The sequence below is a fragment of the Phalacrocorax aristotelis genome, chromosome Z, assembly GCF_949628215.1.
Source record: "Phalacrocorax aristotelis chromosome Z, bGulAri2.1, whole genome shotgun sequence".
In the NCBI taxonomy this organism is placed as follows: Eukaryota; Metazoa; Chordata; class Aves; order Suliformes; family Phalacrocoracidae; genus Phalacrocorax; species Phalacrocorax aristotelis.
In genome coordinates, this window is record NC_134311.1 from 21,388,455 (window position 1) to 21,451,492 (window position 63,038).

Here is a 63,038-nt window from a genome sequence, read left to right on the forward strand (position 1 = left end):
TCTGCCACCAAACACCTTCAGCTTTGACCAAAACCTCACAGTTTTGTCTCATTTCATAGCTGGATGCTTTGCAGTATTGTGCTAACCTGTAGGCTGTGTGAGATACTTAGAGTTATCCTTTAGTATTAGCTTGCTGTCTTAAAAATGGCAGGGGTGAAGTGCATATGGAGACTCTGCTGGAAACCTTGACATAGCTGGCTAACAGGCCCATTAGACAGCAGTGCAATTCACCCCTTGATCCTCTACAGATCTACAATCTGAGAAAGCAGGGGGATAGTCTTTCACTGTAATAATTGGCTGCAATTTGAAGTGAGGTCCACAGGAGGCTAGCTGACCATTAGCAATAAGTTGTAGGAACACATTGCGTACTGAATTCTTTGACAAACATCCTTCCGTTTCTAAAACTTTATACTAAGTGTATGAAGCCAGTCACCAGCCAACATTTTTCTCTTGTACGTTTTGAATTCTCTTCCCCTGGCTCAGTACCTTTACACCATGAGCTCTTCAGGGATGGTACAAACATTTACATGCTTTGTCTGAAAAATAGAAAACACAAAACAGATAGTAAGAGATAGTAAGTATTCACATTATGCTATGGTGTATGCATATTCATACAGGCTAAGGAAGTGGTCCAGGTCTGTACATGATTGCAGGTCGGGGTGCTTAAAAATTGTATCTGTTTTAAAAGTAACAGTTTTTCAGAATAATAACCTCTGCAGAAATGTGTCCATTTAGGAAAAAATCCATTTAGAAATTAACAGATAAGGTGATGGTTTCATAAGGTGAAACTTTCAGATTTTGTTTTGGAAAGCAGCATTTAACTTTTTTCTGTTCAAAAGCATATAGTATCATTTTTAAATTTTGTGTAATAAGACCCCCAAAAGCTGGTAATGCACATTGGTTTGCAAACCATCCAGAATATTCACTCACTCAATTTTTTTAGCTGTATAAGGTATTGCTGAAAGGACTTCTAGAGAGCTTTTACAGGCAAAGTAGATCACCAGGTTTTCTTTCAGGAACGCCTGCTGAAGTGAGTGACACTCCAAAGTTAATTGCTGAGGTCTGCAAATGTTGTGAGATACATAATTTTCTTTTATTCTAACTCTCTTTGTATATAGTGGCCTTTATTTTTTCTACGTTCACTTTGAACAATGAGCTTCTAAAATCGGTAAATTATCTACATATAATAATGTTGCAGTATTTTCCACGATTTATTATAACATAAGAGATAAGACTTGGGAAATTCTGCAAGCCAGCCTTCTGTGTGATTTGTTGGTTTGTTTCTCCCTAAAGCCTCTTCCTGAAAGCAGGCAGCCAGACTAGTACCACCATATTTATTTTCTATTCTGATTTATGTATGGACAGTAGGATTGGATCTCATTTCTTAATGTTATCTCTGGGGCACACAGAACTGAATGCTGTCTCTTCAAATCTGTCCTGTGGTGCAGTTTCTTAATCAGAGCTGACTGGTAGCTTTTCCATTCCTATACACGATAGGTGGAAAATATCTGAACTTAATGCCTATAAAGGTAGAATGGTTGTTGGTAGACTTTTCTCCTTTGAAATTAGATGAGATGTTGCTGCAGTGAAAACAATTCATTCACTGTTTATTTTCTGGATGATACATTAAAATATTGTTATTGAGAAAATCAACATATTTTATTTGAGAGCGTACAGAAGCAGTAAAAAGAGAAAGTTGAACATAATTTTGTACGTTAAAGCCATTGTTTTAAGTGAGATAACTGTTTTGTATTCTTATTTACTGGCTTAGTTTGAAAAGGGACTCTGACTGGCTAGGGAAGATTATGAACTCAATAAATAAAGAAAATTCAGACTGTAGATATTCCACTTTCTTTGCCAGGAAACAAATTAGCTTGAAGTGTGTAACAGAATAAATAAAATAGACTTGGCTTTCACAGCATGATCTGCAAGAGTTGCAGAAGTTACGCAGAACTCTCAGATTCTGCCAACGATCTCCTGACGTTTTACACATAAAAGATATGAACACTGCCAGCAGTTCCTGGAGGATAGGGAAGTATCTAGCAATCAATAGTACAGTAGATTATCAACAAATACAACAACGTGGCTTGATTGGAAGTAGGTCAATATGTATATCCAGTTTAATATTTTCAAGTTGTCCGACACAATGAGTTTATAAAAATCAATCTTTTTTTTCCAAGATTTAGCAAAATTGCCATCTGGTTTACTAGTTACATCAATAAAATCTTACAGGCGCTGTTACTGAAACAGAATGAAGATAAGTAGCAAGATAATTCCTATAATAACTCCTAGACAGATTCTGGTTGGTGAAAAATCAATCTCTAGCAAATGAATTATGCCATCCTATTTAATTTGGAAAGTTTACATTCTGAATTTTCAGCCCCTCTGTTAATTATGTTGTTTGTATCATTTTAAAATCAGTTGTTCTATGAAGAGAAGAACTGGCGGGCCTGGTCTCCTGTGCATGAAAGAACTGGTGCTGATAAAACACAAGAGTTATCCCACAAGGGCTGGACTGTGCTGCTGTTCTCACGGCGAAGTCTGTCCTGCTCACTGCCTTCGAAACACGTAGAAGCTGAAAAAGCTCTGAGGCAGACAAACGACTGGATTAATTAGGAAAACAAACTGCAGATATGACATATTTAACCATGGAATTTGAATATTTTAACTTTCTACTAGGTAGTCAGCAGCAATTTTTTGATCAGTTAAGTTTTTGATGAAGCTGTATCTGAGAACTGCCAGATTTTTACCTTCTTTATAAATCAGTTTTCATTACAACAATATTTGCCTTTCTTAGACTTATTTTAATTAAAGGGATAAAATTTCTGTTTCCAAAGCAAGTGCAGAGTTTGTAACTTCAGCACATTTCTGCTATGGAGCGGAGGAAGGACCCTGGGGTATTTTCTGTGCAGCAATGTTATCAGTGATAGGCAGTTGGCCTAGTTTCTCTAGGGTGGTACAAGCAGAGGCTACATAATACGGGACAGGTATCTACAGGGAGATGTCCAAATTCCTCTTTCGCCATTCACAGGAAGTCTCACTAGAGCACTATCTGCACAGAGCAACCTGTAAAGATTCAGTCTTGAGCTTGAGAAAAACTGCACACTAAAAGGTTTGAGAGACCAGATTCTATTTTGAAAATCTTAACCACAATACCTACAGGTAAGATCGCCATTGGTGTAATTATTGTATAAAGTAGGCTTATGCCCATTTGTTACGCCAGGACCTATTTTGGAACATATGATTGTGGGCATACTTAAAAAGTTCTTTACAGTACCCAGATTCAGTAAGGAAAAAATTATGAATTAATAGTGAAAAGTATTACATTTGAATCCATTGATTCAAAGCCCTACACAGTGGTTTCACTCTACTGCCTAGGGATTCTTTAACTTTGGTATCTGAAGATGGAAAAAACCTCAGTTCACTCTCTCAAGGGGAAAAAAAGATCAATCCTCTCTTGACACAAATAGATACATCTTCTCAAAAAGCAAGCAGTTTTCAAAGTAATAGTTTTTGTAGTAATTTCTGAACAACTATTACATACATGGGTTTGAAATACATGCTTGCAGCAACTGTAAAACTCCTACAGTTTTATCTGATTCTGGGATCCACTCTTCACCCATAGCACTAAATGAAAGAGTGCCTTAACGCATTACATCTGCCTTCTCTCAAGTCAGGCTTTTCCGTAGTTCAAGAAGGGGAAAGGAGTGTCTTGAGCAGTTCTGTGTTCAAGGGTGTCAATTAAAAGGCTGAAAGAATCATTTCAAACTTTGAAAAAAATACAAGAGCCCAAACTTTACTGTCAGTTGCACAAGCACAACTGCCGGGATCATACTGTCTTTGCCAGAAACGCAGTCAGAAGTAAAAATGCATCAACAATGTCTGTTCTTGAACTTGCATCTCTGCACCTGAAAGCGGAATTTGGTTCAAGAATTATAAATGCATCTGCCAGATCACCAATAGGCTAAGACAAACTCCCCTTCCATGATGGTTTAAGCTAAAATGCCAGGCTGTGGGCTGGAGACTGTGAGACACAGGCACGTTTTCCATTACAACTGCTCAAGAAAGGTAATTTTCATCTTCTCTGAGCCTGGGAATAGTGATCCTTATCTTCTCAAAGCAGCAGAAATCCTTGCACTGTGCAAATTCAGAAGACACTTTTATTGAGCTTTTGAGGAGCTTTCCAAAACTTTGGCTCTTTCTCCTTGATGAGGCCAGGATTTGTTTTTGAACTTAATGGTTACCATAATACCAAGAATCATAACACAGCAGACCTCTTAACTTACCTGGTTTCTACAGATTAAACTTCTATCTCTATTGCTTTGAGATCACTCTCTGAAGAAACAAACAACTGTCAGCCTCAAACTCCAAAATTGTTTCTTTTGCCAAAACACTGTACCAAAATTGCATCAGGGCACAGCGAGGCCTGGGGCCGCTCTGCAAAGGAAGGTGAGCTTGCAGCCGAGTGTGACAGCAAGGCACGCCGACAATGTTGCAGGGGTCAGGATCACAGACAGAGATGACGATCACAGTCAGACACAGTCCAGTGATGTCCTGCCAAGGCCATAGTGCTGGGGCATGTGTAAGGCTGAACTGGGAAGCCTAGCTGGTGGGTCCAGGTCAGAGCCAGACTGGTAGAGGTCTGGAACTGGGTGTAGACCAGCTGTTGCACAGCTGTGGCACCAGTGATAAAGCCACAGCTAGGAATGACCCCCAGGGTTCCATTCTGGGGAAAGGAGGGCCAAGTCCTTGCTTCCAGCTTTCTTCACTGCACTGGTGAAGGAGTCCACCTTGAACTCAGCCAGCTGAACTCCTTCACTCTCCCAGCTAATACCAGAGGGGTTCACACTCACAGCCCTGACAAATTAGACTTTGTGCCAAAACTTGGAGATGTAACACGTGTGCATAAACACACACTGTAGTTCTGCTAGCTCCTTCTGTATTCTGGGATGAATCCCATCTGGCCCCATGGACTTGTAAACATTCAGGTGGTACAACTGGCCTCTTACAATTTCAGTGTCCACAAATGGAAAGTCAGTGTTCCCACAGTCGTGATCCTCAGACTCAGGGCAGCCCAAAGTCTGTCAGTGTTATTGAAGACTGAGGCAAAAAAAGCATTGAATGCTTTTTCCGCTTTTTCTTCATCCTTATTAGTCAGGTGACCATCTTCAACATACTTAGGCTTCTGTAGGTTCTGCAAAAATTACCAGCTATGTACAGAGGAAAGCAAACAAAATCAGTGCTTCTGTTGAGCATGAACTCTACAGTTAGCCATTTATAGTTTCCTGGCTAGCAGTCAGCATGCACATACCAGCTGAGCAATTCACAGAAGCACAGATCAGCACATAGAAAGCTAGTAACCAGCCACAGTATGCCCTGTTGCTTGTTTTGCTTAAAATGGAGGGATGTGAAAAATTATTACAGGAACATGGAAGGCTAGAATGGCCAAAGAGCGAGAACTGAACTCAAATTGCAAGAGAGGAGGGGAGGAGTTGTAAGAAAATGGATGACCAGGGATTCTTGTTGCTGAGTGCCAGCAGGAATATGGGACACATTCACAGAAATCACATCTCATTAGGTCCAGTGTTCACTTGTTTTCTTTTTTGGGGATGAAGTTTATTCTCGACCTTGGTTGTCATGTTTTGACAAATAGATAATGGTGTTCAGAAATTATTAATTCCTAACATGTTTAGAGTGTACCCAACATGATAATATTGGACAATTAAAAAACTTTAATTGTAGATGGAAGCAGGCAAGGATACCATCATCTAATACTTTTTTTTTTTTTTGCAAGAACTGCTCTGTTTATTATTGGAACAAAGTGTGGGGATGCTTACACTAGCAAGAGTGTTGAACAATGTAAGTATGCTAGTTGAAATATTCTACACAAAGTTGATAATGAGAGATTTCCCTGAGGAATGATAAATGTTATTAATAAAAATCAATATTCAAAATTTATAAAAATAGTAGTAGAGTTGAAAACAGGTGAAGCTTCATTGCTGTAGACAATGTGCAGCATGTCTTCTCTGGCCTTGTTTTTGTATGGCATAGTCTGTGCTCTGTCTTCATCCCAAATGCTGTGAGCTTCTCCTCGTGCTTTCTGTATGCACAAAACATAACACAGTTCTCATGTGAGGCCATTATTTTTCCTTCTCCCTTGCTCTGCCCCTGTCTTTGTTTCCTCAGTAAAGTATGTTTTTTTGCTTATCTCCCTCTTTAGTACAATGTGCATCGCCTGATGTTATGTGTAAATCTTTCTGTCCTACTGTGTGCCACCCTTTCCCACCTCCCTGCAGTAAAATGTGAAACTGCTCTGTCTGCCTCTGAACAGTAAATCTTCTAAATTCAGGTAAGTGACCAGCCCACAGCTGAACTCACACTGCATGATTAAGCAACTGATTAAAGGCTACCAGTAATTTATTCAGTAACAGACAAGAAATAAAGGCCAGGAACACCACTCTAAGTGAGCAGCTCGGCGGCGGATGGCAGTGATGAGTCACACTGGGTGTCGCGGTGGCCCATCACAGAATCAGTCACGGAATGGTGGGGGTTGGAAGGGACCTCTGCAGATCATCTTGTCCAACCCCCTGCTTGAGCAGGCACACCTAGAGCAGGGGGCACAGGAACGTGTCCAGGCGGGTTTTGAATGGAATGTCTCCAGGGAAGGAGACTCCACACCCTCCCTGGGCAGCCTGTGCCCCTGCTCTGGCACCCCCACAGGAAAGAAGTTTCTCCTCATGTTTAGCTGGGACTTCCTGTGTTCTAACCTGTGCCCATTGCCCCTTGTCCTGTCATCGGGCACCACTGAGAAGAGTCCAGCCCCATTCTCCTGACACCCACCCTTCAGACACTTTCAAGCATTGATAAGATCTCCCCTCAGTCTTGCCTCCTCCAGGCTGAACAAACCCAGGTCTCTCAGCCTTTCCTCATAAGGGAAATGCTCCAGCCCCCTGATCACCTTGGTAGCTCTCCGCTGGATTCTCTCCAGTAGTTCCCTATCTTTCTGGACCTGGGGAGCCCAGAACTAGACGCACCACTCCCGATCACCTCGGAGGTGTCCACCCCCATCGCACGACTCGGGAAGAGCGGGTCAGGGCCCTCTCGTCCAGGGGCTCCCCTCAGCTGGTACAACCGCGACGCGCCCACGCCCTCAGCAGGCAGCAGCGGGGATCACGCCCTGTCGGCTGAGGGCGGGGTAAGGGGCAGCAGTGCCCGCGGGGCTACCCTGGGCCGGGCTGGGCGGGGCTGAGCGGGGCGCGGCTACGCTAGGTTAGGCTAACGTAAGCTAGGCTGGGGACCCCCGGGTCCCACTCCCCACCGAGGCGAGGCGAGGCGAGGCGAGGCGAGGCGAGGCCCGGCCCGGCCCGGCCCCGCCCGGCCCCGCCCGTCGGTGGGCGGTAGAGGCGAGCACACTGCCTCTGTTCCCGCCCCCCCCGGTCGGGATTGGTCGCCGCTTCTGCGCCCGGGCCAAGTACTGGCCCTCGGCGCCGGCTGTGGAGTGGCGGGATTGGCTGTAGTGGCGGCCGCGAGCCCGCAGGCGGCGGCTGCGAGAGGCGGGAGAGCCGGGCTCGGGAGGGGTGAGTGCGGGCCCCCGCGGGGGCCGGCTCGGCCCGCCTGGGCGGCTGCGTGTCGTGCCCGGGCCAGCCTCGGCTTGAGCCCGGGGCTGTGCATGCGGCCTCCGGCTGGGGAGGGAGGACGATAGCGGAGCCAGGCAGAGCCGCGCGTTGGCTGTCTTCGGCCCCCGAGGCGGTTGCTGGGGCCGCGGAGCGGCGGCCACCCCTCAGGGATGGGCCTGCGGGGCCCGGCGAGGTGCGGGGCCGGCTCTGGCCCGGCTGCGCTGTGAGGGCGCGGACCGTACCCGGTGGGCGGAGGGGACGCCGAGAGGGCACCGGGGCCGGCTCCCTCCGGCGCAGTGGGCCATGATGCCCGGCGTGTCCCCCTGCGAGAGGGGCCGCGGCCGGCGGGGGGCGTGGGGGAGCTGGCGGGGCTCGCAGCTCCGGGGCAGGCCTCCAGCTCAAAGTTTTTGGGTTGTTCGGAGGCTTTTTGGTTTTGTCTTTTTGGTTTTTGATAGTTTTTTGGTAAAAAAAAAAACAAACAAATCTCCAACACTGTGACAGTGACTCATTACCCTGGTATCTCATTATATTCGAGCCTGCTGCAGGGGGCTGAGGCCAAAGAGCTGTCGGTGGGCGAGGGCTCTCTCCCCGTCCGGGGCAGCAGGGGTCTGGGAGCAGTCCTGCTATCTGGGCGGGCTCGGTTCTGCCTGTGCTACCTCAAACAAAATAAAACTGCGTGTGAGCGGGCCTACATCTAAACTGAGCCACTTGACCTTGCTTGAACTCTGTTATGAAGCACTCACGCTACCTGTTTGCTGAAGGAGAGGTGGTCTGGGCCGGCTGTGAGCAGAACCACCCCCACATTCAGGGACAGGAGGAGTATGTCTTGGGCCTGGAATCCAGAAGATACTCGTTAATGTGCATCAGCTAAAAAGCATGTGTTTTCTTACATACAAGCGAAAATGCATTAATATGTAGTTACGCTGCACAGGATGGGTTTTGCACCTGGATGAGAGCCTCCTTGAGGGTGTTTCGTATCTGTACCTTGGTGTTAAATCTTTAATAGGTGCACTTGAACTGCTTGTCTTCAGCTGAGCTGACTGCAGTGGAACTGAGTTTTCTCAGAATGCTATCCGCTGCAGATATGCTTGACTGGATGCTGCTGCTGAAGTAACACTTTTTACAAAGAATATACATTAGTTACATAGCATGTGAATCTGTATGGTGTACAAAGATGAACAGGTATAAAAAGCTGATAATTTAACTGTGGTGCTGAGGACTTTACAGGATATTTCTGAATGCTGACTGTATTTAGGTCCCTTTTCTGTACTCGGATGTGTCAAGATACTTAATTCTTTTGGTGTGGTTCTTGATTTGTACTTCTCTGTGTATGATGATTTTTGTTGTTTACGCTAAAAAAAAAAATAAATCATGTCCTGTAGTAATAGAGGGCTGTCAGACTGTTACTGTTCGCTGTTAATGCATGAATCATGAGGAATACGTACTTTATAGATGTGAATTTCGTTTAGGAGAAGCGTGCATATTTAAATCTATGTAAGCAAATATGTGTAATAAAAGTTTATTTGCAGCTGAGTCAGACGTGCACAGAATTGACTTCCTGCTCTTTCTCACCCATTAAAGAAGGGTAAATGTCTGGGAGAAGTTGTTCAGAAAAAATCATTTTGAAGTTGCATTAAAATGCAGCGTCAGGAAACTTCTGTGAAATAAGTCTACTTTATTTCCTTTGCCACTAGTAAATTGTAATGCAGTGTAGGAAGTGTGCAAAAGTTCTTGACTGATCAAAGCCTCATCAAAATAAGACATATTTATGAATTATGGCCTTGATGAGTTAGCTGCTCCCACAAATAATTTTACTTCTGCAAAAGCAGTTTATCATAGCAAATGGAAAGCACCGATATGATGTATTAGGTTAATTCAGCAAATACTTTCTGTAATACAGCAAAAAACTTTGTAATGAAATGTGTATTTGTAGCAAGAAGTTAAGCTGGCATTGCTACCACTTCTACATAGTAATCTCCCTTGTGGTCTATAGCACTTATTGAGGAGTGTTTGTTTCGATTCTTTGTCTCTTAGGAAGGCTTGAATAAATCAAAAAGTGTTACTGTCCTCTACAGCAGTAAAGGCCAGAATCCCATTGTACAGAGGACAATACATTTGTAAGGCAGACAGTCCCTGGCTTATAGCTTGCAGTGTAAGTAGTGTTTGGCATCTGAGGTAACTGGAGTTGCAAGCATAAAACTTATAGTTCAATGAAGGTTTATCCTGGTATTTCTGAATAAGGTTTTGAACAAAAAGTGGGGAGTGGATTTGTTCTAATTCATTATTCACTGATACGTTAATGTTCCTCCGCATTTTTACAGGTAGGGGTGTAAATCTGATGGATTCCACTGCAGAGAGATACTGAAGCTTCAGCAGTCTTTTTTATATCTGTTTAGTAGTGTATTTGGGCAGGTATAGGTCCCAAAGGTCCACTTCAAGTTCATTTCAGTTGGCAAATGTATTTAAAATCTTCAGTTGATACCTTGAAACTATGTTCAAGTTACAGAAATAACTTTGAATGTGGGGTTGGGCTAAACCCAAACCTCTGGAGGAGGAGAATGCTAGTTAACTTCAGCATTCTGTTCAGAGCATCTGTGGAGAAGTGATATTTTCAATGTCCTTAAAAGACACACTAACCTGTGCTTACGATGGTACTTTCCATCAGTGTTTCAAGCTTCAGCTTCTGTAGTTTTGATAGCTTGAGCTTGAATGAAACACACTTCATGCTGTTTATTGCAGGAGTATCCTGAAGTGCTTGGAGTAGTGTTGTACGCATTTAATATAGAGGCACCTATTTGAGTTGTCAAAGTGTAAAATATAGTAGGTCCTGCAAGAACCTCATTTGCCTTACAGGCCACACCTGGCTGGCTCATTTTGTGATATTTGTGGAGCAGGGCTGTAACTTATTTATATGGGAATGAATGTAATAATTAATAAGCTTTTAGTAATGAGTGGAATGCTCTGCAAGGATGACAGAATGGATGGCCATGTAAATTGCCAAATACTCGTGTCACAGTAGGAGAAAGTATTTAGAAGTTCTGCTGCCAATGATGTTAATCATTCTGAATACTTTTAAAACAGCTTTTCAAATTTGATTAATGGCAAGTGTGACTTCTTGATACTAGACACTTACACAGCATTTCAGGTAACTAAATATGTGACTATGGAAGCAGAGAGAATTTCATCTGGCACACAGGTGTGTGTCATTTCACAGGTGCTTACAATTATTAAACATGAGCTGAAAAGTCTGCAGTTGTTTAGGTGCTAAAATCCCCTGTGGTTTTCATGGGTTGCTGTACCATCGGCAGTATCTCTCTGGTACATGCTAAGCAGGGAGAAGAAAATCCAAGGTGATAACTGGTATGAGTGTCAAATGGTGCAACTTATTGATACTTTAGCAAAGTAGAATACAGACAACTGGTTCTGATTCTGAGGGTGGATTGTGGGTGAGTGCTCAGATTAGTGATAATCAGTTATACCAAAATGTCCTACCCCATTAGCTTAGTGTCAGAGGTGAAATTTCTGAAATAATCGAGAGAGAAGTTTCCATAACCCAAATTATTTTAAAATAATAGCAGAACTCACTTTCTGGTTTAGTGGCTCTGTAGTCAACTTTACATCTTAAATAGGTGTGGCTTCATCAAATGTTTGGTGAACAAGATACTTGTAGCTTGATGACGGTTTAAAAAAATTGTAGTGGAAGACATTGAACAGTTCTCAGAGTCAGGAATCTGCAACAATATTTTTGTGGCCTAAAAATTGGCTCCTCGGTAATGGATCTGTAAAATGTTGCCAAGATTGTAATAAGGTGCTTTAAGTGAAAGTGGTTGTTTTTAAAAGGAGATGATGAAAATAATAAAGTATTTGTACCATACGCCGTAAAATCAGTATAATTCCATGCATATCAATTTTGTAACCTTTTAGAAATTTTTAAAAAAAGAAAAAAGTGTAAAAATAGAGAAGATGATCAGTAGAGAAATTGTGATTTATCTTCAAAGTTACGTGAAAGCAGGTAAATAGTGATTGGGAGTCACATTGTAGGTTGTTTCTTGCTCTACACAGCAGGGATTTAGGAAAAAAAGCACACTGATTTCTCCCTCCACATCAACATAGCTATGTATGATTGCGATTCAAGCCCTGGGAGCAGAATAAATATCTGAAATTCTGGAGGGCTAGTTGAGGGAAATGATTGTGGGGCTGGTAGGGACCCCAGACAGTTACCCTGAGAGGAAGCTTTTCTTCTCTCCCAACCCTTTGTCACAGTGATTTGCACACAAGGTGTTTATTTGAAACCCTTTCTCTGGGCTGCATTGCTGATTTATATTCTTCAGACTCCCCAGGCAATCTGTTTAAGTGATATGATATTCTTACCAGTAGAAACATTTCCTTTATGTTGTTTCTATGTGTTTTTTCCAAGTGTCAGGGAGATTTTCCTTGCTGCCACTTAAAAGTGATCTTTTTTGAAGTATAGTACTTAAAACTATATGCAGAGTGCTACATCTGATTTCAACATCATCGATCAGGAAAGAAGGGTTAATTTTCCTGTCTTGTAGCCTTCACTCTTGATATGGCTCTGTACGTTGCTGTTCGGCAAACAGAGGGAAGTGTTGTCTTGTGAGTAACTTGTGGTCCTCTATAATCCTCTGCTGCCCTTCTGCTTAGCTGCACACTGGTAATTATTCCCCCTTTAGTTATTTGCTCAGAAGTTTATTTGCACTTGACGAGAATATCCTGCACCTCTCTTTTTGAGAATGATTTCACTTTCTTCACAGGTATACTTGAATCACTTCACAATCTGTTTTGAAAATTTAAGTCTTGATGGCCCAGCTGATTTCTGGTAAGCTGTCCTGTTTTGTTGGTTGGATCAGTTGCTTTTGTTACCCTTGTATCCAAGATACAGAATTCTCCTTATGAAAGGAAAAGAAAGAATTTAAAGTAGTGAGTTTTTGCTGTTTTTCAGGAAAAAAATTACTTAAATTTTTTTTTCACTACTTTTGGTAGTGGGTAAGGATTCATTACATGCCTTGGGCTAACTTTGCTTTAATAAAGACAGTTTTATAAGATGAAAGCAGCAATACAAAAGTACATCTTTGGGCTTGATAGTTTGCCAAATTGTGTGTATCTATTGTGTCAGGGTTTCAAGTACTTGAACTTCCACCTTGTGATTTATCTTTTATGTTCTGTGTTTATTGGGGAGAAAAGTGACTGTTCTAACTTAAGTATGCTGATGTCATCCGCACTGGCAAAAATAAGTGAACCTTATCTGCTTAAACTATAGAAAAGTTTTGGCGTTTTGTTTAGTACTGGCTTCTCTTTGCTGTCCTTCAGCTCTAGAGAGATGTGTCCTCCACTAAAAGTTTGTAATTGGAACTGAAATAGACATGTGAAATGTGAAAGTTAGAGGCAAAGGAAAAAGAGAGGAAAGATATGGGGGGGTTGGTGCTTTTTTGTTTTAGTGTATGAGTCATTTGAGTGGGAGGAAGAGAAGGAGACAGACTACCAGTACACCTTTTATTAAAAATAAGTACTAAACTTCTGGATATCCCCTGAGAAGCAGTAGGTAAAACTTACTACTTCCATGTCCTTAGTTTAGTACAGATATTTAGAAATGAAAACTTGTGATATTGGAGAGGGAGAGAGAGTCAAAGGTTCAGCTGATTATTAGCAGCCTGTAATAGTGTTCTGTATTAGCAGAACACATCGCTACAGGGGCTCCTGGCAAAGTTAGGCATTTTATTCTTTAAGTTGTAATGCTGACTTTCTAAGGGAGGGTGGGACTTGTTCTTAATTGGTTAGTACATGACACATACACTGTCCTTGTCTTTAAAAGCTTTTAGTACTTCATTTACTTAATCTTCTCTCTTTCAAGGTGAGATTTAATGTGGAATTTCTGTGGAAGCTATTCATCAGGATAAAAACTGGAAAAGGAATTATTGTGTTAAGCCAGAGCTGCATGTTGTACCAAAGTCAGGGCTGAGTCAAAGTCAAGAAAGTGATGCGTTCAAACTATTTACAGTTTTGTGTAAGAAAGTAAAGAGCTGGGCTAAAATAGGAGCAAGTCAGTGCAAAGAAACTCGAAATAATTGGAAGTTGAGTTTAATGTTGGAGTAGCTGCATAGTCAGAGGTTTTCAGACAGTGAAAGATCAGTGTGGGAATGATTACAGATCAGTCCCCAGGGAAAGTGGGTCCATGGCTTAGGGATGCAGGAGCTTCAGCAGCAGAGTTTGCCTTAAGCTGCTTGCATCTGGCTCAGTCCTACCACCTCAGCTGCAATAATGCCACTATCTGCTGAGCTTTAAAAAAACAGACAGATTTAGACCCTCAGAAAAGGGGATTTGGTATAGCTGAGTAAGTTCACTAGTCCAGTTTACAGCTTGACAGCCAACTGTTGTAACCACAGCTGAAGCCTAATCAGAGCAACCCAGCCTAACCCTGGCTCCTTGGCTGAAGTGAACAGATGGCAGACATCTGTATAGAGGGATGTTGGAACATACATATGTTGGTTAGCAGAGCCTGGATGAAGGAATAGGAACTTGAACTCCAGGAGGCAGTTCAAAGAAAGGAGCTATACCAAGATGGTGGTTTGTAGCAACTCGCCCATTCAGAACTGCTACATGGAAGGTGGTGACTGGGCTCCACTTGTAAAACCAATTATGGACTTGAATCAGTTTTGTCTCTTTTTTCTTCATGACTTTACCAAATACCATTTGCCCAGTGAAAATATCTAATGCACTTCATTCAGAGCAACTATTTAGACCTTCCTGCATATACTTGAATTCACTATTGTTTGTATAGTTCCAGCAGCTGTTCCCTTTAAAGTCTGGCAAAATTTTTCATATTTTTGATAGAGATGTGAATTGTATATGCTGATTATAGGAGGTCATTGAGATTAGGTGTATGTGATCAATGCCCAAAATACTAATGGACTTGTTTCTTTTAGCCTGCATGTTGACTAATGCTTGATAAATGCAGAAATTCAACTATTTATATTTTTGTGCCTAATGGACTGCAATATTTCAGAACCTCAGCTTTTCATTTATGGCACAAAAAGCATACAAAACTGCAAACCTAGGGAAATGCAGAACAGAAACTGTTCAGTATCAAAGTGGAAGGAAGCTGCTATCAGCGTGCTGGTGTCATCCCTTCTCTTTTAGTATTTGTAAGAGACTTGGATCAGTATCAGAACACTTTGCAATGATCTTGCTTTTGGGGGTCTTTAGTTTTAAAATATGTGTGTGCAGGTGGATGCTAGTAGTGTTTTGTTTATATTTATTACCTTTTCAAGCATTTCCAAGGGGAGTCTATGTTAATAGTCTAACACTTAAGCATTTGTATGGCATTGAGCTAAGACAAGTTGTGTTCATCAGTAAGGAGAGGAAGAAAAAGACTCAAAACCTGCTTGAAATTTATCGTCAGCTCTCTTCTGTTGAAATAGAAAGCTTTTTTCTGAAGCAGCATTTTAGAGTTTCTGTTGTCTAAATTGTTGATTACTAACTGTTTATATTTTAAGCACAAATAATATGCTCCACACATCACAAGCATCCTACATTAAAATGCTATTAAATGTCAGGGAGTTGGGGTCGTTCTGGTGATCTGATCTTCCTTCTGTCTTCCCAAAGAGCAATCTCTTACTACTCTTTGATCTGATTTCATATTTCTTGGAGACTGGGAATCTGGCCTGTGATAAAAATTGCAGTGGAGGGGTGCACCAGAACCAAATCCCTTCCCTCCCTTTCAGCCCTGGGAATGCACAGCCTTCCTCTTCTTGACTGTTACCAGATGACTGACTCTGTGCACTGTCACTGTGTCTTCCAGCCCTGCTGCTGGAGGGAGCATGGTCTGGTTCTGACCTCTCTTTTCTTGCCTCTGGAGCTGAAAGCCTGTGCAGATAGCCTTGCTCTGCGGATAGGGCTGCAAGGCATGTGGGGAGGGCTGTGCACAGATGAGGGCAGTATAGCAGGGGATCAGTGAACTGTCTTAAAATGTCAATACCTAATTTTGGTACCATACATGCTTGGTGTCATAAGAGCGCCTTGTATTGCTATTTTACTGTCACTAACATTGATTCTGCTTGTATCAAAATTGATAGGGTCAGGTTAGTAGTGTAAGAATAAACATGTTGCCATCAAGTGTGCATGCACAGTTTTAAGTTAAGTTTAGTTTGAAGTGACTTAACAAGTGTGAAAAGCTCAGTGTTTTTGAAGTTCTAGCTCTCTAAATAGCATTAAATGTATCCTTGTCATTGAAGTGGGTAAGGTGACAATAAGCATTTTCTGTTTTCACAAAGGTCTTCAGATATCTTCAATTGCCTATGCTGTATTTCCAAAGTTAGGTCCACATTGGAAGAAATACCCTATTGATATTGACTGAAAGGTTCCTTCGCACTACTGAGGTTCCAGAGTCCTGGTCAATCTGTTTGAAGGTGCAACCAGCTGCTGTTTCAGTCATTAAGACAATAATCAGTTTCTGTAATCTGAGAGGTAAAAAAGTTTGGTGTTTTTTTTATTTAAAGTGAGTTCAGTAGTAGGCCAATCTGCCAGCTTATTGAACTTGGACCACAGGCTACTTTCAGCCCTGGGCAAAGAGAAGGAACTTTACTAAGTAAAAACACTGACTTAGTGGAATCTATAGCTCAAAGGAGAGTGCAAAATGACCTGGAAGTTTAGTGAAAAGACAATAATAAATGCTTGGAAAATAAATCCCTGAAGCATATTCCATTTTTCAGTGTACCTCTAGCTGAGCTGGTACTGCTTATGGAAATAATCATGGCTGAGTTCTCAGATATCAAGTGAGCAGCCTAAAGTCACTGTTAAAGACGTTGAAGAAGGAACTTCTAGGTGAATAAATCTGATCCTATAGAAAAATGTGTAATTTTTGCATAGGATATGTGTACTGGTTTAAGTTAGGATAGAGTTAAATTTCTTTGTAGGAGTTTGTGTGAGGCTATGTTTTGGATTTTTTTGCCGAAAACAGCATTGATAACATGGAGATGTTTTAGTTACTAAAGACCAGTGCTTACACAGAATCAAGGCCTTTTCTGCCTCTCACCATCCTATCAGTGAGGAGGCTGGGCGGGTACACAGCTGGGACAGCTGACACCAACTGACCAGAAAGATATTCTGTACCATACGGCATCAAACTCGGCGATAGGACGGGTGGGGAAAGGAGGTTGGCCAGGCTGCTGTTACTTTGAAACCATCCAGGAGTCAGTGAGTTGCTGGGTTTTTTGTTTCTTTTCCTTCTTATTACTTTCTTTTTTTCCTTTTGAAAATTATTAAACTCTCTTTATCTCAGCCCATGGGTTTTCTCGCTTTTACCCTTCTGATCCTTTTCCCCATCCCACTGGGTGGGAGAGTGATTGAGCGGCTATGTGGTGCTCAGCTGCCAGCTGGGCTTAGACCATGACATACAGCTTTCTGATGTTTAGATAAATCCCAGACAGCGAAGGTGAGGTCTAACTGAATATTTATTGAGTGGAAATTTGCCAGTGTATGTAGTTTGAAGCTTGTGAGCATAATAAAACTTCTAAAGAATTTCAGTGTTAATCTGCCCATAGTGGCAAGAGAGGGGAATTGTGACAGTAATATGTTGTTTCAAACATTGAAATATTTCTCTCTGTTTTGGGGATTATTCTGTGCTTTTCCACTGTTAACTGAAATGGAGTAATCTCTCCACCATACTGAGTGGTGCTTTAAAAACTGAAAATTCTCCATTCTAATTCAAATTTCTTTTTAATTCATCTGCTCGTGGAAGCTTTCAATACCTGCAGGAAAGAAGGAGATGTAGAATATTGGTTGCAGATAAAGAATATTGGATAATACAGTTTAAAAGAGAATGTGAATATTTTTGCATGCAACTTTTGAGTCAATCAGGGATATGCTTTCATTATGGTTCAGAATTAGTCAGGTAAGGGAGAGGATGTCAAGACTGTGAGCTGGTTTTGAGTTTCACCCATTTCACAGCCAAATGCATTAATACGCTTTTGGGAGTAAATGCAGTGGTTTTTTTTTAAGATGGTAAACTAGAAAACAGTAATTGTGTCAGTATTACATGCATTCCCTTTTCAAACTTTGAATGTGAGATCCTGTTGTTGTGTTGTGGAAGAAAATGGTTTCTGTCATTCATAGGAGTAAATGAAAAAAGAACATCTAAGTAGGATAAAGGAGATTTATTTTTCCTTTCATGTCAAGTGCTGGTAAGATTGAGACCAGCATATGCTGGGAATAATCTGAGGAAGACCGGAAAAAGTTAGGAGTTATTAAGAGAGTGAAAAATACTTCTTGGAGATAGATGAAGCTCACTTTACGTGTCTTAAAACCTAGTTAACTTCTGCAGCAGAAAATTATGACCTCCCCGTACCCTTTTTGGGATGAAAAACACTTGGGACTGCTTCCTGACTGCTTCCCTTTGTTTCCCCCTGCCTCTCCTTCTCCCCATGCCACACACTCCTAATTTTGTTTTCCACCTGTGAGGTATATAGTAGGCCTAGGAGGTGACTGTATGTGTAAATGAATGATACCAAGGAAATAAAATTGGACATAGTAAGGTGAAAACAAGGTCCAGGTAAATTTGATGGAATACTTAACTGAAATGACCTTGTGAGGTTTCCAGGGTTGCGGGATATTTTTTCCAGTGGAAGTTACGAAGCTCTGTTAAGGTGCAAAGATTGCTAAGTATGTAGGGGAAGGCTTTCAGTATTTCAGCTCTTGGATAAAAGGCAAGATTTTGTTCAGGTGTTCAGAATTGGTTTAGATAAACTGCTATTTCTTTAATTTATGTAACTTTTTTGTGATTGATTCTACGGATTAGACTCTGCTCCAACTAAGTGGTGCTGTCCAGGTAGGTCACAGCCGTTCTGGGAGTCACGAATAACCACAGTGTGCCTGCAGTTGACATCGCCCTGTTCAGGCATTAGATGTGTGCCACAATTTGTGTCTTACATCTGCATGGGTGATGGTGGTTTGTTTGAGTAGTGTTGTACTCAAACACTCCTTGATCCCTGAGAGCTGCTTCCTGTTTTTTCTAGTATACAGGACGTGAGGGAGACAAGAGGATAGGGGAGAATGAAAGGTAATGAAGAGAAGAGCAAAGGGATGTGTCTGGGCTTCAGTGGGTGCACGGATGCATGCATCTACAGTTAATCTTGAACATTGTGTTACTCCTGGAAAAACAGTGGGAGAGGACAAGTGGGTTATGCAAGTCGGATTGGGTCTTCATTCTTAGGCTTTCTGTGTTACAGCCTGTAGTTTGCTCCATCTAGGGAGGGGGGTCGTTAGCGCAGTATTTGTAGAAGTAAAGAGGAAGTATGCTGCTCTGTGCTGGTGATTAAGTCATGCCAGGGAAAGGCTGGGCCTAACTGTTTGTGCACTGTGCATCGTCGGTGATGCTCTCCTCTGTTTTTTTTTCTCTTTTTTAATCCAGCTCTGGTAATCTCAAATGCTTTTCTGCTTCATGATTTGCTAATCATCCTTGGAGGAATTCAGGTGACTGTAGTAGCCTCTTGAAAGGATGGAGGTGCACGTACAAACATTTTTAGCCTACTAAACTGAGTGTCTGAAAGAAGATAGAGTAATACACACTTTTACGGTTGCTTTAGCCTGGAAGGAGGACCTGAGAGAGGGTATTATGTGTCTCAGGAACTTGATTGCCTGAAGGTTTTCTTGTATGTTGGTTTCTGAATTCATAAGGCTAAATGCTTCCTGGTTTAGGCACGTAGGCAAATAAATGCATGGGTCCGTCTCTTATTCTGAGAAATTTTGTACCTAGGTAGAGGTTAACCTCTCCTGTAAACCAGATGTGATATCCAAACTTTCAGTAAACAGTAAAAGCTTTCACTATATTGATGTAAGAAAATTTTCCCAGGAAGAATAACCTCATGATGTATCTTTCAAAAACAATTGAATACATGGTGAGATACTCTGCATGTGAGAGAATAATTTGGGTCAAAAAATGTAGTGCATTGCACCCAGCTTAAAGATTTTTGCATGCTATGAACATCAATTATAAATTTGCATTCAGAGAGTTTTTACTCTCGAGTAGATGTCTGGTTTTGAACAATACTGGTGTTTTAGAGCAAAGTAAAATTAAGAATTATTAGGCAGTTATATTGTATTTTTACCTTTTTCATTTCAACCACTTGTATTATCATGTTTGAGGTCAGATTTCTTTGTTGCTGTGCTGATTTACTAATCTAACTGTTGGTTTACTCTCTGCAAGTTCAGATGCGGCTGCTTATTTTCAGCTCCCTCTGGCATTCTGCTAACCAGCCATGTTATAATCAGTAGAAATTTAAGAATTGTCAGAGCTTGCTTGAATAAACATGACTTGCTGGTTGACTTAATTAGTCACCCAGTTAATATCCTCGCTAAGAAAATTAATTGTCAGTTCCCCTTTTCTTTCATTAGTTGCAGAGACTTTATTTTGGCAAAATGGTAGAGAGTGTTCACCTTTTTAAGGATTGCAGGAGTAGTACAGTTAATAATGATTTGACCACTTTAGCTTCTTTTGTTTGATGTGGGATGGGCAGGTTTGGACAAATACCTGAAAATATTTTCAAGGGGGATTATATGTAATCAAACTACATACAGTTTCATAGATAAATGAGGAAAAAACCTCTGATACCTCCTAATTTTTTCTGGAAAGGTTCAACTGAATTGTATCCCAGGTCAGTAGAAATAAGCGGTATCAGCATACTGCAGCTAGTGGTGGATGTTTGGACTTTTGCAGTGGTTGTGGAACTGGGCTGTGGTTGGGGAGATTTTATGTTTGGGAAGAGGAATGAAAAGAAGACATGACTAGGATTGTATGTTTTAAGGGAGATTTTTGTAGCAAATGGTTTCTTAGAATTGGCTAAAGATAACAAAAGTGAAGCTGACAACGTTAGCTAAAAGACTACTTATGTTATAATTTGCTTAAATGTTGCAGTTTTAAGCAATTGAATTCTAAATATTTGCCTTTTAATTTTAAACACTGCAAGCATCTTCACTGTTGCTGTCAATTCACCTGGGAATGAAACAGCAATATTTTAGACTTTTGTGGAAGGTGTTCTATTGTGAGTGTAATTTTGTTTGATTTACTCCAACCTTAATTTTATTCTATGTCAGGCTGAAAGAGAGAGTGATTTTTTTTTTTCTTTTCCTGGAGCTTGTGTTTTTTCTGAGACTTTGAATCTTCCACCTTCATTATGCTACTCATGTTTCTGTCTTCTTTTTTTTCCTTTTCCCCCTTCCCCCTCAGTGGAAGATCAGGCAGAAAGTATTTGGATTGTTTTTCCACAGAAATTAGACTGAAGTGCATGTTGCTAGGAAGTGTTTTCAGGAATTGCCATGCTGGCAATTATAGGCCAAATTCCTGTAGGATGTTATGTGTCTGAACCTCTGAAGGCTACTACTAGAAGCTGTAGTTCACAACTGGTAGCTTTCTTCTGTTTGGTTCTTCATTAAAGCCTAAAAGGGATTATGTGATTTCTGAGTGCAGCCCCAAGAAAAATATTTAATCTTTTTCCTTGCATTTTATTTTTCATGATTTATGTTAGGTAGGCAGTAACAGAGTTTCTTGTATGTCAGTCCTAGCAAAATGCAGCTTCAACAGTGATGCTAGTTTAAAAAACAAAGAAAAAAACCCTGCTTGGACTCTCTGACAGTTGCTACATGTGTGCAGTTTTATCTTTTAGGCAGTCCACATACGGCAACTACCAGCCTTATTACTGGCTATACCACTTGAAGCTGCATAAAATAACTGCTAATAAATGGTGTCTTTGAATATAGATATTCTCATTTAAGGGTAATGAAGAGATTGGTTTAACAGCCAGGAAAGAAAAAAGCTTTCTTATTTTTCTGAGTTTCAGAAAACTGTTAATAGTTGCAAACTTTATCTTCCTGGACTCTAATGTCTCCTTTTCAGTTTGAGTTTCAAGAACAGAAAAGCTGCTATGTTAAGTCCATATCTAGTAAAGATTAAGGATGACTTAGAGGGACATAAAAAAGCCACTGAATATCTGAAATACTGAACTTTTAATTGCATTTGTACAAGCAACAGCCTTTGGACATGAGCATTTGTGTTAGATTATTAATAGCTGATACTACTGCTGTATTAAAATCTCTCTTCATAAAATATCAGCAGGTTTCTCCCACTGTTCTTCAAGTTTTCTTGTACTACTTATCCCATGTGTTCTTGGTAAACATGTTAAGATCCATTATGGAATACTGCTATAATAATAGGAGCCATATGTGGACAACTGCCTTGTATGGCCATGCCTGAACATGCTATCTAGTGTAAAGAATAAAGCTTTTTCCCTCGGACTTGGGACTTTTTATTTTTAGAAGGTGTGATTTGACTAACCGTACTTCTCCTGTCACAAGAGAGAAGCTAGCTAGGGCTGGCTGAATTGTGCTGCATTACCTGAAAGCTTTTCTATTATAGTGCTTGCAAATGTTTTTTGCAAGCTGGCATGTGTTGTCTCTCAGCTATGTGCAGAAGTGTGTCACATTAAAAAAGTCATGTGACATCTGGACTTGACATTTTAGATTTTTTTTAATAGTCTCTTATTTACCACAAACATCTTAAGATGGGGTCAAGATAGATGTTTGTCAATGTTATGTAGATGAAAATTCTGTTATATGCTTTTATAACTTACGTGCCCAGAGTACTTCAGGTTCTTAATAATCATATTGTTAGTGAAGCTCAAGACTTCAGAGAAATGGGAAATTCCTTGCCAAAAAAGTTATATCAAAGTGTTAGGGAACAGGGAATTTACAAAGACATATTGTGCCTAATGCTGTCTCTCTGTCTCGTCTCTTCCATAATCTTATCTAGCAATGGGTCAAGGAGCTGGCAAACTGGCCTGGCTCAAACTAACAAGAGGATATCAAACAGGTAGAAGATCTGAAAGAAGACATGGCTATGTTAGTTTTAGACAACCTTTGAATGGCCCAGGCAGAAGAGAACATCAACACAATGAAGACTATGAACAATTAGCTTCGGAGGACATTCAGAGACCAAGTTCTTCATGTACGTACATATCTTTGTGTATGTGCCATTTAAATGCAAACTGGAATGCAAGGGGGTGGAGTGGGAAGGCACATAGAGAAATGTGGAGGGAAGAGAGTAGCCACTTGAAATGTACTTTTATACATGGTATTCATATGGTGTTATAGAATCAAACTTAGTATGAAGGCAATTAAAAATGTAGTCTATATTAGGCTGTTTAATTTTGCCTGAGGAAGTGCGTTGAATGAGTTGGTGCATTCTAACCAATTATATGGGCATAACATTGTATAATTAAAATTATTTTGTCTTCAAATCAAATTAAAAATCACATTTGGAAGAAAATATATTTTCTATTTAGAACTAGTCTATGAAATATTGTTATATCATGGACCAGGTTGTTCTATCTTTGTTAACCTCAGTGTAGTTACAGTGGAGATTAGTTTAAGGCTATGAAATATCTTCAGAGGTTCTCCTTTTCTTTGTTTATACTAGACTACTTCTATTTCTTGTTTGATGAATATTTGACATTGGTGTTTCCCAAAATGTCTTGTGTGATTTTATCAACTGAATAATAATTTCATAGAGAAATACAAAACAGCTAGTTGGGTTAGAAACTTAACCTCATACACTCAAGAAGATGGTACTTGCTGCTAAAAAAAAGTTTGACATAGCCTCAAATGTTCGAAAGTAGCATTTTTTTCTCCTTCATTTATGACTATTTTATAACTGCTTTCTCCTGATTTTTTTTTTTTATAATAGCATAGTGTTGTTTTAACTTTGTCATGTGCCATTTTTCCTAGAGACTGTTACATGATGTAGATCATCTTGGGGTGGTTTTTTTGTAACTTGAACGTTTTTGCATTTGTCTGTGCTTCATACATTTTCTACACTTTCATCTAGTTAAAGATTTATTTCTTGTGAGGCAGTGTTGACTCTTGTGGAGGTCCTCCTACTGTCTCTCTATAATGCTACCACCTTTCTTGTTTCAGTTACTCAGAAATGAGCATATTATTTTAGTGGTGACAAGAATTATGCAGTTTAGAGTGTATTATCTCCTTGTTCTTAATACAGTTCGTTTGTATATAAAGTCTAAGAGTGACTCACTTTCTAAGTTAAAACTCATAACAAAATGTCTTTTATATTTAGTCTTTTTTTGGTGTTACAGCTTTTGAGATCTCTGAGAAATATTTTGAATTTACTTCCTTTACCTCAACTAGGTTACAGCTTTCCCCAGTTGATAATTATTTTTTGATGGGTGGGTACTATCTGAAATATGCTGCATATTTCCTTGCTCATTGGCTCGACCTGTTTATATACATCTAAGCAACTGTAGAAGATGGGTAGAAAGAGATATCCTAGGAAGTATTAAAATTTGGCTGGACTTGGTCCTTGGTAACCTTGGGGACTCTGCTTGAGCAGGAGGGGTGGACTGGATGATATCCAGAGGAACCTGCCTGCCAACCTCAGCTGTTAGCAATTTTGTGAAGGAGCTTCAAGATTTTAATCAGATAAAATATAATGGTACAGTATTGCTTCCTGCAAGCCAGACTCATAGTGCTGAGAGGCACAGCTCTTGTCAGTGTTGAGTGCCTTGAATTCACCAACGTAGACATGGATTAGCTATTTAGAAGGGATTCTTTTTTCTTGAAGTTTTTAATCCTGGAGCACTGATTTTTTTTTTTACATGGTGTCCTCTACCTCTTTAAAATAACGTGCTAGGGAATCCCTTCCATTAATCATGCATGTGTCTGTTTTGTAGTTGAAGTTTCCAAGTGTTTTAATATTGGCTTAAAAACTTTAAGTACTCTCAAGTTATGTAAGCCATTTATGTTTAAAAAATAATTTGGACTATTGGCTTGGTTAGGAGTTTACAAATGACTTGAAGTAAGCATTAATTTTGTAGTAACAGCAGTATACATATGTTTATGTTCTTTAACTCTTTCTGCTGGGTTTGATATTTATTGTCCCTTTATGCAAGAGGTGTTCAAGTATAATATAACCAAACTGAATTTGTGACGGTGGTAACTACTAACTGTAATTCCACATTTATCCCTGCTATTATTTTCTTTTTATGAGAAGTTGCACTCACAGCTGCATGTACAAAATATACTGGTCTTGGTATGTAATTTATAGTAGCAATAAATGCCTTTATCTGAGTGTGGCAGGAGACACACTTTAGCCAGTTAATGAATGGATAGTCCACTGTTAAACTTATGGAAGGAAATGTTGCAGGTTTTTTAATCTTCTAGTGTTTTCTGAGATTTCCTATTCTCATCCTAAAATTTCATTTTATATAAACAATGTAAAAATGCTTCTTATGAATACGTTCCTTTACTTTTTTGATGTAACAGGCTGACCTGAAATTGCATCATTTAAGCCTACTTCTGTATGCTTAATTTGTATAAATTAAAACCTAAACATTTTACTGAAGCATGCACCTCTGATAAATATTTCTTTATCAAATTACACTGCAGTCCTAGTGAACTAGCCTTTCTTTTTCATGAGCAGTTGTTGTAAATGAGAATATTTCTATTGGTTTTGGTTGTTCAATGCATTCTTTCTTACAGCTTTCTTTGACAGTCCCAGTCCTTTGGGTCAAGTTTCTTCTGGTTTACTGGATGAGCCTTTGTTAGAAAATACTGGAACTGGAGAACCCATTTGCCAAAGTGTGTCAAGCCAAACTTTTGAAGTGAACACATCACCATTTTCTCTGTTCTCTCATGATCTGGAAGGCAATGAATTCTCAGGGGACTTTATGAATCATTATGAAAATTCTGAGGACCTTGTAGAGCATGCATCTGGAGGACATAATGATTTCAATGGTCAGAATGGATTTGCTTTTGTAAACACTGACTCTTATGAACCATATATTAGTGATGAAGAGGAAAGTGATACTCAAGAAGAACTTTATGTGATGACAGATGAAGCAGCTGCATTTCAGGAAACATTAAGTGAGATGTTCTCTGAGGTAGAAAATGGCATAAATTATTTTAGTCTCTTACAGTCCCCATTGTCAACTCTCAGCTGCAGTGTTTCTAGAGAGTGCTGTGAAGAATCAGTACCAATGCCTTTAGTGAGATATTTTGGCATAGATCCAGACTCGGCATGTCTAAACAACGGGATGTCTAACTCTTCTGCTGGAGATCAAGCTATACCGAAAAGTAACCTGAGTGGTGCCAATTATGAAACACAGCAGATAAATACAGTGGATTTTGGAGTCGGAACCCCCCTAGCAGTTGCTAATGAATTGAATGTCAATGATTATAATACTGATGAAGGAAATTCACCTGAGCTAGTAGTGAGACCTAAAATAAGAAAACAAAATACTGTAAATGAATTGGAGAGAGAGAAGTTTCTCTGTAATGGTGATGAAAAGGAAGGTGCTTCCTGGTGGAGAAGCGGAACTGCTGAAGTCCAGCAAGACTGTGTTGAGTGGATCTGGAGAAATAGCGAAGGAGAGATGAGCTCTACTATGCTGTTTGACTCGAGAGAGTATGAAGGTCATCAAAAGAGTACAGAAGTAGACCTGAGGGAAGATGTAGCAGATGAAGATGATGTGCTAAGTGATAGTACTTTTTGGGATAAGTTTGAAGACTGCAGCAGACGCCTCTCTCTGTTCCACAAAGATGAGCACAGGTAAAATGTCATTTTTATATGTGTTAGTATTGAATCTTTTATATAAATAATGTGAAAATCTGAATAATTTGTTAGCAAATGGGACATAACTCACACAGCTTCAGAATAGATCAGATAACAAGATACCAACTTTTCCTTTCAGTTCTCCTTCACCCTTCCTGAAGTCCATCTAAAGAAATAGTAATGTACGTTCTTCTGGCAATATAAAAAGCCTTATGTTTAGGATCAAAGCACCTTCCCACTAAGAAAGGTTGTTTACTGAGCAGATGGAGGGTAGGGAGAGAAAACCTTGTTCAGTATGGGTTTTGGAAAATCATGGGTCTTTGGAAGTTCCCTTCAAGGCTTGTTAATTTCAGAATTTGTTCTTTTTGCCATCAAATCATTATTCTGCATGACAACCTATGTTCTTGCCTCCAGCCTGTTGAAAGAAATTATTCTTCATTGTCGTATCTGAAGAATAACTTGATAGAATTGTTTACAATCCCTTTTTTAATGAATGTTCTTTAGTCTAGTAGGTATTTCCAAAGTAGCTATTAGTTCAGTTTCAGATCTACAAATGGCTCCAACCTGGACACCAGGAGCAGTATTCAGGCTCCTCCTGTTTTGGTCTTTCTACCCACAAGACAGACTAATTTGTATAAACCTTATGTTGATTAACTTTTATAATACTGGTTAAGAACTTTTCACTGTTAATTGAAGTTATATAACTGATCTCTTTGAGGGTAAAAGAAATTTCTAGCCTCCTTCCCATTTATCATAAATGCAGTAGTGTTTGTGATGGCTTTTGGGTTTTTGTTTGGGTTTTTTTCTTTTACTATTTTTCCTTCTAGTTTGCTTTCATCTAGTTGATTCTGTTCCCATAGCTTTCTTTACAAGACATGTCTTCTGGATGTCGATGTGGCTTTTTGTGTGTCTGCTTGCCATTAGGCTTCATCAGCTAACATGCTTAGTAAACTGTGTTTGTGGCACTGTTGTGGTGAGAACAGCATGAAAATTAATCTGCATAAACTCTTGTCCTTAAAATATTAGAGGCCCAATTGTGAGAGAACAAAATCCTTAAACAATTGTAAAATGGATTAGGAGACTTAGTTTTGTTTTTTCATATTAAAGATATAGGTGGACTTACATTGGAAAAAAAGGATTCTTTTTGCAAGTTTTACTTTTTGGAAATCTTTTCCTACTGCATAATCTTTTCCACTTCTGAAATGCTGCTACTGGAAGATTAATATGGACGGAATGGAGGAAATAGACTGTATTTCACTACTATAGCATTGGCTTCCATTATGCAAAGTGATGGATTGTTGTAGCATGCCAAAAAGAAATACAGATTGCATATCTGAAAGTGTTCATCATGACAGCAATAACTAAAACACTGAACGGGAAGCATATGTGTTCTTTAACTTCAAAAAAACCCCATAATTTGTGTTCTGAACTCTCAAAAGACTTACCAAGAAAATTGTCGGTGATTACTCTGTACAAAGCAGTAATATGTTTTTCTACTCTCAAAAGGTAAAGTTTTATGTTTAAAGGGTTAGTTCATATTAGATATTTAAATATACATACGCAGCTGCATAAAAAGCAGAATTGACATACATGTCAAACTACATCCTGCAACTCAACTTTCACTTCTTTCCAAGCCAGGGAGAAATTTACCTTGCTGCAGCCTAAGCTTTCACCTCACATTTTTGCTTCAAGGAAGTGTGCAGCCATTTTGGTGTTAGCATGTAGAAATTGTGCGAGAAAAAGGAAGTCTTGCATTTTTGTTAGAACCACATGTGCTCTAAGTTGGAAGGGTCGTGGTAGGTCTCCAGAGAGCAGGAGTGGTGGGATGAGGATCATATCCTTTCACTCATTTAGTTTTGGATCGTATGGCAAGTACAGAACAGTTCAGCCAGGGGAGAGACTACTCTCAGAAAATTCATGTGCAGATGCCAAGTTAATGTGTGTGCCTTTGGCAAGTGGCAAGTCTATAACTCTCTAACCATTAAGTGACATTCTGCTTTTCCTCAGAATTGGGCACAGTTAGATCCTAAGTTTTGAAATACCCACATTCAGTGTTCTTTGTTCTGTGTTAATGACTTTAAGCACATCATCTTTTCTGGTTTGAATTAGTGTTTGTATATAAACTGTAAAGAGAACAAATTTGACTAACAACATAGGAATGTTGTTATAAACTGTGTTGGAGATCATTCCTGGATTGTAAAATAAAGAAAACTAAAATAAGACTTGAATATTCTTTGGGCTAGTTTTACAGTATGCTTAATTAACGTTTTTAAAACACAACCAAACAAAAGGTTCTAAAATGTTAGTATTCAGCTTTAGATGGTGTAATGTAAGATGCATTAGTCTGCATATCAGAATTTCTTAACAGATATGATTTCTGTTGTAAAGGACTACTTTAAAATAGCCCAAAGCTAATGAATATTCTCATTTCTGTCACTTTCCCTAGACCTCAGAATTGTTATATAAGTATATATTCCTGCTTCAAATTAAAATGCTTCCATACGATCTTCTTTATTCTTGTAAAACTTGCAGTGTCTAATGTGCAGTTTTTCAAAAGTACTTGTAATTCATTAAATAGCAAGTAGTATTGTCATGTGCCTGTAATCTTATATAGAAAGAGGGTTTCCTTAAAGTGAGTTTGTAGGTGAGGAGAACTGATACGTATAGACATACTGGGTTTAACAGATCAAAAACTGAGCTCTGGGTGTTGTGGATTGCTGTAAGATGTGCTTTATTAAGCATGTTTGCTGTTTACCTATTTATTAGTTTTCCGTAACTTTTGAAGAAACATAGCTAGTTGACTATGTTTTGAGTTTTGGTAGGTGTCACCTGTCATTGTTAGTGTTGAGTAAACCTCCTAAGTGGCATTACCAAAGGCAGCAGTAGATAAGTTGATCTTTCTTGAGATTTTGCTAAAATGACTATTTTGTTTAAGCTGCCCACAATTTGTCATTTACTGCCCTTTTCTATGTGGTGGCTGAGCAAATTCTCTTTGGAAAAACTCCCTGCCATTTATGTATTCAGATTAGTGAATTACATGATTTGCAGCACATCATCCATTGTATCTTTGTATGATGTTAAAAAAAAAAAAGGACCATTGTATATGGCTTAGAGGTTATGAGAGCTTTTACTTTACGTTTTGTTTGGCTGGGAGATGAGGCCAGCATTGCTTATTGTTTGTTAAGCAAGCATTAGCATTCTGCAGTGTCACTGCTGCTGGTTTATTGTGTGCTAGGAGAAAGATATATAGCCATATAGTGGTTCTGGACTTATATTCCTGAGTTATTTTATGTACTCTGCAAATGTGGAGGGGGATGCAAAATCTTTTTGCAAAGTGGGATGGGCAGAATTCTTTCATGGGAACTGATTTTTTTTTGTCAGCTCTTGATGTATACTTGCTTTATAATACACGTATAAATAATAAAAAATTAATTTCTCCTCAAAAAAATCTATCTTGTGAGCAATGTTGACATAAAAGTAGGAAGTCACAGAATATTTGTATTTGTTTTCTTTCCCCTAATGCAGTGCTTAAATTAACACCCTGTTGCATTTTTTAAATTGCAGCTCAGAATGCAGTGATGGAGAATGGTCTACAGCTATGCTTGCATGCTTTACTGCTATGGAAAAAGCCCAGGCCTCAAGTGGTGAGAGCTGGGAGACTGTCCCAGGCGGGGAGGAAGATGAGTTCCAAGTGCAGAGCATCAGCAGTGACACAGAAGAGCAGAATGCAAACCTCTGTTTCCAAGGAGGGTATGGTTTTATTTTATTAGCTAACTTCCTCTAAGTTCTGACATTAGCAGTAACACAGTATCCACATGACACTGCACAGAACAACATCAATTTTAAAAGTAGTTACTATACTAGCAATAATCATTGGCCTACATCAAAATAATCTGAGTAGTTGTATGTATTTCAAATCGGGGGGTGGGTGGAGGTGGGGAATGGCATGTCATGCAAACAATTTTATTTTATGAAAGAAACAAATAGTAAGACAGCATTGACATGTAGGGTTAATTAGGGTAATGGACTGACTTTAAAAAGCCAGATTAGACAAGTTAATTGTTAAGACATATGTTACATACCCGTCTTCTGATACTGCTTAGTACTCCTTGCAAAGCAGTTGTTTAACTCTTTGCTTCATTGCTTCTCGTATTCCGCTGCTGCTCTTTATTTCTGCAGCCCTATCAGTGATTAAAGTAAACCTGAACCACTTGCCTGCTGAGAATTTATTTTTCCATTCATCCAGTACTTCACTTTAAAACGTTATCTGCCTTTTTTGCAAGGCAAAATTTATAGCTATAAATAGCCAAGGAAAGTGTTTTGTTTTGTTCTTTCCTAAGCATCTAATATTGACCTTTATATTTTTAGTTTGGGTCTTTATAAAGCAACAAGCCATGCTTAAGTGTTCTTTCAGCTTCTTCCACTCTTAGGTATACAGTACCTATTACCAAGCAGTCCAAATCTCTGTTACAGCTTTTTTTAGTGTTGGTGTCAGTTGAGATTTGGAGAATTAGTGTGGCTTTATGAAAATACAATAAATTCTTCTATTTCGGAAGAAAAACAATAGAGCTGTGTACTCTTTAGCTTTCTTTGGTATGAACAGCTTGCAAATCTACCCATTCCTAACAAGATTCCTGTTTATTTGCCCTTTGATAAGGAAACTGGGGACTCTCATCCTGTGGCTCTAAATATCCAGGTGACTTGTGCTTTTCTAGAAAATACAGGAATGAGAGGAGTCTTTTTCCTTATGCAAATGGCTTCTCTTGCAAATAATATCTTCAAATTCAGGCCGAGTTCCCCCATGAAGGCTGGTCCAGGGATCCTTTATTTAGTGTATTTAAGGCCTTGTAGATGAACAGGAAAATCTTTAGTACCAAATTTACTAGCCCTGGCAGGGATACTACCTGTACTAGGGAAAATGCAAAGCAGGCCACTTGCTATACTGGTGGCCTTGAGCATTTTGCCACAGAATTGTGGGTGTTACTAGATTCTGAATCTGGACCTGATACCACTGGTAGTTTCTTAGTTTTTCACAGCAAGTACTAAATTCCTAATCTGGAACTCTGCAGTCTAGAAAACATACAGCTGCAGCCCTCGTAATATGTGTAGCTTTTGCATGCATGTGTTTGTAAATTCCCCTAGATTTTTAGCTTTATCTCTTCATTTATTTGAAGGGAACATATATCATTGGAGGAAGGAGAGATTCTTCCTTGGTTGCAGTACCGGCAAGAAGTGGAGAGTAGTAGTGAAGATGATCCAGTTACGGATTTTGTGTGTCCTGGATACCTTCTGCTGGATGGAAATAACAACCTTGAGGATGACTCCAGTGTGAGTGAAGACTTGGATGTGGAATGGAGGTATGCCTTTGATTAGTTTTCTGCATTAATTTAAAAGATTTTGTAGCTACTGTTTTGCTTTATGTAAGATGGCAAAAATACTCATGGCTATTGGTATGCATTGCTTCAAAGGCTGATAATCTGAGTTTTAAGGCTTAAGGTACTTCAAGTGTTAGGTTTCTTCTAATGAGAGAAAAAGGATGTAGATTTGCTAAATCAAGATGTGATCTGAGAAGATTCTGGTGCACTAAATATTCAAGGGATGAGTGCACTTTTTCAGTTTTCAGGATGGTAAATATAGTGGAAGTATAACAAAAGTAAAGCAATATGAATGTAATCAGCATTCAAGTCAGTGCAGTTTTATAATTGGTCTTTTCCTCTTTTACAATTGGTGTGTTAGATGTTACAATCCTACTTTATTTCTTTGAAATGCCCTGCGCTTACCAAATATTATCACAATTTTGAACGCTTCACTCAATTTTGTCATTAGATTACTGAAGAATATTATTGCAACATACTTATTATAAAAATTCTGCAAATAACAGGAAAATAAGAGCCACTTGCACAGCCTAATCCTAGAATAGTATAGTGTGTTTGTTTTAAGGTAAGAGTGAGCTAGGCAGAATGCTTTCCAGTGAGAGACTTAATGCTTGCTCTCTTCTGCTTATTAAGAATATTATAAACTACAGCATAGATGTACCAAAACCACTAGTATTTTCTTTGTGAAGTTATATTCTAAAAGAATCACAACAGGGACTAATGCTTGAGAGTCCAAGCTAGAAGCAAGGCATGTGTTCTTGCAGTGCCGGGCAGGGAGCTATCAAATTTTGTGCTTGATGTTAGCCTTGGTAAACTTCCTAATTACTCAAATAAGGAAGGAAGATGCTTCTCTAATAGTCTTTTAAGTTTTGTCTGCAGTGCATACACGGATCTGTACATGATTTTGCTTGTGCCTCTTTTAAGATGTGATCTCTGAATGTTGAAACAGAACTTGAAGCAGCTGCCAAGCTACAAACTGTGACACAGGATGTAATCAAAATGTGAATGCTAGTTGTAAAAGGAGCTTAATAGCATACGTAAGAAATTTATTAGCTGAGCTTTATGCCCTCTTACTCTGGAGTAGTCAACAGTAGACGTTCCCATTGTGTTCTGCTGAAGTCTGTGGTGTTGAATACCTCTGTACTGGGAGCGGGTGCATGCAGTGGGGTGGCTGCAGGACAGCCTCTGTGAGGAGAGGCTGGGGCTGCCCCATGTGGGACACAGCCAGTTCCAGCAGTCCCACTGGAGTGTGGTGCCTCTGGGAAAGCGTATTTAAGAAAGGGTGAAAAAAGCTGTACAGCAGAATGTGAGAGAGGAGTGAGGATGATGTGAGAGAGACAATCCTGCAGACACCAGTGTCAGAAGTAGGGGAGGAGGTGCTCCAGGTGCTGGAGCAAAGATTCCACTGCAACCCCTGGAGTAGACCACAGTGGAGCAGGTAGGTATTTGCTGAAGAAACTGTACCAGTGGAGAGCCCATGTTGAAGCAGTTAGTGGATGACTGCAGCTTGTGGCAAAGACCCATGCAGGAGCAGGTTTATCCTGCAGCCTGTGGGAGGGACCCCACACTGGAGCAGGGGAACAGTGTGAGGAGGAAGGATTGGTAGAGAGGAACTGCAGTAAACTGACCCCAACATCCATTCCCTGTCCCTCTGCACTGCTTGGGGTAGGAGGACATACAGGAGTTGGGAATGAAGGACTGATGTTGAGCCTGGGAGAAGAGGGAGGGCTATGGGGAATGTGGTTTCGTCTTTTTTCTCACAATCCGAATCCATTTTTATTGGCAATAAATTCATAGAGTCATAGAACAGTCCAGGGTGGAAGGGACATCAAAAGATCATCTGGTTCAACCTTCCAGTTAGATTAAGGTTTACCTTTAAGTTAAGACTGTTTGCCTGTGATGGTGATTGGCGAGTGATATCCCTGTCTTTATGTTAACCCATGAGTTTTTAGTCTTATTTATGCCCCTGCCCGGTTGAAGTGGGGGAATGAGAGAACAGCTGTGTGGGCATCTGCCAGCCAGCCAAGGTCAGCTCAACATAACCACCTCATGAGAGTACACACACACAGTTGTTAATGGGTGTTGTGCAGTAATTTGATGTAATGTACCCAGCCCTCATGTTATTCCTGTTTACTTTGAAATGAAGACAGTGTTTAATTCGTGTTTTTCAGTGTGCTTGATGAGTTTGATGATGGCATAGGACTCTCTCAAGCTATTCCTTGTGTGAATCCTGGATTTGTAACGTTTCTGACCCTAGAGGGACGTTTACAACAAGCTGTAGAGGTATTAAAATATTCTTGTTGATATTATATCTGTGATGTTGTGACATAAGTTTTCATTATTCAATAATTTTTCAGAAAATCAGGATAATCAGGGAAAAAATACTGTTTTAGCTTGAACTTTCAGGTCTGCAAGCTTGAAAATAAATGTTGGAAGTTATTTTAAATTATATAGTGCATGAAGTCATTGATCAGTGCTTCTCGTTTTTAGAATACGTATTTACTTTCTCTTAAAGGAAATAAAGATACTGATTTCAACCAGTATAAACATATGCTATTTAAATTATTCTAATGAATGCTGCAGAGTTACCTACATAACAAAGTTCATAACTGGATCTCTGCCTATGAATTGTCCCAGCTTTTTTTGCAGGAATGCAATTGGATGTCTCATTGTTCCTCAGTAGAAGACTTACCTGTGTTCGACTGTCTTGACTCCATGTGTTTTAAACTAAAAAAAAAAAACCCCAACAAACACCCAAAAGCAAAAAAGCCTTTTATCTTTACCTTGTTCTAATCTCATTTCATCTGTATAACTTTAGATAAACCAGAGCATTTGTTATTGAGAACAAGCATGGTTATGATCTTTGTCTTTTGTCTTTTCTGTGTTACATGACATTGGTCACTGTCAGAGTGAATATGAAGCTAGCTGAAATTCTCTCTAATGCAATGTAACAAATCTTCCACTGCCAGAAATCTCCCCTGCAGGGTATATGTCAAAATAAGAGCTAAATAAAGTGTAGACATATAATTGAATGTTTTGTATGTGATGTAAGTTTAGAGGCGTAAAGGGGCAGTTTGACTACTAGCCCTTAGTTAAAAGGGGAGAACTGGGCACACTGTATGCCATAATGTGCTTGTAGATAAAATACCAAAGATACTTTAAAATGCTTTCTAAAGCTGACAGTGAAACAATCATAGATAATTTTTTTCTATGAATATATGCAAAATCAATGATTTTTTGAGTAAACTTCATAACGATTTTCCAAGGGGATGGAAGGGTGGTTCCCCGCAGTTGGCAGTCCTTTAATTTCTGGGTATTGTGCATCCCGCAAGGTATGTAGGAGGTCAGCATTATTCATGATCAAGTAGCATAAGGTCTTCTCCAGCTGTGTAGGATCTTGTTAGCATAACTCATCTGGAGACACTTCAGAACGGCTTATTAATGTGTAGGAGGTCTGTTGATATCCTTACTATAAAAGCAGTATTTTGAAGTTCTATAAAGAAAATTCCTTGTCTCTTTCTTAGCTGCTGGTTCTCACTACATCAGAAAGGACAGACCTACAGAAGCAGTTAAACTCTTCCTTTGCACCAAACCAAGAGGATCTGTGTAGAGAAGGGAAACTAATCCCATGTTTTTCTTTTTTATGATTTTTTTTTAATCTATATGTTAACACTTGAAGAGGAGACGACTGAGGTGGTTATGGCACTGAGTATTTATTTCTCATTACTGTGTAACATTTCCCTTATTACTCTGCCAGAAGAAACGCGTGCACTCTTGGTCAGGCTTGACCTGTAAAAGCAATCCTAGGTGTCTATGTGTATGGCTGGCTGAGAAGATGCTGTAATTATGTTTAGTGTCACCAGGAACGAGTGTCATTGAACATACTCGGCAAGCAGGTAGGTGACTACAGAGGTAGCTATTCTCAGGTACCTGTGGTACACGTCACTGTGGATGTTGGACGAGAGGGAAAGCCAATTCTCTTAAATAGTATTTGTGCTTGAAATTTGCACTTTGGTGCGTGAAACTTTACAGCGGGTATAGAAGTAATGGAATTAGCAGAAAATGGTAACTGAGTAATAAAAGGAACTCCTATATTGATTGTGACTAAAGGGACAACACAGGTTTTGAGTAAGACTTCTGAATATTTCCTCCAAATCTCAAGCAGCGTACATAGAACACCTCTCGTTCCAGTGTGAAGATAGTTACTAAAATTCTAACCTTCCAGGTCTTACTGAGTGCATGTGTGTTTTCTTTCTCTCTTAACTATACCCCAAGCTGGGTTACCACTTTGCAGTTACTTATCTGTGTATTTATATTTGGCTTTCTAACAGGTTACTTGTTGTCAATTACACTATTTTAGTATTATTTAGATCTGGCTTTAGGGCAAACAGCTGTTGCTTATATCTTGCTTAGCCTGCTTCTATCCAATGGGTGGAACGTATCTCTGTCTTTGCTTCAGGTTTAAAAAGTAACCCATCTGCTTCCTGGTAATAGTATTTTTGCCCAGTCTGAGCTTTGACTAGCTTCAAGTATTACTCTGATTTTATTAACATATTGGCTTGAGTTTAATTATAGCATCACTAATAATACGTTTAAGGACTATGACTTTATTCAGCCTGTTACTGATTTACTTAATCCACATCCTTAAGTTTCCCAAAATTCTTATCTAAAATAGTAGAATCAGTAACCGGATCTCTTTCACCTATAACAATAAAATTTATTATGAGAGTCTATTATAGCTTAGAAAACTTTCCAGAAATTTCTCTATCCAGCAAACTAATTTATTCTAGCTATGAAATACATGAAAGGGATGTGACATGACATTGCATCCCAAATTCAAGGGTATTTTAATTGGGGGGTGGGGAAGAGCAGTCCCACTTGTGACATTTACATAGTTGTGAGTATATTAAATATATTTTTTTAAAAAAGGTATGTTCTATAAGAGTCTGGGATCCTAAATGCAATAACATGTCAGTGGTTTTTTTAACTTCCATTTGTTTTAAATAAATTACTTAACTGGGAGTGTTTGATTTACTTCATTAGCAGCATAGAACAGGTTGGGTATCTCTGCAGTGTCAGTGACTTCATTTATGAATATTTCCTGTGAGGAGCTCAAACCTCGGTAGGCCATAGCACTCCTGTTTTTAGCAGTGTCCAGCATTTGGTTTATGGTACATGGAACAGTAAGCATTCACAAAAGTAATAAGAGGAAGGAAATAAAGGTATCCTTGAAGTTATAAAGGTGTCTTGTAGAAGCTGTAAAATGGACACTAGTTTACTCTGCTTTGGTTTTGAAGATGTGGTTTTAAGCATCAGAATCATTATGAGGCTTTCTCTGATGTTTCTTGTGTGTAGCTTTCAAAAGCAAACAATTCAATGCTTTTGTAAATTGTTTTCTGTTTGAGAGTACAAATACTGGATTTAGGCATAGTGGTTTGACACAGGTAATATTGCATCCTTCTGTCTGCCTTGAATCTTACGTAATTTTTCTAGCTGTCATAGTAAATCTAAGCATCGTGATTTTTACCTACAAATTATTCTCAGACCACTGCAGATGGAGCAAAATATCATTACAAAACCTAAAATCACCTTAATTTTAATCTTTTTAAGAGTTCAGTGTTTTTAAGCTGTTGAATTTGAGGAGTGTACCTCTTTTGCAGGGGTCTTGCATACTGCTCTAGGTATAACTGTCCCAGGATTTCCTTTAAATTAGCAGATTTCTAGATGAGAATATGTGTGGTAGTAGGAGCTGTAAATATTTTTCTGTTAGCTCATGCTGGTCTCTCTGCTGCCACAAACATTTCACTCTAGGTGTGAACCTGCTATGAGCTAAACCTTTAGATCTATGGTAGGATAGTTACCCAAGTTACCTTGCCACTGTGATAAAAGTGCAGGCACGTTTTCAGGCTGCAGCTCTAATAACTTTCTCTAAAGTTTAAGAAGGAAGACTACAGAAAATGTTTGTGTACAATCCAATATTTCTTTAGTGTATTTTGGGGATTTTAGTTGAGTATACTCCCAACATTATAAAAATGTCAGGTTATATTAGACTTCTTACCCAAGGGAGTTTTGTGGTCATTACAATAAACACTTTTCATGCTGATTAGAGCAGTAAGAGTTGTACTTGAGGGGTGTGACTAGTTCATTCAGGATATGAACTCAGTGCTTCTGTGTTCTTGGGCCTTCAATTTCAGTTTGTTCTGCTGTTCAAACAGGTATATCTATTACATTTCTTAGCAAATATAGCCAATCTGAGTTCTTTATTACATTTTTTTTTTTCTACTGGAGATCCTTTCAGTGTCTTTTGGGGTTGAATATATGATGTAAACATCAAATCTGCCTCCTGTAGCATAGGAGTCTTAAAGATTTTGTATGGTGAAAACTTAGTTCCAAACAAGATTACTTCAGAGCCCTATGTCTGTCTTAAGTCATTATATAGATGAGAAACAGCTATATGGATCTTGTTCGTTGTGGTTTGTTTTTTTTTCTGAAAGCTTACATTGGTAGTGTAGCTGAGGTACTTAATATTTTTATTTGTACCTGAGTAATTGCAATAGCTGAAGCCAGGAAACACATTAATGAGGCTTTTATTTTCAGAAAGCAAAATGTAATGTCCGTCTTGTATTGCAAGCTTTATTACATTTTTTGACTTACTGCCTTTTCTGAAACTTTATAAATTGAAGAAGTATTCATTAGAGAATAAGTTGACTCTGTCCTGATATTTTAAGAAGGCTTAAAATACAAGCCATTACTGTTTTTTACCTTCAGTTTCATCTCATACATTACAAAAGTAAAAATGATATAATGGTTACTCTGACAGACAAAGCTTCCATTTAAAAAAGTAATACTATTAGAACTGGATTCCTTTTCTTGCTTATTTATTTTTATAGGGAATGTTACATCTGTGAGTAATAAAATTCGTCTCTGCTCACCCTTTTCAGGAAGCTCTGGCACATTTGGAGTCTCTTGGATTTGATGAACAGGCTCAACCACCAGCTGATAAAGAAACCATAGATGGTCTGCCACAGATTGTCGTCACAGATGACCATGATGGTATGGAAAAATAATTATTAATTAATTTCCACAAAGTTTATAAGAACAAATTTAGCTTTCTGTAATACCACAGATGCAGTAGTTAAACATACTTACTGTGCAGCTGGCAATGCTGTTCTAAGAGCTTTTCAATCTTGAATCAGTCCAAATATAACTTCAACAAGTTTGGAAGACTTATCTTTACTCTGGAGTAAGCGTGATTGTATTTTGTAACCATTAGTGATACTGTTGGTAACGCATTTTATTTTCAGTTTATCCTGGATGTAAAACAAGATGATAATGCTTTTTCTTCATCATGGGTGTAGGTCAAGAGCAGTGTTGTACTATCTGTTGCAGTGAATATGTGAAAGATGAAATCATAACAGAGCTACCCTGTCATCATTTGTTTCACAAACCTTGTGTAACTCTCTGGTTACAGAATGTAAGTACTACAGGACTGGTGGGGGTTTTGTGGGGTTTTTGAGTATTTGCATTCTTCTAGGAAGAACAGTGTGTAACTTTTTGAAAATGTGGGGTGAAATACCAAGAAATAACTGACTGTTAATTTTAGTCATTATAGAGCCTAATTCTGGTGCAAGTGAGGAAAATTGTTGTATCTGTACTCACTCAAAGGGCAATTTCTTGAATAAAGGGGATATTTTTGTGAGGAAAAACATTGTCTGCTTTCAGCAAGGATTAAAAAGATGGATGAGTGTTAACTTTTTTTGACATAAGAAGAGCTTTCTTTACTGTACTCATACCTTGAAGTAAAGGTGATAGCTTAGTTTTCTCTGGGAAGAGCAAAGGTTCTGATCTGTCTTGCCAGAATGCCAGGCCCACTTATGGTGACAGCTAAGGTTGGTGGGAGAAATACTGGAATGCTTGTAGATTAAGTTATAGATTCACCAAAAGGAAATTTTTTATTATATTAGGTTTCATTTTTATAATCTGTAATCAGTTCCCTCCCAAATGTCTTGAAAAGGCTTACTGAAGTTAGACTAAAAGAACTGTAATTAATGAATTGGTATTTTATTCCTCGCACTTGCACTCTGCTCTATGGACAGTATAAGCCTGGACTTCCTAGTTTTCAGTGAGCCTACAGTGTAACACATGATTTCCTCAAGAGGTACAAGAGGAATATTAATTGATTCAGACTAGGGAGATCAGAACACCTCTAGCATGGGTTGTTGGTGGGTTTATAATTTTTACCTTGATAGTGTTGTTTACCACATTGATACTGCTTGTATTATGTCTTGGTTTTTTTCTGCTGTCATAATAAACTGCTTGTGCTGAAAACTAGGACAAAATACTTCCTGTTAGATCTGGGCTGTACTTAGTTTATATTTAATCCATGCCTCAAAAAAAAAATGCCCATATGTAAAATCAATTCTTTGAAGAAGACCTTGCAGAGAGTCTGTATTTGCTGTGTAACTGGTGTAAAAACAAAACAAAGCTTTCTTCTGAGATTGTTAGCTGTCTCTCAGCTCCAGGTAGTCATCCAGTCAAATTTAACTTTGAGACAGTGCTCTTGTGAGACATTAAATACTTCATAAATAATAACTTTTAGCTTGTCAATAGAATTGAATGCAAACTGTGCAAATGACGTTGATTTTTTTTTTCCTTTTTTTCAGTCGGGAACGTGCCCAGTTTGTCGTCATGTGCTCACACCAGTGCCTCCTGAAGCTGCTGCTGCCACTGTTTCCGTTCTATCTGAGCGTGGTTCTATAACTTCTGTTGATACTGCTACAGAAACTTCCAACTAGGATCTAAATTAAGTCTTTGCCACCAAAATATGAAAGTAAACTTTGCCTGTTTAATTACAATGTGAAAACAATTATGTTTAAAATATTACATGTGAAATACTATTATCTACTTTAGTTTAGAAAGAGGATTGAAGACTTTCTAAGTTTACAAGAATAGCTTAAGTTTTCCAAGTATAAGTTGGAAGAATGTGCAGCCTTTTTTTTTTAGCAGAATGTTGCTGATAACTAATGTCTAAAGCTTCTGTTATGAGAGGTTTTTTTTTAAATATAGTTAATGTGGCACTTTTTTCAAGTTCTTGCAGCTGCAGTGTGGTTGCACATTATATTACAGATTATAGGCATACCTTTAATAACTGAATTTTTGTTAGTGCCGCTGAGTGACTGAGAAGTTACGTATTTGCATCAAATGTGAGGATGTTCTGTGATGCCAGCAGTGACAGAATTTTTTTTTCAGTGGAAAAAATTGCATAATGGCACTATTTCTTTCTTCTTTATTATAGAATAAAGTTTTTCTGAATGTCAGAAGTGGTTTTAAATTGCTTTTGTCTAGTTTGGGTTTTTTGTTTGGGTTTTTATAAAAGCTAGCACCATTTTTAAGCCTGTGTTCTGAATAAGTATGTGAACTCTGGAACTTCAACATTTGAAGTTCAAAGTGTTCTAAGAAGTTGCATCTGTAAGAGCTGGACAGCTGGTTCCTTCAATTTCTGTTGAAATTCCATTCTACTAATTAAGTCTCCTGCATGTGTGCATGCTCTCTCTCTCTTTAAGATATTGCTTTCTAATGCAGGTGTAGTTGAAATATTTTTGGCTCTTGGAGCCTTGAGTCTGAAAAGGTAGTAGAACTTCATACACTTAGTTGAAAAATCTTAAATTCGTAGTTTCTGGTATTGGCGCTGGTTTCAGTGAGTTATGCTAGACTTACTGTTTCGTCCTTTAAAATATTGATCACTAAAACATATTTCTATAAATAACACTCCAGTATATGCAAAAACTTTAAGTGACATGGAGTTAATCATTACAGGACAGAAAGTTAATATTTGGGTGTCTGTATATGTACTAATGGCTGCACAGAAACTTTTCTGTGGTCCTTGGATAGACACACAATTCCTCAAATGTTGGTGCGTGGGAATAATATGCAAGGGGTCTGATCAAACCCTCTTAAAACAGATTTTTGCAGAAACTTTGAAATTAAGCTGAATTAAGCTCTTGGAAAGGGGATTGATTAAAAATTAATAAACTTATAGCAGCTCTCCAGCTATTTAGTGGTGATTATGGCTGTTATCATAGTGTCTCATTTCCTTACAAATATTAATATATTAGTAGTAGAAGATAGTATTATGTTCCTCAGACATGAAAAGTACTAAGTTGCATGGTGCGCTTTGTGGTGTAACTTGTGGACTGGAGCAGAACAAAGAATTGGTTGCAGTTTCTGTCAGTCTGCTCCTGAGGTTTTCCATTGTGTAATGCCAAAGCTTAACTACAAGGAAGCCAAAACAATAGGATACTGGTGAAAAGTGGCAGATGTGTAGCTCCTTGCTGGCTTATTTTTCTGTGTTAAAACTTTATTTGCTGAAGTGGGCATCATCAGGATTTGACGAAACATGACAAGGAACATATACTTCTAGGTGTACTCACCAGCAGCATTTGTCCTAATCCAAGGAGTGCTATGATATTCCCACATGTCTGTTACAAACTAGTGCTGTGGAGAGTGCTTAATCCATGGCTACCAACTACCCTGGATGACAAAATAGTAATGCAACCTTTGAAGCTCATCTAAGGTGTGTTTAGGATGTATGTTAGAGAAAGTGGAAATGAAGGTATTTGTATTGCTTGCAGGGGACTTGGTAGTATCAAACTTGTTTTTTGCCAGGGCTTTTTGTTTTTCAGTAGCACCCCCGGCAGCAAATGTTACAGGTATCTTAATCATTCTGTACTTTATTTCTCTCTGGAATGGCACAGTATGTTGTCCTTTATATAAAACACTGTGATTAAGAGTTTAAAAAGAGAGTTACTTAACTTCTCTGGCAAGATATGGAAATCCTCTTGCTAGAAGCTTTTGATTCCAGATTTAACAAGCAGTGTCAAGAGCTAAGCTAAAAGCTTTTTCCTTCCTTTGTTATCTGTTGCTGGCCTCAGAGCTGACTTCTTCCTATTTCTAAATAGCTGTCTAGAAGAAGAGTGTTCATGTTCTCTTTTTTCTTAACTTGAATGTAGAGGTCTTATTTGCAGATCTTTCCTGGCTCCTCATCTGAGGAAATAACAGATGAAAGGCCTTTTCTAACAAGGTGTCTGAAAAAGCATGTGCTAGATCATACTCAGAAGATTACCATTAGAAGTGTTTAACACGAAGTAGAAGGTAAAAAAATCCAAACCTTTAGATCATGTTCAAATTTTTGTTGTGATTATTTAATTTTTGGTAAATGAAGTCATAACAGTCTGTGCAGGTTCTGAGGTTCCTGATTAAAATATAAAATTGTTTTGTTAAAATGGGCCTAGTTCTTAAAAGCCATGCAAAGTAAATATTTTCCTAGGAAAATAAAAATTCATTTTCTTTTGCTCAAAGAGAATTTTCAAGTAAAATAACTTTTAGCAAGAAAGAAACTTTTCCCCCTATTAGGTAAAACTAAGCATTCAACAAGAAGGCCAATGTGAAAAAAAATTTTGTTTCTGTTAAAGGTTCATGATGTCTATACATGACCTATTACCTTGGAAGCATCTAACTTAAGTATGTGATGGAAACTGAATTAATCTTAATATTTCCATAAAGTATTTTCATTGTGCAGTTAAAATGCTTTTTTTAAAGTTGCTTTAAAAAGTCTAACAAGATCCTTTTTAATGTTTTGTTTCCTCCTTTCAAATTCTGGCAAGTTTTGAAAGGATAATGTATCTGTTTTGGCTATTAGATACAAGTAACATATTTTTCTTAAATACTGTAATGAAAGCAATACATACAGAGTGCCAAGAACCTCCCTTCAAGTCAAAGGGTAAGTTCATTTAGTTCTTGTGCCTGTATATGTCCTAGGGTTTTGGGTAAGCTTACTCAGACAGCTGTGTGATAACAGTCACGGTTCTGTAGACACCTTCCTTGTTATTCAGTGCAGAAAGATCCTGTTCCCTTAATCTGTGCTTGATTGAACACCTGAGAAACCAATCTTTTCATTTGCTTTTTTATTGATATAGAGGAGTTGCAAAATGCAATTTTTATTTATCTCTAAGAAGTTATTTTTGAATATTAGGAAAAACTTCTTCACCAAAAGGGTTGTCAGGCATTGGAACAGGCTGCCCAGGGAGGTGGTTGAGTCTCCATCCCTGGAGGTATTTAAAAGAAGGGTAGATGTGGTGCTTAAGGATGTGGTTTAGTGGTGGACTGGGCAGTGATAGGTTAGCGGTTGAACTCGATCTTAAGGGTCTCTTCCAACCTTAATGATTCTATGATAAAGTCATGTAAGCTATTTATATTTCTTGTGAGAAGATAAAATCAGAGCAGTTTGGATAGGAGAGGACCTTAGAGCTTACCTAATTCCAACCCCCCTGCCATGGTCAGGGACAACTTCCACTAGACCAGGTTGCTCAACGCCTTGTCCAACCTGGCCTTGAACATGTGCAGGGATGGGGCATCCACAACTTCTCTGGGCAACCTGTTCTAGGGTGTCACCAGCTTCACAGTAAAGAATTTCTTGCTTATATCTAGTCTGAATCTACTGTCAGTTTAAAGCCATTACCCCTTGCCCTGATAAAAAGTCCCTCCCCATCTTTCCTGTAGCCCAGTTTAAGTACTGGAAGGCTGCTATAAGGTCTCCCTGGAGCCTTCTTTTCTTCAGGCTAAATGACCCTGACTAAGTCAGAAGTCACAAGGGTCTCTTTGTGGCCCTCCTCTGGACTTGCTCCAACAGGTCCATGTCCTTTTTATGCTGGCCACCCCACAGCTGAACAGACTACTCCAGGTGGGGTCTCGAGTGGTGTAGAGGGGGAGAATCACCTCCCTGACCTGCTGGCCATGCTTCTTTTGATGCAGCGCAGGATATGGTTGGGTTACTGGGCTGGAGGGAACATTGCTGAGTCATGTTGAGTTTCTCATCAACCAACACCCCAAGTCCTTCTCCTCAGGGCTGCTCTCAATCCACTCATTGCCCAGCCTGTTTCCATGTTTGGGATTGCCCTGACCTGTTTGCAGGACTTGGCACCTGGCCTTGTTGACCTCTGAGGTTCACTCAGGCCCATTCCTCAAGTCTGTCAAGGTTCCTCTGCATGGCATCTTTTCTCTAGAGTATCAATGACACTACTAAGCTTGGTATCACCTGCAAACTTGCTAAGGGTGTACTTAATCCCACTTTCTGTGTCCCTGACAAAGATGTTAAATTCTGGTCCCAATATGGATCTCTGAGGAGCACCACTTATCACTGGTTTCCACCCAGACATGGAGCTGTTGACAGTAATTCCTTGAGTATGACCACCCAGCCAATTTGTTATCCACTGAGTGGTCCATCAAATCCATATCTCCATTTTAGAGACAAGCATGTTGTGTGGGACGATGTCAAATGCTTTCCACAAATCCAGCTAGATGTCAGTCGCTCTTCCCTTATCCGCCATTGCTGTAACCCCATTGGAGAAGGCCACCAAGTTTGTCAGGTATGATTTGCCCTTAGTGAAACCATGTTGGCCGTCACCAATCACCTCCTTATTCTCCATGTGCCTTAGCATAGGTTCCAGGAGGATCTGCCCTGTGAGCTTGCCAGGCACAGAGGTGAGGCCGGCTGGCTTGCGGTTCACCAGGTCTTCCGTTCTTCCCATTTTAAAAATGGGGATTATGATTCCCTTTTCTGGTCACTGGGAATTTCACCCATCTTCCATGACTTTTCAAATATGATGGGTAGTGGCTTAGCACCTTCATCTGCCAGTTCCCTCAGGACCTGCAGATGCATCTCACTGGGTCCCATGGATGTGTTTACCTTCAGGTTCCATAGTCTGGAACTGCCCACCACAGAAGATCAGGTACTTCATTCTCATTTGGATTGTGTGAATGGGGTGGTATGCTGGTGAAGATGGAGGCAAAAGTGTTGAAAACCTCAGCCTCCTCCATGTCAGTTGCACCCAGGTCTCCTGTTTCTCTCATTGGGGAGGACTGTTTCTTTCATCTTCCTTTCTTGTGTATGTACCTGAAGAAACCTTTCACATTATTTTTCATGTCCCTAGCCAAGTTCAGCTCCAGCTGTGCCTTGGCTTTACTGATCTCCCTGCACTCCTAGGCTGTATCCCTAAAACCTCCCCAGGATGTGTAACCCTGCCTCCACTGACTACGCATTCTGCTTTTGTGTTTTACTTTGGCTAAAAGCTCTTGCCTTAGCCAAGCTGGCTTCCTGCCTCCCCTGCCTGAATTTTTGCATGTCGGGATTGAGATCTCTTGCACCCTAAGAAAAATACCTTTATGTCCCAGGTCTCATTTTCTCCTTTCTCTCAGAGGACAGTTTCTCAAGGGATACCACGCACTAGCGTCCTGAACAGCCAAAAGTTTGCCCTTCTGAGATTTAGAGTCCTGACTCTACTTTTTATCTGTCCTGTACCCCTCAAGATTGAGAATTCCACTAGGGCATGATTGCTCCAGCCCAGGCTACCTCCAATGTTGAGCTCTCCAGAAAGTTCTTCCACACTAGTGAATAACAGGTTTGCAGTGCTTCCTCTCTGGTCAGGTTCTCCATCACCTGGACTAGGAAGTTGTCCTCAAAACGCTCCAGTAGTTTTAGTCCCTCTTTGCCAGCAGATATCCATGTGGTTGAAGTCCCCCATCAGGATCAGGGCCTGCAAGTGTGATGCTTCCTGCAGTTGATGAAGAGTTCTTTCTTTAACTTCCTCTCCTTGATCAGGTTGCCTGTTGTAGACATGAACGACATTTTCCTTTGTTGACTTGGTCTTCAGTTTTCACCCACAGGCTCTCAACCTCCACATTGTGTTGTTCAAAGATAGCTCTGTGCAATCAGTCCTGGTTTTGGCACAGAGGGCAGCTCCCACACCTTTCCTTCCTTGCCTGTCCCTTCTGAATAGTTTATAGTCACCAATGACAGCACTCCAACCACGAGATTCATCCCACCAAGTGTCTGTGATAGCAGTCTGGTCATAGTTGTGTCTCATCTTCTGGAAAGAGATTGGTACTAGCTGGATTCTTTTCTGGATTTTTAGTCTTTTGCATGAGGTCAAGGTGAGATCACAAACCTGGGAGGCTTCAGGGGTGGCCGTGCCCTCCATGTTTGCTTTAAACATGTAATCCTTTTCTCTGTTGGCTCTGCCAGGACATGGAACAACCTGTTGGGTTTGAAGTACCTTAAGTTAATTCCTCAGCTCATGTCTTCATGTGCTTCATCAGCTGTCTTTGCTCTTGGTTTGGAGTAGAAGTGTTGAGTTGAAACTTTTGCTGCAGGCAGTTTTTTTTGTCTGCCTGAGCTCACCAGTTATGACTATTTCAGTACTCTGCACCACTGATTCCACTTACTGCTTGGCACTTAGTACACAATTAGTTCTGGTGCTTGTTTGACAGCCTCAGAGCCTCAACATGTGGCACTGCTTTGGCCCTAGCACTTCCCTTGAATTTTCATACTGTACATCTAAAGTAGATCTGTCACTGACTTTGTGTGTGATGTCATTTCCCCTCAAAACACAGTTCTAGTGCATCAGTGGGCTGACTGAGTTTTCCAGGCTTGAATTCACTCATCATCAGATTGGCTTTTTACACTTTGGGAAATAATGTGCTCAATATCTAATGAGACTCAAAAAAAAAAAAAAGGGGGGAAAAAGCCCATGCAAATAAAAAGAAAAAACTGCACACACCCCCCAAAAAAAACCCCTCTTCAACCTAGTAGCTGTGGTGTGCAAAAAACTATCAATCCTTTCCATTTTGAACAAAGAGTCCATTTCTGCCCTGAACAGACTGAAAATATTTGTGTTGCTTTTAACTGGCTCACTTGAATTTAATTTGACAAGTAGATGATGAAGCTTGTAGGGACAGCCCTTTGGATGAATTGTTAAATCTGTAATTACTTCCAAGATACCACCTTTTTGGTACATTTTGAGAGATACATCAGTAAGCCCCCTTATTCTTAGCTTTGCAATTCTTTATGCAAATTCGTATTGTGTAAAAATTGGGTGTTGCAACAACAGAATTCTTCTGAACATGAAGATACAGTATGTTTTAGTTCTCGAGGTCTTTTTTTTCTACAGAAATGGTTTACAAGTTTTAAACTGAAATGAAATACTGTTTAATGGGAGCAGGGAACTAGTTATAACTTGTCAACATAATACTATTTGATATTTGTGCTGTGTTTGTTTTGCAAAGCACAGAATTTTCTTAATTTTTTTTTCTTTTTTGGTGACACTAGCAAGGCCTGCTGAGTGATCCTTGTAACTGCTTTTTTCCTGTTTTTTTTTTTCTGACAGACCTCTCTTCATTGGGAATTACTTTGAATTTCAATCCTGAAATCTGTATTAATACTTTAATGATACTGCTTTTTTTTTCTGCATAAGTACTTTGATATATGCTCACAAAATTCAATTTGTCCTTACTTGAACAGAATATGAATACAAAATGAGGCTTGCTGGGGTGTCCAGTACATGGCTTCCTTGAGTCATCATAAATTCACAGGCTTTTTTTGTCGTGGTGGCAAAATGAGTCGAGGGAGGAAAAAGGTAGAACTCTGAGGAATAGGCAGATGTGTGAGATGAGATGCAGAACAGAGAATTTGAGGGTGCTGCCAGGTGGAGGCAGGGGGGGTTGTCTTCTGCACATCTTCTTCCACCCCCTTCTTGCAAACCTCTTCCAGCAGCTTCCAGTCTTGCTCCAGGACCAACAGGTGCCCTTTTCTTCCCCAGTAAAGCAGCATCCTATGAGTACAGCTGCTTCTGTTCATTTCCCTTGGCAGTGACCCAGCTTTCCTTCTTTTGGCCAGTCAGCTGCTAGAAATAGGAAAAGAGAGGCAAAGGCTGTGGGCTCTAGTTACAAACCTGGGCCACTGGTAGAGGTGAGTGGCCAGGGAAAAGCTCCAGAGCTTGTCTTGTGTTGCTGGAGGCAGAGGACTGAGGACTTTCAGAAGGGTGGATTGCCTTCGTACATTCTCCAGCCATGCTTTTCTGTAAGGAAACACTGGGGAGGTTGCTCCAGCTGCACTCTGCTTGGCCTCAACGTAAGCAGAGCGGGCGAGCTGCCTCTTTTGCCTATTTTGAGCTAGCTGTAGCAGGGTAGCTGGGTATTCACAAAACCAATTCTGATGAAAAGATTTCATTCTAGACTTTCAGTGACATATAACAGTAATAGCTTGTTTGCTTAATACAAAGCTCGTTAGATTTTGTGGAAATGTGTACGTAACCATTTAAGTAAAAAGGGAATTTGGATATTTTATTTAATTCATATTTATCACTGGAAACAGTTTGGCATCTTATGGATGGAATTATAATCTGAGAGTTTTTAGTTATTAAAGAAGAAGAAGATTTATTTATACTGTAATCTCCCAAAGGACACAACTATTCCCACTGAATGAAGTATGCTGCTATTGTTGGTAGACTTGGTCTTGCTCAGAAAGCCAAGACGATGACTAAATCAGACAAAAATAAGTTTCCTCTTAGATTTCCCACCTGCTCCTTTACCTTGAAAATATTTTTTTCCCGTCTTCCTTTCTTGTTGAGGCAGGTGTAATGAGGTTTTGTGGAAACTGAGAGTATACAAAGAGAGTCTTCTTTAAGCTGAGGCTTGATTGATTATGGAGAGGGCTTCAGTTAGTGAATTGTAGAACAGCTGGCAAATACTAGTAGGTAAGGTTCCTTGTCCTGTGTTATACAGGAGACAAATGGGCTGACAATCATCTCTGTGTAGCCTTTGGATGTATGAACCTGATATCAAAGGTTAAACGAGTGTTCAGAGGTCCTGAAGTACCTCTGGCTGTTTCTATCTTGTCATTGAAATCCTGCCCAAACTAACCAAAACAAAATTTGGTACTTGTCAGAACCAAGGGAGTACAAGGTTTCAACGTGAGCTCATGTCACATTTCTCACATAGTGTAATGAAATAATTTTTAAAAAAAAGTTCTCTTCCCTGGGTTTGAAAGGAAAATCTGTCAGATGGTTTTAGGTGGAGAGAGAGGAGAAAAATTATGTATTTGGTATGGAAGTAATTTCAGTATGCGTTCCCAAATTATATTTCTAGATGCATTATCTTTTGCTTTGAACTTGCGCTGACATCAATCCTGAAAAGGCCCACTGTGTTTTAGTGAATTTAAGACTATTGCCGTAAGTCACACATTTTAAAGCAGCAACATCAGGGTTACACTTATTCTTTCAGAAAACAAACGTATGCACCTGTAGGAATCCTGTTCCACATTGTCCTGCTAATAGGAGAGTCTCTCCATGGTGACAGCGTAACTTTGTGAGCACATATGAATTGATATTGTGAATTTAGCACTTGTTGCTATAGGTATCCTATTCTGAAAAATGTCAAAGGTGGAAAAACAATCCCAGCTCAGTAATTTGAGTTTTATTTTATCTGGATGTTTTTGGAATCCATGCTTTCCCCTGTATTTCATGTTGCTGAGTGCTTTAGGATATTCACAATGGACAACAGGTAGGAAAATGTTGGTCCAGTGGTGTCCTTTAGTCAGTGTGGTGTGCACAGACAACTAAGATGCATAATTATTTAGGTAAGAGAAGGAATATGAGTATGTGGACAATAAGCCTTTGTTCTTTATAGGCTAATATGCAAAATCTGTATTTACAGATCTTTGTTGTCCTAAAATTCCACATAATTGTGATTTTTTTTTCAGTATTAAGCCTTTCCATAGATAGACAATTACCTTGCTCTGAGCCATATGTCATAAATAATGATAGACAAAACAACTAATGATGGTTATTACTGAATAATTATGAGAGTTTAATGATGTATTGCGGCCAAAATGTAAAGGACATGATTTTCATTTATTCCAGAGTTGCTTTGCCCTCCCTTAGGCATAGGAAAGGTCTTTCAAGAAGTAGTAAAGGAGACTAGGTATCAAAAAGAAAGGATAGTGTAAACAGGATTATAGTCCAATGTTTCTTCAACAGCCTTTAAATCACAGTGAAAACAAGTCCTTTTTTCAGTTGTGAAGCAGAATTGTCTTCTGCTTCCCAGACTGGAGCCTTTGAAAAGACCTTAAGGAAATAAATTTAAATTAATATGGTGGAGAGGATTATATTTTCCAAGTCAGGTTAAGTATTTTATGTCATATTTTATAATTGAAAAGAAACAAGGGCTACAATTTTAGTGTTGTAATAGTGGCGGTACTGATTAATAGTAGGTAAGACCTGGTGGTTTTTTGGTAGCTTTGCAATAGGAAAACCTGCTGAAATAAAAATTATAAGTCAATGTGTTTCTTTTTGTATATTGAGTACCATGACCTGCTAATGTGGAAGATCATCTCTATCACGGGTAGAAGAGCTTCCCTGGGTATAAGTGGAATTCCATCCTCTTGATAGAAATACACAAAACACTTTTCTAATGCTGTTTTAATGCTGCAGCAGGGACATGTCAGCTGCAGGAACACTGACACAGATTTGAAAATGCTGTTCGCATACTCCAGCCAGTTGGGTGGTAGCTGAATCCTATTTTAAGGTGATGATAACTTTTGATTTGCTATTCAAGGAAGATGTTCTTGTTATCAGTAATAGGCTCCTCTTAAGCTATTGTAGTGAAATGCATTGTGGTGTGTATAGGACCAGTTCTGTATATATATATGCCTTTATCTTCTTTATTGTTTTATATGCCTGAATCACAAGCCATGTGAGAAAGGAGAAATTTTTGCTGTAAAGATAAAGAAGGGGGTTTAGGCCTCATTTTTTACATTAAAGCTATGTTGGTCCATGAGACTCTCAGACGTTTTTTCTGACAGTATGAAAGATCACTAAATGGACCAACCCAAAGCAATTATAAATTACACACAAAAATAGCAGAGACTAAGTGAAGAGGTCGCTATTGAACAGTAAGCATCTGGGACATGAGTGAATAGCATCATTTAAACAGAAAAGCGATGCAAAAGAACAGGCCATCTTCAGCAGAGTCTGTCGGCAGTATGATAGCCAGGGTCCTACTTCAGTCTCTTTCTCCCCATGAGATAGCAAGTATCTTGCTTGGAGCTTTTTGACAAGTTTCAAATTCACTGGTTTTTTTTAACTTTCAGTGAAGAAACGCCCTTTGAGTCCTTTCACTTCATGCAGTTTTCTTCTGAAAATGGACAGTGGGATGAGGAGAAAAGGGAGCAGAGAAAGTGTGGTCTTTCCAGTGAATCTAAGTGACCTGCCTCACCAACCAAGACCAAATCCAGTTGTGAGTGATGGGGAGGAATTAAAGAGGAGTGTGTGCCACAATCATGCTTCTGGCAGCCCTGTCCCACAGCAAAAAGCATACAAGCTCCCCAGGCACTGCTGTCTGGCCCCCAGCACTCTCCTAGACCTTCAGGAAAGGTGGATTACTACAACACATTCAAAACTCTCTGGGTTTAAATCTTACATGACTTGTGAGACAGGTTTCTTTCTGATTGAGAGGAATAACTTGCATGTATTTGGTGTCAGGGACACAGAAAGGATGTCTGTGTGCCCTGAGGGATATGAAAGTTGCTCATGAGGTACACATCACCTGCAGAAGGATCTCTTGAAATATCACACCTCCTTCAGGCTGTTTTACTGTTTTATCTACCCTGAATCAGTTAGCATATCTAATCAAAAGAAAGAAGCGTAATTTCATTTGTGGAAAAAATCTTATGTACTGTTACTGAAAATGGTTTGGTGAATGACTATAAACATGGGCATATATAGAGACTAGTATAGTCAGTGCATGTTAGGGGGAAAAATGTCTGAGATATATTTTCTACTTCTATATGTTATATATCTCTGTGTGTGTGTAATTCAAGCACAGAGCATCAAGAGCAACTTCCGGATGTTTCATTTTCAGAATTAACAGATATTGAACTAGTAACTTATATTTCTGCACAACTATAAATTATTTTATCTACCTTTTATGGTTTGTACGTGGGATGCTACTATCTATTGCAAGTGTTCATCTTCCGTCCTTTGCTAGGCATGACATCACACATCTGAGGCAGATCACTATATTCTTTTCCATCCTGAGGGAATTGGCTGATACAGCATGTGAGCTTTTGTATCAGGGTTTGCAATTGATAAGTAAGGATGTAACTGCCTCTAGTTGTCAAGTTGACAGTAAGAGATGTAATGCTTTCCATGCTGTGCTGGACCTGCTGTACATTCTGCACATATTTTTCCCTCACTCCCTCCTGCACAGAGGATGCTTCTCTGGAATTTGGAGGTGTCCAGTGGAGTAGTGAGAGCTGCCAGACCTCAGGACTGAGGGGGATGTTGGCAAGAACGATGAAGTTACGCAGATGAAAAAAGAGCTGAGGTGACACACACCGGATTCATTACTGCAGGGACACAGACACCATCTGGGTCAGAGTCCAGGTTTGTCTGACAGTTCATGTCATTGCACAGAGCAACTTCAGACCGAAGACTCTCATGTGGGGAAAATGAACTGCAGTAGCTGCTAAGGAGTTTGATTTATGAGGCAAAAGAGCTGTCACTCCCGAGCATTCCTCAGGGGCCCAGTGGGGCTACCTCTGCAGTGCGTACCACCGAACCATCTCTAGGCCATATGGCATGGCTGGTGTTTGTAAATAAGCAAACAGTATCTCAGAACTTCAGGTGCTATGCCAGATATTTTGCCAGCATGTCTCCTTGAAAGGAAAACCAATAAGAGTTAATGTCCTCTGCCAGATAAACTTTAAAAGAAAGTAAGTTGAAATTTCCAGCTGAAGCTTTTTTGTAGAACATATACTACAGCACCTGTGAGTTACATGCTGAAGACAACTATAAGTAATAGGGGAAACAAAACTCATTTCCGTCCTCAACAAAGTTTTAGAACAAACAGAAAAAGTATTTTCCTCCTTTTTTAGGCATTCACATTAATAACATTTTTTATAAGTTGCATTAAAAAATTAATTCCATTTTTAATTCAAACTGTTGAAGTAATTTCCAGCACAAACACCACATCTTTTTAATTAAAATAGGAGAGGACCCTTTTTTATTTTTTTCTCCTTCTGTCCTTGGAGATTAAATGAACATGTTAGAGTCCCTGAAATTGCAGCAGAAATTTTTTAAAGTTAAACTATTGCCAGACAGTGGCATTAAGTAGCAACTTGAGTATTGAAAGGGGAAAAGAATTTATTTCACAGCACCTATTAAGAAAACATAATGAAAAAAAATTCAAAAAAAAAGGAAAAAAAGCACTAAGGTTCCTAGGTTTGGTTTGCTTCTAAAAGCAGAGTACTTTATTGAACAAGCTGGAACTGCCTGAACTCAGCAGGTCACTTGAACTGTACTCTGTCTTTAAGAGGGAAAACCATAGCATTTTGTCTTTTCAACACAAAACTAATAATGCTACTAATGATGAGAAGTGTTTATACATGTGCGTGTGTACTTGTGCTGGGGAAGGGACCAATGCCAAGACATTATTTGTGGCCCATTGATATTTTTCAAAGTCTTTTTTATGGTTCTGGGTGACTTGTGCTGTAACTTGCCTTATGGGACTTTCTCCGCTAACAATTTTCTGCTAATAAGCTGGTGAGACACCATACTAAGCACTGAGGTCAGAGCAATGACAACCACAACAGGGAGAAGTGCTCCCATGCTGGATGTTGTCAGTTGTCACTGTTTTCAGGTACGGCTGTTTTTGTTGCTGAAGTATTCTACTCCCGTCTACCAGGAGCTGGCAATAGCAAGAACAGCTGTGCAAAGTGTGACCAAGTAGATGATGTGCTCAGGCTGGTTGAAGAGCGACAAGATGAAGTAGAAAGGTTAAGGAGTATCAGGGAGTCTGAGAAAGAGATAGACTGGTGGACCCATGCTCTGCCCTCCCTGAGACAGAACCAGGAACATCCACCCAAAAAAACACAAGATAAAGGGCATCCTCTATCGTCCCTGTACCAGGCAGAGAACAGCAACTTAAAGGAAAGGAGTGAACGGAGACAAGTCTATGCTTGGTGTGGCAGGTCATCCTCCTCCATGTCTACCTCACCTTCCCAGGTGCCTCCCTGTACAAGAGATATGAGGCTCTGATGGTGGAATGTCGGACAGTTAATGATGTGGATGACGGTCCATCTACACTAGAACTGTTGCTCTATAGGTTAGAAAGACCTATGCTCTGCATTATGACCACCTCCATGAGGAAGAAATTTTGGGTTATAGTTGTAGGTGACTCCCTTCTGAGAGGAACAGAGGTTCCAATGTGGGGGGGAGGGGAATCACCGCCGAAACAAACCGCATGCGACGCAGCCGCTCACCGACCCGACGCCGCACCTCCTCAGAGCTGCAAACTGCCCCCCCCCTTAATATCCTGGTTGTGGTGTCAGGTGGTATGGAATGAACCTGCCATTGGCCAGCCGGGGTCAGCTGCCCCCACCATGGCCCCGCCCCTCCCAGCCCCCTCCCCCGCCACGCAGCAGAGCGTGGGAAGCTGGGAAGGTAGCCAAACCCCACAGTGAGGAGAATTAACCCCTTCTCAGCCAAAACCAGCACATTCTCCACCCCTTATTCCATACCATTTACACCATGCCCAGGTCCCATACCATCCAATACAACCTCAGTAACCACCTCCCCTCCCCTTCCCATCCTTTAACATAATACACAGCCATCATTCCCTTAGTCTATGGACCTTCCCTGTAAAATGTCCTTTAAAATGTCCATTGAGTTCACCCAGTCCATGACTCTGGGCTCCATCTGTCGTATCAGTCTTTCAGGGCGGGAGAGATGGTGTGTGGCGTTGGGTTGCTGCATACCGAGTCAGTCATCGTTCCATCACTGCTGCACTTAGCTTGTTTCACAGATTATCTTCCATGGGTTGGGAGACTCGTACTCTGATATCATTGATACAACACAGAGGTGACACACAGTATTATATAGCAGTTTGCATTGTGCCATTCAGTTCATTGACTGTTTTCGCCCAAAATCAAATCCCCTTGAGGCACACATGGGATTTCTCCATCCTCCCGCATCACCCACGAAGTGCACCCAGGTCCTCGAGCAAAAGCAATCCCACGAATGGGTTTGCCTTTGCCGGAGGCAGGAAGAACCCAGACTGTTTTGCCCAGCATAATTTTTGCGTGCACTTCAGGGACTCTGTCCCTTTCCACAGTATGTAGGATTTCTGACTGGGCAGGGCCAGCTCAGTTGGCAGATCCCCTTGTGTTGACTAACCACGTGGCTTTTGCTAAATGTGTATCCCAGTGCTTGAATGTCCCACCCCCCCATTGCTCTCAGTGTAGTTTTTAACAGTCCATTGTACCGTTCAATTTTCCCAGAGGCTGGTGCGTGATAGGGGATGTGATACACCCACTCAATGCCGTGCTCTTTGGCCCAGGTGTCTATGAGGCTATTTTGGAAATAAGTCCCGTTGTCTGACTCAATTCTCTCTGGGGTGCCATGTCGTCACAGGACTTGTTTCTCAAGACCCAGGATAGTGTTCCGGGCAGTGGCGTGGGGGACAGGATATGTTTCCAGCCAGCCGGTGGTGTTTCTACCATTGTAAGCACATGGTGCTTGCCTTGGCGGGTCTGTGGGAGTGTGATATAGTCAATTTTCCAGGCCTCCCCATATTTATATTTCAGCCATCATCCCCCATACCACAGAGGCTTTACCCGCTTCGCTTGCTTGATTGCAGCGCATGTGTCACATTCGTGGATAACCTGTGCAATAACATCCATGGTCAAGTCCACCCCTCGATCACGAGCCCACCTGTATGTTGCATCTCTCCCTTGATGGCCTGAGGTGTCATGGGCCCACCAAGCTAGAAATAGTTCACCCTTATGTTGCCAGTCCAGATCCACCTCAGCCACTTCAATCTTGGCAGCCTGATCTACCTGCTGGTTGTTCCGATGTTCTTCAGTGGCCCGACTCTTGGGGACGTGAGCACCCACATGACGTACCTTTACAACCAGTTTCTCTACCCGGGCAGCAATATCTTGCCACAATGTGGCAGCCCAGATGGGTTTGCCTCTGCGCTGCCAGTTGTGCCGCTTCCACTGCCGTAGCCAGCCCCACAAGGCATTTGCCACCATCCAGGAGTCAGTATAGAGATAGAGCACTGGCCACTTTTCCTGTTCAGCAATGTCTAAGGCCAGCTGGATGGCCTTTACCTCTGCAAACTGGCTCGATTCACCTTCTCCTTCAGCAGTTTCTGCTACTTGTCGTGTAGGACTCCATACAGCAGCCTTCCATCTCCGGTGCTTTCCCACAGAGTGACAGGACCATCAGTGAACAGGGCAAACTGCTTTTCATCTTCTGACAGTTTGTTATAGAGTGGGGCTTCTTCAGCATGTGTCACCTCCTCCTCTGGTGATAATCCAAAATCTTTGCCTTCTGGCCAGTCCATGATCACTTCCAAGATTCCTGGGTGACTGGGGTTTCCTACTCGAGCCCGCTGGGTGATCAGTGCAACCCATTTACTCCACGTAGCATCAGTTGCATGGTGTGTAGAGGGGACGCTTCCTTTGAACATCCAGCCCAGCACTGGCAGTCGGGGTGCCAGGAGCAACTGTGCTTCAGTACCAACCACTTCTGAAGCAGCTCAAACCCCTTCATATGCTGCCAGTATCTCTTTTTCAGTCGGAGTATTGCGGGCTTCGGACCCTCTGTATCCACAACTCCAAAACCCTAGGGGTCAACCTCGGGTCTCCCCTGGTGCTTTCTGCCAGAGGCTCCAGGTAGGACCATTCTCCCTGGCTGCCGTGTAGAGCACATTTTTTACATCTTGTCCTGCCCGGACTGGCCCAAGAGCTACAGCATGAACTATTTCCTGTTTAATCTGTTCAAAGGCCTGTCATTGCTCAGGGCCCCATTTAAAATCATTCTTCTTCCAGGTCACTTGATAGAGAGGGCTTACGATCAGGCTGTAATTTGGAATATGCATTCTCCAAAAACCCACAACGCCCAAGAAAGCTTGTGTTTCTTTTTTGCTAGTTGGTGGAGACATGGCTGCTATTTTGTTGATCACATCCATTGGGATCTGACGACGACCACCTTGCCATTTGATTCCTAAGAGCTGGATCTCTTGTGCGGGTCCCTTCACCGTACTTTGTTTTATGGCAAAACCAGCTTTCAGAAGGATTTGGACTATTTTCTCTCCTTCCTCAAAAACTTTTTCCGCTGTGTTGCCCCACACAATGATGTCATCAACGTATTGAAGGTGTTCTGGAGCTTCTCCCTGTTTTAATACAGTCTGAATCAGTCCATGGCAAATGGTAGGACTGTGTTTCCACCCCTGGCGCAGTCAATTCCAGGTGTACTGGACACCCCTCCAAGTGAAAGCAAACTGTGGCCTGCACTCTGCTGCCAGAGGGATTGAGAAGAATGCATTAGCGGTGTCAGTTGTGGCATACCACTTGGCTGCCTTTGACTCCAGTTCGTATTGAAGTTCTAGCATGTCTGGCACAGCAGCACTCAACGGTGGAGTGACTTCATTCAGGCCACGATAATCTACTGTTAGCCTCCACTCTCCATTAGACTTCCACACTGGCCACATGGGACTGTTAAAGGGTGAGTGGGTCTTACTGATGAGTCCTTGGCTCCTCAGTTGGTGAATGAGCTCATAGATGGGGATCAGTCTCCGTTGGTGCGCTATTGCTGCCAGTGCACTGTTGTGGTGGCGATCGGCACCTGTTGTTCTTTGACCTTCAGCAACCCCACCACAGAAGGCTCCTTTGAGAGACCGGGCAAGGTAGACAGCTGTTCAGTTTCCGCTGTCTCCAAGGCAGCTACACCCAAAGCCCACCTGTACCCTTTTGGGTCCTTGAAGTACCCTCTCCTGAGACAGTCTATGCCAAGGATGCACGGAGCCTCTGGGCCAGTCGCAATGGGGTGCTTCTGCCACTCATTGCCAGTGAGGCTCACTTCGGCCTCCAATGCAGTTAGCTCTTGGGATCCCCCTGTCACTCCAGCAATGCTGATGGGTTCTGCCCCTGTATAGTTTGATGGCATTAAGGTGCACTGTGCGCCGGTGTCCACTAAAGCTTTATACTCCTGTGGGCTGGACGTACCAGGCCATTGGATCCACACAGTCCAGTAAGCCTGGTTATCCCTTTCCTCCACCCGGCTGGAGGCAGGGCCCCTCTAGTCCTGATCATGGCAGTCACAACTCACTTCCTGTAAATGTGAATCAGGAGTCCCTCTATTACACTTAGAAATAAAATCTGCGCTTCTACTCCTCTGTCTGGGGACTTGCTCACTGGAAATTGGGGCAGCAGCTTTCCTGGAAGAGCCTCCCTGAGTGATTGGTCTTCCTTGCAGTCATGCACTCATGCCTCTAGGGTCGAGGTAGGCTTGCCACCCCCCTCTCCTCATGTCCTCTCCGTGGTCACGCAGGCAGAACCATAGGGTGGCCTGAGGTGTCTATCCTCTCCTTTGAGAGAGTTGAGACACTACTCTGTAGAGGTGGGGAGCAGGACAGATCTTCTTTGAGTTGCTGGACCTCTTGGGATACTTTCTCCACAGCAGAGACTAGCGAGGAAGAGATATTTGTTTCGTAATCCCGGAGGCTATCAATCATGTCCGCCAGCGTTGGTGTCTCGTCATCTTTCCAGGACATTACTCCAGTGAGTTTGCATGTGAAGGTGGTGCGCTCCTTACAAACTTCTGCCACATGGGTCATGTGCACTCGGCTTCATCTGGATCTTTGGATGACTGTTGGTTGTCCAGGTCACCATAAATCACCTCAAGCACAGCTAATTCCCTTAGATACTGGATGCCTTTGTCCGTGGTTGTCCATTTTCCTGGGCGGTATGTAACATCTTCTTTAAAGGGATACCTTTCCTTCACTCCAGACAGGAGTCACCTCCAGAGGCTGAGGGCTTGTGTTTTTTTCCCAATTGCTTTGTCAACACCCCCTTCCCCAGAAAGGGATCCCAGTTGTTTGGCATCCTTTCCCTCTAGTTCCAGGCTACTGGCCCCATTATCCCAGCATTGGAGCATCCAGGTGACAATGTGCTCACCTGAACGACAGCTGAAATCTTTTTGCATATCTCGCAACTCACTCAAGGACAGGGATCGGGTGGTCTCTATTTCATTTATGACTCCTTCCTGCTCTCCTCGTGACGGCCCTGCTTTTTCATCATCCCTTTCTAAATGAGTTGACGTCCACTTCCAAGATTTCGTCTTGTGTATGGGGGCGACTGATACTGGTACGGGTTGATTCTCTGAGCCAGCTCCAGTACTTGTTGTGGGGGTTTGAGTGGCTGCAGTGCCTGTTGTCAGGGCTGGATTGTCTACAGTGCCAGTCACTTTGCCTTTCAATCCAGAGACCTTCACTTCCCCCTGGGGGCACTGAATACTGTTGAGCAGGGCTCGGTACGCATGGGCCAGGCCCCAGCATGTTGCAGTTATCTGTGTCTCTCTGGAGTTCCCAGGGTAACAACATGCTTTCTCCAAGTACTCTACTAGTTTTTCAGGACTCTGCACTTGTTTGGGGGTGAAACTCCAAAACACTGGGGGTGCCCACTGCCCTAGGTATTTGCCCATGCTATCCCACATGCCCTGCCACTCGTAACTATCAAGCCTTGGGGCAGATTTCTGGGTAATATTCTTAAGTTGCTTAGTCAAAACCAAAACAACATGCCCCAAAACTAACAATAAGTGCACCTTAACCACCCAAGGATGTTCAAGATACAAAAAGGTTGTTGTAATGGAGGAAGAGACATCACAGAACAAAGTTGCAGAGGTACTATGCTGTATTTCCTCCATATAAAGTCTCTCCGAGGAGGAGGTATAATTGCTAATTGCCTCAACAAGGTGGTATCCAAAGTACAGTAACAGTTTCAGCAAAAAACCCAAATACCAGATAAAGCTGAAAACAGGTGTCTGCATAACAAATATGGTAGGCAAAACATCACTAATCACAGCAGAACACAGCAGACTAAACAAGATTAGAGAGATGGGATGCTAGCTAGTGCCCATAGTCTGTTGCGCTGTTAGTGGAGCGCTCTTCAAGTCTTAGAGAAGTGAGCCAGGAGCTCCTGAAGTACTAGGAGCCAACAGGGAAACACCAGTAAAATACTTCAAAGGAATTAAGGTGTGTTCCTCCAAAAAGGTGACACAGCTATCAGCGCAGCTGAAGTGCCTCTACACCAATGCACACAGCATGCGCAACAAACAGGAGAAGTTGGAAGCCACCGTGCTGCGAGATAACTATGAAGTAGTTGCCGCTACTGAAACTTGGTGGGATTAATCCCGTAACTGGAGCACTGCTGTCAATGGCTACATGCTGTTCAGAAGGGACAAGTGAGAAAGGAGGGGCGAAGGGGTTGCCCTCTATGTCAACAAATGGATAGACTGTGATGAGCTGCCTCTGAAGAATAACCATGAGCAGGTTGAAAGCTTATGGGTAAGAATTAGAGACTGAGCCAACCAAGGAAATTATGTGGTTGGAGTTTACTCTAAGCCTTCTTATTCCAGCTATAAGAGCTATCATGCTCACAGCTCTCATCCTGCGTGGAGACTTCAGCCACCCTGACATCTGCTGGAAAAGTAGTCCAGTGAGCTATAGGCAACTCAGGAGACTCCTGGAGTGCATCGAGGATAATTTCTTAGGCCAGGTATAGACAGCCCTACCAGAGGGGATGCATTACTGGACCTGTTGGTCACCAGTGGAAGAGAGCTAGTCAGAGACATCAAGGCTGGAGGCAGTGATCAGGCACTGATGGAGTTCGCAGTCCTGAGGGATATGAGACAGGCAAAGAGTAGAGTTAGGACCCTGAATTTCAGGAAAACAAAACTGAAGCTGTTCAAGGAATTAGTCAATGGGCCCCCTTGGGAAACTGCCCTCAGGGACAAGGGAGCAGAACAGAGCTAGCAGATGCTTAAGGACACTTTCTCTAGACAGCATGAGCTCTCAATCCACATGTGTAAGCAATCAGGAAAGGAAGGCGAGAGACTGGCACGGGTGAGTCAAGATGTGCTAGTCAAACTGATGTCCCAAAGAAAATTGAAGTTTTGGAAATTTCCACTAAGACATAACAATGAACTATGTGAGCTTGGCAAAACAGAATTTTATGCCAGAGATGAGAACTGAGAGGTAGGGAAGCACTTGTTTTACAACTATATCCTTGAGGAGAGCTGAGAGACTGGTCAAAACAAACATCCCACCTCAGAAGCTTCTGAGAACTGAGAACGGGGTGATAACGTGTAGAGTCAAGGAGAACAACTAATTGGGATGGTGATAAGAACTATAAGAACTGCCCATTAGGGGAATTAGCCTCATTATAATGGTAAAATTCAGGCCCATAGGCCAGGAACTGCTCCCCCATCCAGTAAGTCCCTTACTCCCTGAGCACACATGGCAAATTAAAGGTGAGATGTACTTTTACATTGCAGAGAGAAAGAAATTAACCAACTATTAGCTGAGGTGTGTGAATATTAGCTGTGACCAACACATTTAACAGTATAAATGCCTTGTAGTTTCTTGGTGCAGTGTACTAGCTTTGTGGGTTACCACCTAGCACCAATCTTTGCACAAAAATGAATCAAATAAAATACCTCCACTCTATGTGTAATTTGGCGTTTTGCACACTGGGTGAACAAATCCGCTTTTTGGGGTAACAAAACTAAAGGACAAGAAGGAAATGTACAGGCAGTGGAAGCAGGGACAGGGATCCTGGGAAGCGACCTGCGTAGTGGATGAGGGGAAGTCCAAGTTGTCTACTCGGACTTTAGTAAGGCCTTTGACACTGTCCCCCACAGCATTCTCCTGGAGAAGCTGGCTGCTCATGGCTTGGACAAGTGCAATCTGCGCTGGGTTAAAACCTGGCTGGATGGCCGAGCCCAGAGAGTGGTGGTGAATGGAGTCAAATCCAGCTGGTGGCCGGTCACAAGTGGTGTTCCCCAGGGCTCAGTGTTGGGGCTGGTCCTGTTCAATATCTTCACTGATGACCTGGATGAGGGGATTGAGTCCACCCTCAGTGAGTTTGCAGGTGACACCAAGCTGGGTGGAAGTGTCGATCTGCTGGAAGGTAGGAAGGCCCTACAGAGGGACCTGGAATGGCTGGATCGATGGGCTGAGGCCAATTGTATGAGATTCAACAAGGCCAAGTGCCGGGTCCTGCACTTGGGTCACAACAACCCCATGCAGCACTACAGGCTTGGGGCGGGGTGGCTGGAGAGCTGCCTGGAGGAAAACAACCTAGGGGTGCTGGTTGACAGCTGCCTGAACATGAGCCAGCAGTGTGCTCAGGCGGCCAAGGCGGCCAATGGCATCCTGGCTTGTATCAGGAATAGTGTGGCCAGCAGGAGCAGGGAGGTGATCGTGCCCCTGTACTCGGCACTGGTGAGGCCGCACCTCGAGTACTGTGTTCAGCTTTGGGCCCCTCACTACAAGAAGGACATCGAGGTGCTGGAGCGTGTCCAAAGAAGGGCAATGAAACTGGTGAAGGGTCTAGAGAACAAGTCTTATGAGGAGCAGCTGAGGGAACTGGGGTTGCTTAGCCTGGAGAAGAGGAGGCTGAGGGGAGACCCTATTGCTCTCTACAACTACCTGAAAGGAGGTTGTAGCGAGGCGGGGTGAGAC

The 63,038-nt window shown here is 40.9% G+C and overlaps 1 protein-coding gene across 3 annotated transcripts; it reads left to right on the forward strand.

Moving 5' to 3' along the window:
* Positions 1-7,428: 7,428 nt before the first annotated feature.
* On the forward strand, positions 7,429-40,939 carry PJA2 (praja ring finger ubiquitin ligase 2). 3 transcript variants are annotated; one of them, XM_075078722.1, is made up of 10 exons: positions 7,503-7,577; positions 12,389-12,453; positions 22,432-22,626; positions 25,173-26,241; positions 29,809-29,994; positions 31,419-31,601; positions 33,791-33,902; positions 38,561-38,672; positions 38,978-39,093; positions 40,283-40,939. In XM_075078722.1, the coding sequence occupies exons 2-10, from the start codon at positions 12,435-12,437 to the stop codon at positions 40,412-40,414; spliced, it is 2,124 nt and encodes a 707-aa protein (XP_074934823.1). In that variant the 5' UTR covers positions 7,503-7,577; positions 12,389-12,434; the 3' UTR covers positions 40,415-40,939. The 3 variants fall into 3 exon arrangements, with proteins under 3 accessions (XP_074934825.1, XP_074934823.1, XP_074934824.1); XM_075078723.1 differs by having other exon boundaries at positions 33,797-33,902; XM_075078724.1 differs by lacking the exon at positions 12,389-12,453 and having other exon boundaries at positions 7,429-7,577.
* Positions 40,940-63,038: the final 22,099 nt, after the last annotated feature.

What these genes read in the sequence shown, in the direction of transcription:
- PJA2 (XM_075078722.1), top strand. An exon ending in GACTTGGATGTGGAATGGAG is followed by an intron (nt 31,602 to 33,790) that starts GTATGCCTTTGA and finishes CGTGTTTTTCAG; the next exon opens with TGTGCTTGATGAGTTTGATG. An exon ending in CGTCACAGATGACCATGATG is followed by an intron (nt 38,673 to 38,977) that starts GTATGGAAAAAT and finishes TCATGGGTGTAG; the next exon opens with GTCAAGAGCAGTGTTGTACT.